We start from the raw sequence: 72,089 nt of genomic DNA on the forward strand, positions 1-72,089 counted from the left end.
GTGTGTCACATTTTTGACCTTCAAATCCAGGTGAACATACGCACGAGTATCCATTATTATGGCTCACACATTGTCCATGAATGCAAGGGTTGTTTAGACAATCTAAGTATTATTAAGAACTGGCAATACTACACTGTTTTCATTATCTTTCTTTAATATTTAAAATATTAGAACGTGAATAAGACAGAAATATTAAAATCATTTAGATACAAGACACAAAAATACAAAAAAATACCAAAAAACAAACATTTATTTTTAGGATATATTTGGATGTATACATACGTGTGTGGTGGTGGGGTATGCGTTTTTCAAAGGAAACCATAAACACTTCAGACAATGATCTATATTTTCCAGTAGGACCTCATCATTTGGAGTACAGTAAATTATTTTCATTTTTTTTTATTTCCTTTTAAGTATACTTAAACTACATATATGTGAACCGTCAGTTTTCATAGGATGGATTTGATTTAGCAAGTAGTTTTTCCATACAACTTCATATATACATGAATCTGACAAAGGATTCATTTAGATATCACTTATCCTATCGTACTTTTTTGTAATATGGTTATATCACATTGTTTTATGAAATAATTATGTGTTGACCCCAATAGAGTAGATCTGAACGACTGTGTGTGAGTGCGTGTATTGATTTTCTTTCTGACACATAATTAGAATCTTAACCACATATATTCATCCTTTGTTTGCTATATTAAACGTTAAAATGATTTCATTTTCGAATATAATAACAAAAGTGTGAGATGCATATATAATATTAAATCTTATACCTCTCCAGTAAAATATAGAAATACTCACGATCTATAACTGCAATATAAATGTAAATAATTTTCAGGTTCCAGAAAAAAAATCATATCTTGACAACTTGATTTTAACCTCGTATTTTTAACTCATTCAAGAATTGAAGGCTAGAAGTGTATTGATAAACTGTAGCAGATGAACTAGATGCCACAATTTTGTTCATTATTGTTACGGGATCATTTGAATCTTCAGTCGTTATCAATTTTATTTAGAGTCTTTCCAAGTTTCAGACAGGAGGTGATTCGTGCATGTGAAAAACACACAAAATTCACTTTTATTTCTAATTTAAATACAGTTTTATGTCACATAAGCAGTCTTATGATGTCAATATGTTGTTAAAACTTAAGATCAATCATTTTATAATGTGTACATTAATTGGTACTTTGAAAGCGTTATCATTCTTGATTTATTGCTTTACGTGGTGTTGAATGCATGGTTTTCTACAAAGTATAGACATGTATACGGAAATGACTATAAATGTATGAATTATGTGTATTGAATATCATTGGTTTAAAGGGTTTTTCTTCACAAAGAAGCTCATCTGTCATCGGCGGTGTTTAGATCGTAAATGGACTAGTACTAATTAAAGTATTGAAAAAAATAAAGATCGACATAAAATTTAATAATACCTCGATTACATATTGTGCCACCGTACCCTTTGTTGCATGTGCAGCTAAATCCGTTCAAAGTATTCTGACACGTTCCGAATACGCATGGATTTGATAAACAATCTACATATACAAAAAACAACCATAATCTTTATTTCTTTATCTAATTAACTGTTGAAGTACAACATGTTACATATACAGAAACTATTTTTTTGTGAAAATATTCGATGTTTACCGACGCATACACAATTCCAGGAAATATGATTTTCATAAATAAATTAAGATTTAATGCAATAAGCAAACCAACCTGATCATAAGTAACAAAATGAATTATAACAATTATATTATAAATTGAATACGACATTACTGAATAGAAGATAAATAGTATATAAGAAATGAATATATATATATATATATATAACATCTCAGAATGTGACGACTCTATTCTCTACTCTGCTCCATCGGATCAAATTGATACAGGGAAGATAACGTAAACTTAATTCCCAACGATGTTAGAACTGTCAACTTTGTGAAGCAGAACTCGAACTCGAGCTTTCGCTGGCCGTGTCATTCCTCCTCGTAGGATTAATCTAGGGCTGTAACTTAGTACATGATGTATGGTAGTACGGAACAGTTCATCTAGGTGATTATGTAGGATATAGTATCAAATTAATATATATTATATATATTTTATAAATTTACGTTATCTTTTTGTATCATTTTGATCCGATGGAGCAATGAGCGAAATGCAGTTGCCATACTGTGCAGTGTTCAGCAGAGCACGATGTCTGGATTTTAGCTAACCGTCAACATTCTGGGCGAACTAGGGTCATATCAGTTGTTTAAAATTGCTACATCAGAGTTCTGTACGTTAGAGACCGGATCGTGAATCAACAGAAACAACTCTGATACACAGAGTCAAACACTATAAACACCGCTCGTTCCAGAGATGAAGTTTTGACATTACACATGCTGGCTGCAATGAACCTCCGTCGGGAAGTTCTTCAGCACGACAACACTCCTTTGCACACAACTCTTGCAACTGCTAACACTATTATAAACCAGAACGTAATAGTGCTCCACCAAATGTGAACCCACTTGAACATTTGTGGGACGGTTTTAATCGACGTGTTCCCAGACGGCAACCAAAACCATCTGGGATAATAGTATTCGTCGTTTGATCCAGTCTAAGGCGAAATAGGTCAATTCTGTTTTTCAGGTGCACAATAGATATTGAGTTTTGATGTTAGAATTGCTTAATTTTAACCTTTTAATCAATTCTTATACATGAAGAACCAGTGAGCCAAATTTCAGTGCAATGTTGTGCTCATGATTATATTTTATGTGTTGCGTTTCTTATTGTGATGAATATATTGGAATCAAACTACAGCCCTAAAAGCAGGGATTTATATGTGCATATAACACGTAACATATTACAAATCAATAAACAATACTCAATCAACGAAATGTAAACTGGTTTTTACTTACGCTCGGTTACTGTAAAAATAAAAGACTCATAACATAAAAACTGAATGCTTTGCATCATTCAACAGTATTTTTATCTGTCGATTTTTCTCTATTTTATACAACATTTCTTTGTAATTGATATGAAAACTGTACCTGTTTTGAGTGAGAAGGTAAAAAGCCATTACGCATAGTATACACGTGGCCTCTTGATAGTATGGAAACAGGTAATTTCAACAGTAGATTTAATGCAATATTTTAAATTAAATGAATTAATTTTGAAAGGAATCCACTTACGAGAAAATTTATGCCGACAAAAACTAGAATGTTCCTTATGTAAAAACAAAAGATAAGTATTTCTAATTCAACGCTTAATATGTCTAACGCAAATGCAGATTGTAATATCCGCATATCAAATGCATGGTGTTTACCAGTTTCACAACGTGTTCCATTGTATCCTGTGTAACACTGACATGTAAACCCATATCGGTTGTCCAAACATTTTCCGTTACCATGACACGGATCAGGATAGCAATCTTTAAATTAAACAGACCATTATAAATCAGGGTAAGGTTTGATAAAAGAGATATATACACATTGTAACAAACCGAATAAAAATGCTTACACTTACCCTTACTTGAAAAGGGAAACAAGACGTCACACGGACAAAAAACACTAGTTATATGAACTACCATAAAAAAACGGGAGCTGCGGAAGAGTTACCATCCAAGTGATTATAATCATGAAATAATCTACCAACAATAATGAAACTCCCCGACATGTGTTTGTTTGAACAGAAATATATAGTCTTGTTTGTTTGTTTGTTTGTTTGTTTGTTTGTTTGTTTGTTTTCTTTTTCGCAAGCGATATGAATAATTAGGAAAACATTCAGTTCATTCTAAACACTTGCGGTAAAACAAAATAAAACAAAAAAAAAAACATTTAAAAAAAACAATATTAAAAAAAAATTATCAATTATTTATTGGTAACATATTTCTTTGGAATGACTGAATGATTTACTAAAACAATATAAGCTATCACTACAAAATACAAAATTTTAACTATACTTACTATAGGCTACTATCAAGAAAATAGAAAAAAGAGTATGATATTAAGGATAGCGGAAACTGTTGTAGTGATTTATTTAGTTAAAACTCTGGAAAGAGTGTCTTATATATGTAGATGCTCTAGAGCATGAATAGTTGAAAATCGTTCCGTCGGTAATGACCTATTTCGGAAATGACGTATACTGTTAGGAAGTAATTGTTTGAATTTTAAAAAAGACGCACAGCGCGTGTTTTAAATAGTTTGGAAGATTTGGTCGACAAATGTCGATTATAGCGGTGCATTATCAACAACATAAAATATTATTTGAGTATGAGTCGATCTCTTCCTAACATGCAACCATGAAGTTTAATTTGCTAGGAGCTGATCTTCAAAAGAAATGAAAAAGAATAGATTTGTTAGTGAAATGCAAGAAAAGGAGCCGTGTATAACCTAAATATAAGACATAAATACTCTCAGTGATCAGCAATATGTCTTCACCAAGTCTACACAAAATTAAGTTAGCAGTTAGCTATGAAAGGCCCAAACAACAAAGGTACGATAACAGAACGATCATATTTTTCATAACAAACTAAAAAGAAAAAATGACACTAAGACACATCAATGACTATCATCGCCTTACTGTGGACAGGTACTTGTCTGCAATGGGGGGTCATAATAAAAAAAAACAATTGTTAACTTGAAATTTAAAGAGAACTCGAAACATCGGTTTCTGATTATTTCAAAATGCATGCATTATTTTTAGTAACAAGAATGAAATTGTGTTTTTGTAATTATATAGCTACAAGAAATGTCCGAAAAAAATCCGTGTATCGTTTAAAATTTGATTTGATCCATATTTAAAGTAGTTCAATAGCAAATTTGTGTGTTTGCGTTGTATCCATACAAACGTATTTAAATGCTTACAATTATTGGTTATCATATATTTAAAGGTTATTGTTAAATATTATTGTTAGTGTATTAAGCCCCTTTCTCCCCTATACTCGAGAAATATTTTCATTTTATAGGAAGAAACTGAAAATCACTGTAACTGACCCATAATGCCAGTCACCCATCACCCTTTTCTGAAACCTAAATCAGCCAAAACAATTCCGCGGGTATAATGATATTGCTCAGAGCAATATCTGTCAATATGATTGCAAAATACAGTAATATCAGTACTTAAAATATGTTTATCAAATTCATTTCAAGGATCAAATTTATCACCTTACTTTGATCACACTTTGTTCCTTGGTAACCATTATTACATAAACAGGAATAACCATGTAATTCATTCAGACATCTTCCATGCACACATGGGTTAGCAGGATTGCAATCTTCAAAGGTACAAAAAATATATTCATTTTATTTTGGTTACATGCATACATAATTCTAGAATCTATGAGGCAAGAAGTGCTATAGAATTCATAGAAAATTTCAATATTGTTCAAACGTCATGTATTGTTTAAGCGTGGTAATTTTAACAATTTCTCATCACAATCGACCACATTTTGTTTCTTTGCTAGATAAGTGTAGGTTCTTAAGAAGTATAAATAGAATTACTTGCCATCATATATTTATTGTTTGTTTGTTTTTTTGTTGGGGTTTAATGTCCGAGCAGCAATATTTCAGCTATATTCAGACGATGAACATAAAATTGATAAATGAACATGAAATGATGATGAAATGAAAGAGGGATGGTACACAAGGACAATGGGGTCGACAAATTTTGATTGCCACTGGAAACAGGGAGAGCACCACAGTAGGATTCTTTAACGTGCGAGGAACGTGGCATCTTTCCCAACACGGGGCACCACTATGGTTTGCGGTCAGGTTTTCCGTATTATAGCCTGACAACCCTAGTATGTAACACGCCAGGGGTACCCCATTCCACCACCTGGGGCACACATCGCAGTTGCTCTGTGGGCAGAGCGCCCTAGCCCCGGCTATGGTTCTGAGCACTATTTAGTCGCCTTTTACGACAAGCTTAGCGCTGCTGCAGGCCTATTCTTTTAACACCCGGACCTGCGCGGGGCCATCATATATTTAGAGGTTATTGTTAAATATTTTAATTTGATGAGAATCCTGCCATTTGATTGGTTTGTTGACAAATATCAACATTGTTTCCATTGTATAAACTAAATTGCTATTTAGGCAACGCCCATCTTTTACGGAACTACTTTTTGTTTGTCAACATCCGAAACAACGTTTTTAGTCACATTGTAACGTTGAAACGTGTTCACGTTTTGACAGTAAATTATTAACAAACTTTATGTCCGCCGGGTTATGTCAAATTCCTGCTTTAATAACTGTGTCTTCAATTTTGGAAAATAACTGAACATTTTCCAGTGATGAAATGACAGCGTCTTGCCGCTGATTTTAAAATGGCGACCACTTTGTTTACTAGAATCACTACATGGCGGGAAAATTAAAGTTGCTGTTTACTCAGTGTTAATAAAAGTGATGGATATTTAATTTTTTTTATTTAAGTAATATCGTTAGTGTGTTAAGCCCTTTTCTCCCCTATACTCAAGAAATGTGTTTGATTTTATAGGAAGAAACTGAAAATCACAGTAACTGACCCATAATGCCATTCGGAATTATTTTTTATGCAATATTTTTTGGGGAAATTGGGTCCTGTTTTGTTTTGTTTTTTGTTTTTTTTTTTTTGTTCGGCGTTTTTGTGGGGGACCTATTCACAAAAATACTCTATAGCAGGCACAAAAATGATGTTTTTTTTTTTGCATTTTTGTTCTTACTAGATTTTTACTGAAACAAATAGGACACTTTAAGGATACAAAATTTTGTTCACGGCGCGCGTACATTATAATCAAAACATTATATGAATATATTAATTCGGTTCTTTAAAAAAAATTCCAATATAAAACTTACCTAGGATTTAGACAAATATATTGTGTATATACCATCTTATATATTGTATAGAAACTATTGTTACTAAATATTGTTAAAAGACCTTACACAATAGCATAGAAATTATAAACGTAAAAATCAAGCTTACACTTGTGTTAATCCAATTCCTCTCTTTCAAAATGTAATATGACGCAAAATATACTTACGATTAACGTCTACAAAAAAGTATCGTTGTCAGCATTTGTTTAAAAAAGAAACAGTAATTATACAGGAATAAATGCAACAAATGTTTTCATATGTCTCAAAACATTTGGAAGCATATGACTAGTATTTTTTTCTTTGCACATTTAAACTCACGAACTGCACATTTTGCTCAAATGCAAATGAAAGGAAATATAAGAAAATAGATATGGTGAGTATGTCAAACAGACAACCCCAACGGGATGAAATATGTCAACTCAAGGCCACCCATGGGTCTTCAAATGCCTTTAGTGATTTAAATCATCTGAGAAACATTTGTCTTCTTATTAACATTTTGATAAAAAAAATATCATAGATTTATTTCTTAATTGAAAATATGTTTTTTATATGTTTTCGCGGTGGTCCTAAACATGTGATAAAGATATGTTGCAATTTTTCCGTTGTACGTGTACATCATCTGTTCAGACGATAAACGATTTCAAATCATTTTTTAAGGTTAATCGGAAATTAAGGCTATTATTCGTGTAATGAATTACGGAAATTGCCTAAATATATTTATTTTAGATTAACTTGATTATGATAAAACGTCTAAAGCACTTGTTCCATAAAATGTTTAAGGTAAGACACATTTTTTTATTTATTATCAAGCATATAGTTTCATCTTAAGATATAACCAGTTAGTATTTTTATATGTATAGTACAGCCATTTGTATATTTAAAGCAGTCAATTTTGTTATTTAAGCGATCACTGTATGATATACTGCTGATGGAACAAAACATATACTTACATTTATCACATCTAATTCCACTGTATAGTCCTTCACATATACACACAAATTCAGTATTCGTGTTCAAACAACTTCCATGAACGCACGGATTTGGGTGACAATGGTCATACACACGTGAAATTCCTACAAGTTATAATGTTTTATAGTGTAAGCTTTGCTAAATGTTTTTTCAATGTAGCAGTGTTTTCATGAAGATTTGCCGGCAATTGTTTTTGTGTTAAACATCTAAACGTCTTGTTTATAATAGAAATGCCTGAATTATTTAAATCTGCAAGTTATATCAATTGATTTTTTATCGGTCTTTATTTGCGCAATCCCTCTGGTTTCAATATTAGTTTCTAACTTGATATGCTAACTTTCATAAAATATTTAACAAGTGCATATGACCAACTGTGCAACTCAATAAAGAGATAGGAAGATATTGACTTAAAGTAAAACTGTTAAACGTTGATCGATGACTAAACGTTTTTTTCTGGCACATACATTTACAATTACAATGTTGACATTTTGTATGTTCATGGCTAATTCACATCAACTAAAAAGAACAAAACGAAAAACACACACACACACACAAAACATAACCTAAAACAAAAGAAAAAGCATTTCGCCTGATCGTACAATACCACAAAAATGATCTTATTAAGATACTAACGCGTGTTCGTACTTAACCATTCAGTAAATTCATCAGCAAAACAAAAGCCAACCCTGAAACATCTCCTAATCTCCTAAAGCTTTTCCAATATAAATAATCACAAAAAGAACATGTCAACAAAAACAAATTGTCCATAACATAGTAAAATGTATACATATAAAGACAAAGAATGTTTTATGGCATTAGTTTGTTTATATGACGTCATAATTGCACCACAACGATACATCAGTTAACAAATATTGCTGGAATTTTTTTCAGTTTTTCGGACATATACACCCAAAAAATAACTTTATTTGTTTACCTAAGGCGAACCATATTATAATCAATATATACATTGAATATGACGATGTTCCATTAGTTTAGACACCATTTCCTTACACAAAATATGACCAAAAGGTGACCAAAAAGTATAAAATTGACATGATACGTGCATCTGTATTTTGGTCAACTTGAAGCAATTCTGTTTAGTCCTTAAAGCAAGAATTATCAAAACTCCTTAAGTTTTCCCATATGTAAAGGGCTCAAGTCGCGAAATTCACAATTAATTTTTCAACATTTCATGACTAAATTTAATAGAATTTTAGGCCAATAGAAGGCTATAATACTAATTAAGTACATACTAAAACAGCATTATTTACTAACACAGCATTTAATAGATTTATTGAAAAAACTTGCTATGATCAAAATTGAGTATATGATTAAGATTCCTATCGAAATGAAAATAGGGTGCTATAAATCTATTAAAAGGTTAATGGGAGAATTTTATTTGAATGGAAATTAAGGCCATTATAACATTCAAGGTTTCAGTACATAAACATTATAGGAGAAGACCATGTTATTGTGCAGGTCATAAATATCGAAACTTATCTGTTAAATATTCATGAAAATTAAATTGGAACAACATAATTTCCTTTTCGTAATTAATTAATCGAGATTTATAATTAGGAAATTTAAATTCCCGCGCCTATGGGCGCCACCATGATCGGTTGAACTGTGACGTCACGAAGTCGGTTTGTAAAGTGGAAGTAAATAGGTAATTGGTTACGATGTCCGAAGAAATCGTAAATTTGGGATTTTTCCCCTATAATATCAACCCAAAATTAATAGAAAAAGAAATTGAGGCACATCATGTCAGACATCATTGACGAACAACGGGATTTGTAGCCAGATGACTAGTATTTGTAAGAAAAATCTTAGGCTACTTCCGAAGAATGTTCGTGTTGCTGGTAAAAAAAAAACTTTTAGAACATTTCTCTTTTATCATTCGTGTAATCGTAAACTTGACAAGTCATCGTGTTATGGTGATTAGATAAACTTGATCGTAGAAATATTTACGGAATATTCTTTGTTTACATATTATTTGCAGTACTTGCATCAGTATCAAACCGACTTAGTGACGTCACGAGCCAATCGGAAACTATGGGTAAAAATCAATAAAATCTGACTATGATCTTCCTTCAGATAGGAGAGTTCTGCAAGATGGCTATCCACTTATATTTCAAGGATTCCGAACTTTGCATAGTCTTGAGCATTTTATAAAAGTGCATTTTGTATTTAAGGTTATTTATTTTTGTTTACGTGGGTATGATTTATCATAAGAGCCTAATTTAATGCAAAGGTGGTCTTTCCCTTTAAAATATACAAACTGGTTATAAGATGTTTAAATGAGACAAATTTGTATCTTGATAAAAATGAAAATTTAAATGTATTTTCAAATACATGAATTTATATTTGTTTGATCAAGACCATCTTCATTTTGGTCATACAATAGCCGTCATTGCTACGTATGATATAAAATCTTTGACAACAAACACATCAATGTAAAATATGTAACAAAAAAACTTACTTTTCTCACAATTTGTACCTTGGTAACCATGGTTGCATGTACATGAATATCCTTGCAATTCATTTTTACATGTTCCATACATACATGGGTTAGAAAAGCAATCTACAAAAATGGGTTAATCATTTGCCTGATTTGTTTTATGAAGTAATACAATAAAACTGGTACACGATAAACTCATGACTTTATATTATATTGCTGCAGTTCTAGAATTTATGAGGTGAGATATGATAGTATAAAATAAAACGATATAAATTTGATTTTGTAAATCTTAACAATCTTATCAATTGCATCATATCGAAGTTTAATCAATTAATCGGTTGAACCTGTTTGTTTACACACCAAATGTACGGACGTTGCCATCAGGGCATAAATTAAGGTAAGTTTTCCATAATTTTAATATATTTTGCTCTTGTTTTTGTTTCAAAATTAAGTTTGTGTATTACTTTGCCTTGAACATATAACATACATTAACAATACAAATACATGAGCTAAATGATTTCAATCACACAACAATGAAAGATCGTTGTCATATTTTATTTCTTGACAAGTGAACCGTAAAATTAATTTTGGTAATTGTGTTGAAAAAATTGGTACCTCAAGACTCGTGCATTTTATTATATTCTTCATCTCATGAACAAATTTAGTGTCTATATGATAAATCAGTAAACACATTTACAATATAATTGAATCATAGTGACACTAACTGCAAGCAAATTTGATTAATCCACTTAAAATTGCAAAAATAAGAATATACTTACGGTCAGTATCTACAAAATAGTTCAATTATCAGTATTTATCCGAAAGAAAAATTAAGGAGATATATAAAGTGAAACTATAGAAAAAATAACTACCAATCTGCGGATACCGTAAGTGTTTATGGGTATATTCGTTTTTACCAGTTTGTGTCACTGTTGTGTAGTTACAATTTTAGCCTACCCACTAAAAGGAATTATTTGCGAATATTTGTTTGACAGAAAACATAACTCGATCAAAAATGGTTTACCAGCTGTCACAGCATTTTTGTGCCAAAACAAAGTACATGTTCTATTTAATTTTCAAAATATTATTACGATATTTGAAGGTTTCCTAGTAGATTTGCAATCGGGATATATTGGCTACATACTGCAACTTATTATTGAGTCAAAATTCACAATTAAATAATAGGCTGAAATGGCTGGAAAAAAAACACTCTCAAAAAAAGGAGAATGTCAGATATCAAATACTTTTCCACAGTTGAAGGAGGTAGGCCTAAGGTAAGGGACACAACTCCTAAAAATCATAGGAACGTTTGCATTCAGCATTTTACATCAATATTATCTAAGCATCTAATTAACTTAGATTGATTTTATTCTGTTTCAAACAAAAGCTTGAGAGGCTTTGGTGAAATTGAATATGATAAAAAACATATCACTGATTTCAAGAGTTATATCCTTACCATAGGTCTACCTCCTTAAAAAAGAAAATTACAAGTTTTAGATCCATTTTGCAAGAAGGTCTCCATGACAGCATTGATGAAAAGCAAAACGTTTACTTCGAAGTAAGCACACATTTAACCTAAGTATTATACAATTTCATACAAATTTGACTAATTAACATTTTTTAGGGTCGAATTTGATATAAATTGAACTAAATTCTTATATCAATAAATGAATTTCAATGTAATAGTAACGACAATGATGCTTAGTAGTATACCTTACTAAGGAAACAGTAAATGTAATCAATTCTTGCACCATTTTGCAAGACGATTTAATTTTTGGTGTACTTATGTCGATTGAATTTCTTGAATATATCAAAACAATACTTACACTTATTGCATCTATGGCCACTGTAATGCCCTTTACATAAACACAGAAATCCCGTATTTGCGTTTCTACAACTTCCATGAACGCATGGGTTTGATTGACAATAATCATACATCGGTTGTGATATTTCTATAACAAAAAAAAACTTACATGTAAAGGGTTGCTTAAATATTTGTAACAAAACTCTATTATTATTAAAACATTACATTTGTTTAATATTATATATATATCTAATTATAGTTTGCTGTATCAAAACATGTACCTTATCTTGTATTATGGACAAGGGTATTTTTTCAAACCTTTAGGAAAATACACAATCCAAAACATCCTTTACTTTAAAGATGCAACCAAGTAACTTTTGAAACAAGTAGGAAACTATTATCATCCGTAAATGAACCCAAACTTTAAGCAACTAAACTGTTAATCCTCGATAAATCTAAATGAAAATTGTTTCCTAATGGGTAGCCATAGCGGGCCGATGAAGGTGCAGTTCCGGAATTGATCACATGCCACTTCGTCACTGTCCGGAAGCTTTCTGACAACCATTAAGAGTAATTTCCGGAAAATTGGAATTATTTACAAATATGTTCCTAGTGAATAGCCGCAGAAGGCCGATAAAAGTACTTTTGGTATTTATTCTTTATTGTTCGGAGCTTTATCACACCCTTTCCGGTCAATACCGGGAAAGTTTGTATTGCTTACAAATATTGACACGTTTGAGAAAGCTTTATATGTTTAAAAGATGTTGACCTTATTTTGGAGTATATGACAGAGTTCTACTTATTGTTTATCGCAGCATATGCTTTATCGGCCTTCGTTAATGTTATCATCCCTCTAGTTTGACTGCTTTCGGACTGGACTTAATAACATGACATCTGACTGATAAAGCATATGATCTGAAACATGGTATATAATAATCTACATATATCCTATAATATTAAGTATCATTTTACTAAAACACTGCACTGCTTATAAGGAACTTTAAAAAGATGTTGTGTTGAAATCGTTATGTCAGTCTTAACCATCTTTCACTTACGACAACAATCATTTGTACCGCAATGACCATTGGTGCTTAAAACCCAGATTATCCCTTCAGTCTAAAAAAAACAAATAATTCACAACGTTTATCACACAATCGAAGCAAAGAAAAAAACACGCAAGCAATTGATGTTTGTATGAAGGGGTGGTAATAATTTGCAATGATACTGTTCCAGCTCAGTTTTTAGACACAATACCAATCTGATGCGTGTGGATAAGTGTAAAAAGATTTTCTATATTCCCAGAAACTACAGGTACATGGCTTGTTACAGATACCTGTCTCTGAAAGTATTACGATGTTTCTGGATTTTTTACGCTTACATTTTGATACAAGTGGAGCTGTTTAAAAAGTACCTTCTCTCAAACATTATTCAATTCTGTAGAGTTAATGTGCGCTGTAAAACAACTCTGTTGTTACGTACCACTCCACATCAGAATCATGCTAAATGTGATTCATGGTTGGATAGCTTACATATTTTTTGTGATAATGTTTTTTAAAATATCATGGTAAACAGAAAGTAACATTTGGCTTTTCATATAACCTTTCTTCATAGGAGATACAAATATAGAATGTATAGTTGAATTCAAAATCAAGGAAGACAATCTGTAAATGCCACTTTAATAAAATAAAAATGTTTGATTTTCCATTTGGATAATCTCCTAAGAACAGTCAGATTGAAATGAACAATTACACATTTCATCATATAGACCTATAAACAACTTAATTACAAAAACAAAAATATGTAACCTTTTAAGGGGTATCACATTTCACAGAAGTTGCACGAATCCTACAAAGACTGCCACTTAAGTCTCAAAACCTAATTTTACTTCGATTATTGTTCTGTGTCATACATGTGTTTTCTCTCAATACAATAATTTCATTTTGATCATCTACATACCAGCACTATTTACCTGGTGAGAAACAAGAATGTAATGGCTCTGTCCCTCGTGGTAATGGTGTCCTGTGCTGGTACATTGTGTGGCGTGCAGGATATGGGAATGATGTTGGTGGTAGTTATAACTTGTATGCCTTCGTCTTCCCAAAATGAAAGTAATACTACTATGATTTCCACCCAACTGTCTTAAATGATGGTGGTAGTGTACTGGAAATTTACTTGATGTATACCAGTCATAGATAATTCCATGTTTCGGATAGAAATAACAATGTGTTGATGCAACACTTACATCCACCACAAACATCCATATTAGTATAGCTACATGGAATGAAATAGCACCCTGTAAATACAAAATAATTATGTTGTTTTATACTGCAGCTACTCATCTATAGAAATGCTTCTAAAATGACATAATATGCATAATATAATAAAGATAAAAATTGTATGAATGAACTATCATTTAGTGAAGACAAGTATTAAGACTCGAATGGCAACGGAAAGGAGCGCCATTTAACATAAAAGTATGACTTGTAAAGGGGTAAGGGTTAAGAGAATTAAGTATTACCGACGGAGGACCTCGGGATGATTGTGGTCTCTGTCAAAATGTTTCAATATATAAAGGAAAGGAGAGTGAGAAAAATCTAACAACTAAAGATCACATGTAATCTATCAAAACACAGCAGCTCTCAACATCAAATAGATGTTGCTTCATTTTATTTTCTTATAATATACAAACATAAAACAAATTTCACGGTTTTCGTTTTTGGAATGAGAAAAAAATAAATATCCATTGTCTAGCGATGAAAACATTTACATAGCTTTATTTGTTGGTAATGTAACCAACTCAATATTCGTTTAAAGTCATTCATCAATGAATTAAAAAAAACATTTCAATCAATCCGCTGTTCCTAAAAGTTTTAATTGCTTGCTTCATTTTTTTAATAATTCTAAGGAAATTCAAATAGGAGTCATGTTTGAAATTTACTTGAATTTCATAGGATTTTTTCAATTTTTATCATGGACTAACACATGCAATGTCCCAAATTATTTCTTATCTTTGAATACATCTTATCTATTTTAAGTGTCAATTTAGTCGTTGCAGAAATGGTTTGATATTCTTGTAATAGAGTTTTATTAAAAGGTGAAAGCAGGAGGGAGGAACAAAGTAATAAGCTTATGTTGGAAACACTTTGGTGTAACTAACATGTGCGTTTTTTAAATGTCTTCTTATGATTAGAAATACAAAGCCGTCAGTAAGGGGGCAAGGCTAAATAATTCAGGGCAAACGAATTGCTTCTAGGCAATCTGATTAAATAAAAATCTTAATATGGAATAAGTGGAAATACTGAAGGTATAACGAGCGGATACTCGTTGGGAATTAAATACGGACAAGCCGACATAAGAAGTAATTTACCACCAAAAAAAAACTTAAAAAAACACCAACACACCTTGCGCACGCGTACGCAAACAACATTAACAACCAGAGTGGAATGGGGTGCTAAGGAAGAAAGCCAATCTTCATTCAAATATAGCAATTAAAACTTATGCTACAATGATGGACAGACACATGGAAATTATAGCACCAGAAATGATTTTGATTAAGATGGTAAAGTATGTCAAGCAAAGACGTCAACGATTTAAGTTGTGCAATAAAACTTACCATGATTGTAAAGTCTAGATGTTTAGTATTCTGATAAGGCTGCACTTAATGACATGACCTAAAATGATTGAAGGTTACACACACACTACTATGAATGTGAAAGCAATCAAAGTTGACAATTTTATACAAGATTACTGTAAGCCTTAGAATGGAAATTGACACATATATTATTATAAAAAGGATATGAAAACATGCAATTTTACACGAAGCCAAATCTTGCCAACAGTGATTCCTCCACATACATGTTTGATGAACCAAAGTCTGTATCATAAGTGGCTATTTAATGTTTTGTTTTCTTTTTTATCTTTATATCAATTAATATTCAAATTCGTATCAAGATAAATATGTAATGGAAATACCAGATGAACTTTCACTGATCAGAGCCAAGAACTTAATTCCCATTATGTCTGGCATTTATATAATCACGTTGCCTTACTTAAGGGCGCTGGGATGAATATGGTTCTTACGAAAAAGTACTTACACTTAAGCGGTGTTGCCATAGATGTCAAGTTCGAGTTCCTCGGAGGCGGAGGGAACGCCCAAATATTTGCATCGCAAATTCGACAGTTCTAACATCGTTTGGAATTTTTCAGACTCTTCTATATATATATATATATATATATATATATATATATATATATATATATATATATATATATATATATATATATATATATATATATATATATATATATATATATAAATCAATTTAACCATTTCCATTCTCACTCTATGTAATGAGAAATTTATATCGTACAAGAAATGAAATTTTAGCTGTTCACCATGGACATGAAAAGATCAATTGTTTAAAATGATTAATAAAATTTAACCACTCATGACCACAAGTTTAGTACCTAGAGGTATACAAACTGCGATGAAATAATTCAACGACATAAGACATTATAAGTATAGGTATATATTACGCTTTTTTCTCTTTTTGAATATTTTTTATGCCAACCCTAAATAATTAGGCTAAAAATGTTGACCACAAGTCCCACCTACACTTTCAAATGGAATATAATTGTCAAATTTACATTTATCAAGCAGCTATTTAAATGTAAATTTGACAATTATTTTTCGATTAGCTTAATCAAACTACATTTCGAAATTTAATTTGACATTTTAAAACTGCTGTAGTTCAGTCTAACTAACGTTTCACTACTATTTATCAACTATAACAATGATGACATATACTCGCTTTAGTACCACGTTATGCTTATTCGTTGAAGTATTGCTTATCATTTTCTTTAAAGGTAAGAATAATTTGACATGTACATTGTCATAACAATAGTCCATCTATGCACAGCAGGTAAATTGTAACAATGTGTAATTAAATTACATGTAAAACCGGAAAATAAGGCAAAGAAAACGGCACAGAGAAAAAACTAATGCGCCTGCAATATATACTCTCAGAAGAAAAGAAAATGAAACGGAAAACAAAAAACGAAAGTTTTCACCCGTAACAATTCAAGAGAGTTTAATCCGGTAAGCGTCAAATGGATTGTCAACCCGATATAATGATGTGATTTCGTAGTTTCTTATGACTTTTTAGATACAGGTTCATCTTCTAATCCGGTGTTCGAAGGTTGTCGAAATTGTACAGACGGTTCATCGTGTGTGTATCGATGGTCTTTTTGTGATGGATGGAATGATTGTTTAAATGGTGAAGATGAGGATGAAAACCTTTGCAGAGGTAGGTAAAATGGCTACGTACAATTTAAAATAAAATCATTCTTTTTGTGCAACAGAAGGGCGTGTGTTTGGTTTAGCCTATTTCCATACCCATGTGGAATTATGAATTATACTACCACCGCACTCATCAACACCTATATTATTTTCAGTTACCCATTTTTCTTTCATTTATGAACTGATGGGTCGCCAAAATATGAATAAATATTATTCTAAATCACATCCCCTTAAAATCACACCCTGATGGGACCCAAGTGCATTAATTGTGAAATTCCTAAATTCTAAATTCTTTATTTGTGAGAGTACATATTGTGTATTAGTATCGTTTCTGTATACTACACCGATCTATTGCAAATACAATTGTGGACTGTTCATTCCTAAGAGGGGTTAATTTTGTCAACTAGCTATTAAAGAGGGGTCACTTGTTTATGTAGATCTTAAAAAGGGGGCGTTTTTTATTGATGATGTTGATCAAGGAACTCATCTGATTTTGCAAAATAAAAACCTAAACAAAAGAAAAGCATCAAATAAGACTACATTTAATTCAAGTATACAAAATCGTCGCCCGTTACATGCATTATACGTATGCATCCCAGCTTATTAATCGGCGGTTTGTATAAAAATAAGATTTCATGAAGTGCGCATTGTATTGGGAACAGTATGTGGTGTAAATATGAAATCATGCCAGAAACAGCAGATAAGACATATTATACGTTACACCGTGCATGTAGATCTTGAGCTTCTGGATCGTTGGCTGCAATTATACAAATGGCGGACCGAGATCCACCTGGAAAAGGAAAAAATCTTCAAGCATTTATTAGAGAGAGGCGAAATATTCATCACAAACACTAACCTCTAGATCCGCCTAGTGTATCATAAACTTTGGTCTTTATAAACAGTTGAAGAAAAAAACACAAATGCCTGTTTGTTTCATATACAATACAAGTTGGGATACCAGGCCTTATTTTAAAGATACCCGAATGACGTAGTATTTTATCATATGATTTGTACCAAATACGGAGGTTTTTAATATCTGATCAAGCATTTGTTGTTCATCAGTTTCAGGCATTTTGAGGTCACAACCTTTACCTTTCATTACATACCTAACCTTTATCGCACACCCTTTTTCGCGCCCTTAATTGGATTTCTCAAATGTTATTTTATTCAGCGTTTCTCGGGATTTATTCCCACAGTAGACTGTAATTATTATGTGGAAAAAAAAGATAAAAAGACAATTAAAGGCAGAAATACAACAGTTTTAATAAAGAAAAATCAAATGTACTTGAGCATCAAAACTAGACCAAAGGAATAGCTATCAAAATATCACTATTATGTTCCTGTTTAAATACAAGTTAAAGCGTATAATGCATAGCAAAATGACTCTCCGGCTGATATTGGTATCTCGTGATGATACTGCATAGGAATACAGATTTTGTCATGTATTATTTTCTATATATCTAGGATATGTTTGCCTTTTTTCTAGTGCGAATATGTTCTGCATGAATCTGCCTATTACAGCGTGAACACATTCTTGCTGGTTATGGAGTGAAAATACTCTCCACCAAACCCTTTTACACCAGTTTCAGCTTACGGTGAATTCAAATTTCTTTCAACTCAATAATTGCCTGGTATGCACATTTTCAAAACAAAATTTCTTATACCAAACATACCAATGCCTGTAGATATGTGCCGTTTTATCAAAACGGTTTTTATAATTCAAAAGATAGTGAGTTTACTAATAATAAATAGCGGGGCTAAAGCACATGATATTTCTCCCCCTTATTAGACATAATAAATTGAATAAAATTAGTAGGATCCTAAATATATGTAAGTTATAGTAATGATGAAAGATTGGGGCACATAAAAGTATTCAACAACAATTACTTTCTCCAAGTCAGCTGTGTAAAATGTTTTAACAGACAGACACATAGCCAAAACAAAACTACTTGAAGGTACTTACCTCTACTAAGTTACATTTATAAATATACTGTCTTTCGTCAACAAACCAATAACCAAGTTTTATTCTACACCAAAAATGACGCTCTTTTAATCATATTCCAAGCATTCAAATGTTACTCGGTTAACACACAGTATTAATAATATCACAATCGTAACATTAATGATAAAATTTCATGAAACTGATTTCAAATGCAAATTTTCTTGTGTCATTGAAATGAATTTGTGTTAATAAAGTGTTTTAGGGAATATTCTATAAAGCAACTTATACAGGATATGATGCATGTGTACGAAATCATTATTGACTTAATATGTGAATATACACTTAAAGTTGAATAAGAAAAGAGATTTATTATTTTGTGGAGATGAGATTGAAAAGCTGACTGGAGAACATCTAAACACACAATATTTTCAATGTAACATTTTGGAATGAATTTCAAAAACTAGTACTCGAATTAGCTAACACTACTCGGACGGTTACAAAGTTTTAAAGACAGTTGAACCTTATAATACATGGAATTACATTATATATATATAACATCTCAGAATGTGACGACTCTATTCGCTACACTGCTCCATCGGATCAAATTGATACAGGGAAGATAACGTTAACTTATAGAAGGGTCTGAAAAATTCCCAACGATGTTAGAACTGTCAAATTTGCGAAGCAAATTTTTTGGTCGTTCCCTCCGCCGAACTCGAACTCGTACTGCTGTGACATCTATGGCAACACCGCCTGCACTAAGTCCCGCGCCCTAGACCACTCGGCCAGCTATGCTATATATAAATATAGCTTTCGCTGGCAGGGTCTGAGACGTTGTATAATATTGATTTGTTGTGACATGCATCATTAATTTGATCCTCTATCCTACATAATAACACCTAGATGAACTGTCCCGTACTACCATACATCGTGTACTAAGTTACAGCCCTAGATTAATCCGACGAGGTGCTTCGCAAATTTGACACTTCTAACATCGTTGGGAATTTTTCAGACCCTCTTATATATATATATATATATATATATATATATATATATATATATATATATATATATATATATATATATATATATATATATATATATATATTATGAAGGGGCTCAAATTGAACGTCAATAAGAATAATGAATAGGTGAATCAAAGCAAAGTTTATAAGGTAAAAATGAAACTAAATATGAATAAAACGTAAAAGTAAATAGACAAATTTTAAAATAAAAATACAAAAAATATTTTTAGGTGGCTATCGTTCATTGGTCGTATAATTAATGACCTAGTGCGTTACCAAAGCCAACAAAATGTAAAACAACTCTGCTAAGAAGACCAATGCATGTCCTGACTGGCATCACCGTTATACATTTTTCAGTATTAATGATGGCATATTCTGCTAAAACATGTCAAATCTAAACATGCAAAATATATCATATGAAGCGAATAAATACAAATTAGCTGTTCATTTCTATATTTATGTTATTTTTTTTTTTATACAGTCAAAACTTAAATATTACTAAATGTAGAAAACAAAATATTTGTAATGACCGCAGTCTGCAAAACTAGCTGAAATTTCGTTAATTACACGTATTATAACGCTTTTTTGTAAGATATCATCATCTTAAAAAATCCGTCGTCACCGACATCATGAAGTCACTATACACTAAAACGCAGTTACCGTCATCTTTGGCTATCAATAGATCGTCGAATTAATCAAAGAAAGGGATTACGCTTCAGATTTCTTCCAATAATGAATATTCATGTGATTAATCCATTGAAGATGTAGAATAAAGAATATTAAAGAAATTGATCGTCTGTTTTTATACGCTATGTTGGGATGTCAGTAACTGCAGTCGACTTCATTTTTATTGTCCCTAAAAGTTACCTTCTATCCCCTTTTCCTCAAATGTACAGATTTACTTCCAAATATGATTCAGGAGGCCCCGTTTTTCGATTAAACCATGCCCAAATGCTTCCAATCAAAAGAGGCGATTCATTGTAGATTTTTAAATGTAGAAATGCTTGTGGAGAAATTTATGAAAAAGATGCTGAGTCGGGTTGCATACCGAATGAAAACTATATTCTGAACAGTTTCATAGTAAAATCAACACTGTTAAATGTATTTTTTAAGTTATCAACTTATACAAATGTATATTAACATAAAATCCGTTTTTTTTTTTTTTTTGGTAAATTTGCAATATCAATTTTCTTTTTGTTTAATTGGCTTTGTAACATGAATGTTGTTTGACCGAAATTGCATTATGTTCAGACTTTTTGTTTGGAACACGATTCCCCTCCATAGATTCTGGATATACTGTCTAATTCTAGTCAATAACATGTGTTGAAAAACAATTAAATGATATTTGGACTTGAGGTGAAAACATCATTTTTGTCTCCGTACTTTAAACGATCAATTAGAACATTTGTTCTGCTTTGTAAAGGGAAATTTCTGTAGCACCTTGGATACGAAAGATACTGTCTACTAAATGATTCCAAGTGAACTCAAGCAAATACATTTTATTATCAAATCAATTAATTTTTCAAAGCATCATTGTTTTTTTTATTCTTTGTATAAGTTTTGGTTGTTGCTTTGTTTTTAAAATAGTAGTCAATGCAGAAAAAATATGCTTTCTTAAGTTTGGCGGAATGCTATGTTGTGCTCTGATTATTTTCATTTATCTTTTTGTTCTAAAAATTGTAAGTTCCTTTCTGAAATAAGACGTCTTGTTTTCTTACGTATTGTAGTATTTGTTTTTATTTTAAGTTTTGCCATGTTCTCGTTGGGAACTGAAGTGTCTTGATGAAATACAATGCTTTCCTAAATATTCTCTTTGCGATAAATACACGCAATGTAATGATGGTTCTGACGACAGCATAGAGATGTGTAAAGGTGAGAGCTTCTATTAAGCAAAACGCTTTTACAGCTTTTCACAAAATATACAATAAATATAGTTAATATTTTTTGTCATTTATTTCATTCATATTTTGGATGGAAAAAATAGCTCAACGCTATCTTATTTTGTGCATAATCTACTCAGGAGTCCAGTTCATGTCAACGCAAATTAAACACTTTCCATCAAAAACACAAATAAAATAAAAGAAAACATGTACAAAATAAAAATAAAAAATGATATAAGGTGTAATTTATTTTCGTACTTATTGTGGTTATTTTAGTACTCATAATTTCCTTTTAAAACTTAGTTTTCAAATTAAGTAACAGTCTTTATGAAAATCAGAGAAGAGGTGATTCATCCACGTGAACAAACCCACCGAATTCAGTTATATTTCTTGTTCACAAACAGTTACTGATCACATTATAAGTCTTGATTTTTCATTTGGATGTTGCACTTTAGAGATAAAAAGTATACATATAATTGGGACTTTGCAAGTTATCGTTCTTGATTTGGTTTGATTTGGTTGATTTTAGTCGGCGATAAATGTTTGATTTTCTCAAAAGTGCGGGATCTGAATACAGAAATAGTAATTGTTATGTGAAAATATAGTACATGTTCTATACAATGAATTACCAATGTCTGAAGTTTATATGTACTGGTATTTAATGTGTTTAAGATTTACAATGTGAGGAAGATATGGTCAAATGTAATGATCAAGTGGGTTGTGTGTATCCTAGAGAAAAATGTGACGGTGCTGTGACATGTAAAGATGGCTCTGATGAAGATCCCGAATTTTGTAAAGGTAAGAGATGTTGATAATAATTACTACTAATATTTACACACATTTCTGAAATTAAATGCAATGAACTCCAAAACATGTCGCTTCATTGCACATTGACACCGCATGTATTTTAGCAACTGTTTGTTGTGTAGTGTAAAAAAGGACTTTTTGAGGGATGTTATTTCCTTTCAAATTACTCAGTCTAACATTTCGAATGGTTGTAAATTTTGTAATAATCGGTGTGTGTGTGTGTGTGTGTGTGTGTGTGTGTGTGTGTGTGTGTGTGTGTGTTTAATTGTTTGTTTTCTTTTTTCGCATTTATTCTGTCAAATATTACTTCCTATTTCAAATGCATGAAATGTACCGAAACCATGGCATTTGCAAATGTTTCTCAATTCATATAATGTTATACTCTGGACAGCTTAAATTTTAGTTTAATGTCTCGACACGAAAATAGCGGATATTCGGTTAATTTAGATTGCTTTATTCTATGCACCGACTTTGTCTAGAAAATGTTACAATTTTGTTGATGTGTGGTTTTAGATTACAAATGTAAAGATATCTACAGGAAATGTGATAACGGTGTAGAATGTGAGCTTCGGACTTATTTTTGCGATGGGTTTATTGACTGTATAGATGGTTCTGATGAAAATGAGAAAAACTGCAAAAGTAAGAATGTTGTATGCCTATATTCACTTTTGTTCTTGAGGAGTAGAATATTTATTCATTATAAACCTGCATCCTATTATTATGTTATAAGTATCATTCTGTGTAAGCTATGGGTGGCACATATTTTTTTCTCAATTTGGTCAAATACATTCAACAAATATAAAGAAAGCAATTGCAAAAAATCATCCTGACGTAGATGTATACTGACTGTTTATATAAGGACACAGTGCAATTCAACTAAGATTAACCTACAAATATGTACCAACGCTTTGATGCTTGTTTCTAGACTTCATCAGGTATTAACAAAATTTGGATAATGCCATAAAATCTATACGGGTTTTTTTTTCTTGTTGGTTAAGAAGTACTTTAAGATGACTTGCCTTTCAATTATTCATATATATGTATTTAGATCTTAATGTATGTATATGTGATTCTTATGTTTCTGTTACAAGGTTACCCCTTGAAACCCGTGCACATCGAAATTCGCATTATTTAATTCGCATGTATTTAACACCAATGGACAATGATATAAAATTTAGATTCTACTTATTTTTTGTAAATGCTGTATCAAACAAATTACGTTTTACTAGATTACTCCTGTCCTGAAGGTCAAACAAAATGCAAAGATGGATTGCAATGTGTGAACAAGGATAACATATGCAACATTGGGCCGTACTCTTTTGACTGTAGGGATAAGAGTGATGAAGATCCAGAATTTTGTAAAGGTAATGATACAGGAACTGCTTTATTATTATTATTATTATTATTATTATTATTATTATTATTATTGTTGTTGTTGTTATTATTATTATTATTATTATTGTTGTTGTTGTTGTTGTTGTTGTTTTTTTTTTTTTTTATTTCATTTTTTTTTTTTCGCGTCATTATTTATTTTAGTAATATGAAACTAGTATGATTTATCTAAGTATACAAAACAATAAATAAACCCACTATTTATTTCTCAACTCAGTTTAGTTCACACCACATACACACACTATTATTCCATTTCGTCGCTTCCGCCCAACCAAAAATATATTTTTCGGGGATGTAATTGGCTTGTACATTTATGTGTTTTACCAAGAAACAGTTTGATCTGACAGAAAATTGAAAACTTTCTTCCTGAACTTGTTTCTCTATCCAAAAGTTGTAACATATTATATTGGGTAATATTTATTGAAGAATCAAATGTTTCATTTGTGATGTTTCATTATATAAGGGGTTACCATGGGCCGTTTTTTTAAGATGCACAAGCCTATAATTACATTTGATACATTTTTTATCTCAAGGAACACATGGAAAATACACAATGATCAGTAAAATCTTATAATCAATAAAACATCTTAAATGTAAAATTGGCCTATACAAAGAGCTCCAGAAATGTGTTTCGTCACTCATGAAACTTCTTTTGTAAAGCGGGTTATCCAATGAAATTACGTATTTTGATGATATGAAGAGTAAATGTAATCATTGTTATATTCTTTAATTATAACTAGTAGTTACCGTTTCATTAGAGCGCTGGTTATTTCATAGTTAAAAAAATATTAGCCTACTCTATACTTTTTTACGTTTTCTTCTAGCAATTATGGACGGTTTTTAATTAAATATTTCTACCAACTCCTGTCCTATGAATTTACAAGTAAAAAGGTTTGGAAGTCATTTTGATTCGATTATACAGTTATGTTTTAAACATGTGATCTTAAATATGGTAATTCCATATCCGGAAAGGCAGAAAAACAAGTCCCAGCATTGATGAAATAGTGCTCCGATATTTTTTTTTATAATAACATTTTAGGCTATACCTGTCCCGATGGTAGTGTGAAATGTCGGAATGGCTTGCAATGTGTAGCTAAATACAAGTTATGTAATGGTGAGGATGATTGTGTTGATCAGAGTGACGAAGACACTGATTTCTGTAAAGGTTAGTTTTTCCTGTATAACAGCGGTAGACTTTATAGAAAAGAAAGCGTAAAATTGTATAAAGTTATTCAAATTACAACTGCATATAAAAGAGCTAATCATTTATCCTTAACTTTCCTTTTTTATATATTATTTTTATGGAGGTATAATTATATATCGTATATCGTCGGCCTAATTCACGCTTTCTCTGTATTTTTCTCCTACAGAAAGCCTAAAATACCTTGCAGTGAAAAAAAATCCAAAAACTGCTTATTTTAGGGTATATTAGACCAAAATAACACACGTCTGAATTTGTTATCATTTTGAAGGTATTTAAAAGGGCTCTTCGATTAAAGCCTGTCGTAGAAGATTTTCGTGTTGCGATTTTCATAATTCGAAGGCAATTGTCAAAGGCTCAAAAGGATAACATGATTTGTGCATAATTGTCGTTTTTGCAATCGCTTCCCTAAATTTGAACATAGTTTTGCTTGGGCATTTCTGCGAAGTGTAAGATGGTCACACATTATATATTGTCTTTTTTACTCTTAATGTATGCCTCCACCGTACAGATCAACGAAATTTTATTAATAATTACTAGATTTTGCATTAGAAATACAGTCAATGGTTTGTTAAGATATTATTTGGAAAGTTTAAATGAAATCTTACAAAAACAAGGACAAATGTGATAAAAAAAATCTTATCATGATATTACATGTTTTGTCTAAAACAGAGGTTTGCTTATGCCTCTCAGTTTTGGCATAATTTACAAAAGAGACGGATAAGAATTTATTACTTATTATCTTCATATACAGATATATTAAATCTTACAGTTCCATATTTTTTGTCGATAGTGGATGTATGACCTTGCATTCACCATGTTAGATGTAGTAGCTATTTAATTGCTTTACTACTATCAAAAAAATCCTTACTCCTGGTAGATTTTATAGTATGAATGCCAGCTATACAGTCAGCTGGTCAGTAAATATAGAATTAAGATATAGAGGGTAGAGTAGTTTTCGTACGCACATAGTTTCAATTAAGTAAAAATAAGATGTGTATTCACTTCATCTAATTTTATCTAAAAACTACATATTAAAAAAGTCAATCAATATGTTTTCCTGTACTGTTCAAAACAAATGTGTATCCATTATGGACTTGTTTTCCAATTGCATCTGTAATAGTTCAGATCTAAAGCTAAAGCTCAGCTTATGATTAAAGTAATTCTTTAGTTACCATCAAAGTCTTTTCTTGTGGATTAAAATGCTAACACACCTACCTATGTCAAGTAAGAGAAACGACTGCTGTGAACTGCCGTCACCCAATTCTGCCTATACTCTATTCTTGGCTTTGTGGTAAAACCTATCTTTATCTACAAGATGGAACGAATAATCAAGGGAACCAAGGTTATAGCGGTAATCAAAAGAATGTTATCAAGCAACAAAGACCATATATAGAAAACAGACATACACAACAAAAAACATGAATTAACTAAAATCATACATACAAAGCAACAAAAGCAAAGGAGCAACTCGGACTCCATTAAAACCTGGGAGCATGGACCAGGTGCACCGGTAGGGTAAGCGTCCTCTGCTTTAATTCATCAATACATAAGTTTTATGGTCGTCATCCTGATCTCGTGGATCTTTACGGTGTATCAATCTGCACCATGAAAACTGATTTGTTCAACAATTGTCCTGTCCTCTTTCGTACACCAAGACTTGACTTTATATGCAATTCTGTGTGTGATTCTAGGAAAGTAGAGGACGCGTACCAAATCGATTGCTATCGAGTGTAATATGTTTACCATTATAAAAATTAGTATCAATTGACAGCGACAGAATTGTTACTTTGGTTTCAGAAGTTTTAAGATTATTAGTCTTTGACACATACTTATTGTTGAGATATTTAAGCGTGTTCATTCAAACTTTCCACACAATCGTTTGATAAATATAATTATTTACATTGAAAATGAAAAAAATAAAAAAGTTAAAACCAATGTTGATAGCTGTTAATACGTTTTTTTTTAAATTTCTGAATGTCTTTGGTTTACAAGGAGAAGGCATGTTTTAACAATAAAAAAATAATATTCGGCTATTTAACACACTTCGCAGAAAGGCCTTTATAATGCTACATTCGAAGTTCGAACGGATTCAAAGATAAAAATGCACAAATCTTTAAAAATATAGAAAATCATAATTTATTAAACAACCACGCACAGTACCATAATAAATTTCTGAAAACATTTAAAATATTTATATATTTGTTCTATGTTAATGTTATATAAGCCATTCCATGTGATGAAGGATATCAAAGATGTGTAGACGGTGGAGGTTGTTATTTTGAAGCTGACAGATGTAATGGTCATGCTCAGTGTTCTGATCGTTCAGATCAAAGTGCAGATATGTGTCAAGGTTCATGTATAAATACTTTAATTTATTTACTTATTTAGGGTGACTTTTAATTATGCAGACATTAATGCTAGCAAACATTTTCTTGGTTGTCTAGTGGGTCAACATGTTGTCAACAAATCAATTCTAAATTTAGCTACAATAGCTGACAGGGCCTGGTGATCTTTGCAGTTACCAGGAGACCGTCATTATCTGTTAAGAATATTTTTCTTTCAAGCACATATGGTTGATAACATAATTCTTATGTCCAGTTTTATAAAAGATTTAACCAAGTCATGGTGTGGTAATACACTATTAGAGAGCTCCACTAAAATGACAACTGTTACAGATTGCATGTTTTCTTAAGTCACTAAGACTGTAATTATAGCAGGAATAATACTTCCACTAGGTTTTGATGTTTTCTACATCATTGAAAATACATGTTACATAAGATAAATGTAATGGCTTTACAAACTGGGACTTTAATTCGTTTTTAGGCTGGAAATCAAGTAGTATCATATGTGCATACATTTATGTATTTTTCGTTCTGTTACGACGGTATATGATTCACTGAGATAATAAGAAAAATATGGGAACATATTGAAAATGCCTTGTCGTTGCATCTATACACATAATCACAGTAAAGGGGTGATATCTACATCTTATTTAATGCACATCTGATTGAAACATTTCGTTTTTGTCAACCGCAGAAATTTGAGAGAAATAAAATCGATCTGAAATGTAGACTAAAATTTTAACACCTTTGAAACATACAACATTCACACAATAGAACATTAATTCCTATTCACATTTTCTTCTATGGAGTTTTACAATGTATATGCTTAGATGAGAAATTTAGATAGAGTAGAGTAACAATGAAAAAAATTAAGGAAAATCTGCAAGTCTCTGACGTGAAATTGTAAAATCCAGGATTTATGCTCGCGATCAGCCTATCATAGACACAATATTTGAAGACAATGAGTGTGAATAAGGATAGTACAAGAGTTGTAGAAACACCGGGAAAACAGCATATTCAGTTTAAGGTCCAGTCGCAAAATGGCATTGCTGCCTTCTGGTGTTTTTTTTTTTTTTCTGCAAAAACAGTCTATATTTTTTTTTCAAAATGCTCCTACACGCGGTGTTTAAACTATTTGTTTTAATCTACGTATATAATTATATTTAGATATAATAATCATAATTTATTGTGGAAATATCAAAACCTTTAGCATGCTAAAATGAAGATTATTTTGATTTCCTAACTTGGAAACTTCGCTTTCGTCCAGAACAGGCAAGGAAACCATTTATAAACAATATCCTATATCACACCTCTAGATCTTTATCGCATACCCTATATCACACCTCTAGACCTATATAGCATATCCTATACCACACCCCTAGACATATATTGAATACTTATAACGCATCCCTTCACAGATCATATTTGAAATACGGTTAAAATGTATGATATAATGAACATGAGATGTTAAAATCAACCCTCGATCTATATCCCTCACGGGCCGGTGGCACTTGGGGTGACATTAGAGTCATCGGTTAATACAGCATGTTATACATATGTTGACATGTAACATTCAGTACATTGTGTATCTTCGGACGAAAAAGGTCATAACAAACTTATAAAATGGGCGCCTAATTAATATCCAAAACATTTATGCAATAATGAGTGATGTATTCACATATCTTGACATAAACAAGCAGATGGTATATATTACTGATAACTCATCAGTATTATAAATTATTACCGCCATTTTGAATTTGATATATTCACTTCATTATCCTGCTGAATTATTTATGCATATGTACCTAACATGTATATAATTAACCAAACAAATAAACAAACTAAGAAGAATAAGGAAAGAAAACTTGATTTTGATTTGGCATATCATTCAAATATAACCACAAGCTCTAAGGAGCTTCAGACCAAATATAAAAACATACATTATGTAACAATATAAACTAGAATGAAAGGATGTGCACATAGAAAACAAAAAAAGGAATCCAACATAACTATGATATGCAAACCAATAATTTATTACATCTGGCAACCCTATTGTAATGCCTAAAACAAAAAAGCAGAATATAATTTCAACTGCACATTTGTATATCTAAAGTGTGCTTTCAGAATTATGTTATTTCCGGAACTTTGATCACAAGTACTAAAAGCTGCAGAAACACAAAAAGATCTTCCATTTTATATAAAAAGGATATTTGAGACGGATTAATGCAAATAAACCTGCATGTTCTTAATAAAACACGAAAACAACTGTTCTACAAATCATCTTATTGAGTTGGTTAATAAAATTATCAATAAATATGTAATTTGATATTGGCCCTGTTATAGGTTTTGGTCAATCATATTGGCCTCGACAGTCGTATTGGCCATCATGCCTCGGGACCAATACGACCCACTCGACCAATATGACAGACATCAAACCTATAACAGGGCCAATGTGAAATTATATATTTATTAACATATAATAATAACCGAAGTGTGGTTTCGTTGGTTTTTTTTTAACATTTGCATTAGATTGTCGTGTGAAACACAAATAAAACGTGTAGTTAATTTGAGCTTTCGAAACAAAATTGATAAAAACGACAAAACAAATTAATAATTACAACAAAACAAAAAGAAATGAATAATTACAACAAAACAAACAGCAAAATGGAAATTCAATCTACTGTTCATTGCATGTACACCTTAGACGAGTACTACGTCCACTGAACTAGGGCGGACACAATTGAATCAACAGATATTTTCCTACACCGTATGAAATCAATACAAGATATACTGCATCTCTAAACTGAAACCTATCTTTTCCGTGATTCAAATATTGAAGAAAAAAGCAAAATCACCGATAAAAAAGGACGGACGTTATATTGCCTGGAAAGGTAAACCTGTATGTCCAAATATTGTGTTTATAACCCTGTACGACTGTATATTTTGTACATGTATGTAGACTAACAAATAACAAAGTGCAGACAAAAATATAAATCATTCCTCTCTTCCTTCGTTCTCTGTCGTATAAGGTTCTATTAGCGCGAGTTAAGTCGAGTTATGGCAATTTAGTGGAAAAAAGCTGTTCAAAGAAAATGAACATGTATGGTAAAGTATAACATTTTTGAAGTTTTTTCCTTTATAGTATGCCCCGCATCAGACAGAAAAATGTTTAATTTGCTTTGTTGGGCTATTTTTCGCTTAATTTTGGTACGTTTTTATACTTATTCCATTGGATTTAAGATGACCCTTACACCAGAAGGGCACCAATTAACCGTTCTAAAATTAAACTAATAATTGAAACAATAACTTTCAATTGGGGTATGAGATACAGTGGCAAATTCAATTATGTTCGTCAAGTGAACAAAGTGACATCAAATACCCTTATGCAAACGAAGTGATTCTGGTGAAAAAAACCAAGGTTCAGATAAGCCACTTGCAAATAAATCGATTACAGGATGATTAAAACAAAACAACAACGAAAGAGGCGAAAATAACTTTTTTTCAGATTTGCATATTGCATATCTATATTTTATTTTAAATGAATGTTGGGTTTATATTTATTGTGGTTAAATATATTCCAAGTCCGTGGTGTAGCAATGATAAAATGAAGTCTCCGTCAATTATCTCTGAAACCAGTTTAGAAAAACAACGATATATTCCGTATTTTAATTGCACCCTTCATTACAACGAAATATATATCATGCGATTTCAACCATAATATATATCGTACCATTGCAGTTTTGAAGTCAAACAATAGTTGCAACATTTACGTGTATCACTAGTCATTTTCGTTTTTAGGACATAACATTTAGTGACGTGAATTTCGAGAGGAACTTTTCCATTTGAGGCCTATATAATGAAATGCTTTTCGGTTGCAGTTCATTGCTAAAATGCTCATTCAGGAATAGAATAAACGATCAAAAAAATTAACAATTAGTCTTATTGTTGAAGTAAAGAAATGCGTAAACAAAAGCTAAAAGTATTTATCGCTTGAAGAAAGAATAGATTGGTTATTATATAATTAAATGATATGAACAATACTACATTTCGACATACTTCCTGTCAATACAGTGATGTTTTTGTCTGAGAAAACTAAGTATACTTATTAGTTGATTTTAAATTTGAACTAGCTTGCAAAAAAGCGAGTAGTCTTTCGAGGTTGGTACAGCTTGTTGAAGTTTGTCCTATTTGCTAAGGTGTTGATATTCTGAATTGATCTCAAAAGTTCAAGATAAAAACTTCCAATGTTTTGCAGTATGATGCAATGGGGCAATGGGGGAATTTAGTACTTGGCAATAGGGATGGAGCAATTGGAAATTGGGCAATGGGGGATTGGGCAAGTTAGAAGTTTATCCCATACCGGTATTGTAAATCCGCAATTGACCAATTTTTATTGTTTGTTTTATTGTTGTAATATCTAACCACTGTCCTATGTTAGGGGGGGTACGGAGCGCTTACAAACATGTTTAACTCATCACCACATATTCGGGCTGCCCCAAGCTAGGAACCTGTAGTCAAGTGACCTGTAATTGTTAATTACTTGGCATTTGATAGATGACTATCTCATTGGCAATCATTTCACATCTCCAATTGTATATGTAAACAATAAAAATGTTATTTTGTTTCCTTCAGAGTTCGTCTGCCAAGAAGGATATATAAAATGCGCTGATGGTTTACAGTGTATTTCGGCAGATATGATGTGTGATGGATATGCACAATGCAACGATGAATCAGATGAAGATGAACAGAAATGTTTAAGTATGTTTCTTGGAACTGCAGAATGCTGATACCACAAAAAAACTTTTTTCTCATAAATAACAACTTTTTGTATAACATGGACAAAAGCATGGATGAGTCTGAAAATTCCCAACGAGGTTAGAACTGTCAAATTTGCTACACAAAGTTTTGGTCGTTTCCTCGGAGAGACTCGAACTTGTACCGCTGTTAAACATATGGCAACACCGCCTGCAAAAAGTGCAGCATCCCATATCCTATACCCTATATCACTCGTCTACGAGGCCCGTGGACGGAAGGAGTCTACATTCTGAGACGTATGAATAATATTGATTTCGTTAATATAATTCTCCATCCTACATAACAACAGATGAGCTGTCCCGTAATACCATACATCGTGTTCTATGTTACAACCTTAGATTTAGACGAGGAGAAATGACCCGGCCAGCGAAAGCTATATTTTTATATAGTCTAGCTGGCCAAGGGGTGTAAGGCGCTGGACTTTCTCAAGGCGGTGTTGCCATAGATGTCTTAGCGGTAAGAGTTCGAGACCCGCAGAGGGATTTGCAAATTTGACAGTTGTAACACTGTTGGGAATTTTTCAGCCCCTCCTACGCTTATATTATCTTCCCTGTATCAATTTGATCTGATAGTGTTTGATTTATGTGCGAACGATATGATTAAGAAATAATTAAAATGTTTGAAGTATTAATGTTCTTATATATAATATCAGTGCGGAGCTTTTGTATGACATATGGTCACAGTCATTTCATAGAACGAAACCATTACTTTGTAATAGGTTGCCAATGCAATAACGAAAAAACGTTTATGCTTTTTCTGACCATCTAAATTATACAAAACACCAAAAAAACATATAATGGTCCATGTTATTTCCTTACCAAGATTTATGAAACTCGTGTACCAACGAGAACTATTAATGAATATTCTTTTCTTCAGGTTTTGAGTGCGGGAAAGGAAGAAAAAAATGCTCCGATGGAAAGCAATGTATTGATTTGTATCAGCTTTGTGATGGTCACGATGGATGTAAGGATAAATCTGACGAAGATGAGACAATGTGTAGAGGTAGAACGCTATTATAATGTACACTTCCAATTTATACATAACGCCAAAATTTACAAATGAAAACTTAAAATCAGAACACAAGATGCAACATGAAATTCCACAAAAGAAACAGAGAGCGACATCATGACTGTTATCCATTAACAATCGATCAATTCATCATATATTCGTATTTCTATTAATATTATTATTGCTATCTGCGCATACAAATAAGTGTAAATGTATTGTCGAATCGTTTACAATCGTTTTTGTCATGAATTACGTATCATAGAAATAAAAACGAACATATTCAATTCAAAATAATTTGCTTTCATTTGCTTTCTACTACGTCGGCTTACGTTATGTCAAAATGTATTATTTTTTCTGTTAGATATGATATGCCCTGATAATCAAATGAAATGCAGAAATGGACTTAAATGTGTAGACAAGTCAGAAATGTGCAACGGATACCTTGTTTGTAATGACGGATCAGACGAAGACCCAGATGTCTGCAAGGGTAGGTGTTACTCTCGTAACGTTGTAAGGAAGTAAAGTAGTGAATTGATTAGTATATAATAGTGGATACTCAGAGATATTCTCTTATCTAAGTAGTAACTATAATTATACCAAATAATCTTGCAAATCAATATAGATTTACACGTTTTGTTATGAAACACCAGTCCATATGAAATTAAGGCACTACCAATGGTAAAGGTCGTTTGTAGTGTAGAAAAAACCCACAACAAACAATGGTTATTTGGTCTGCACATGCTATATTTTAACGTAACAATAGTCCTTCCTGTATTCACATCTGTATTTTTGGGCAATCCATACGCCTCAAACTAAAATCAACCAAATTAAACAAAATCAAGAACGATATCTCTTCCAAGTGACGATTTCATACACAATCTGTATTAATTTTATCTCAAAAGCGCAACAACCAAATAAAAAACTATGACTGTTTATGTAGTGTGTAACTATTTCTGAAAAAGTAATAAAAGAAAACTCAATGGGTATTTCATATGTATGAATCATCTCCTGTCTGATTTTCATAAGGACTACTACTTAAGTTACTTCATCTGCTGGCGATCAAATCCTACTACTTTGTAACGTTTTTTTTTTCTTATCAACGTTAACATAAACCGAAACATTCAAAAACGCAAAAAGTGTGATACTAAAGACTCTTACTTTTCAAACTTTTTAAAGTTCGTATATCTTAAAGTAAAAAAGCGGAGATTTGGATGTAGTAGGTTTGGAAACTAACTTGTATTTGTATCCAAACCCACTACATCTATCATATAACACCATCATGTTTGTTATCTATGATCGATTAAAGTACAGGTTATATATAGAATGAACCAATTAAGTCGATATTTTTTGCTGTGTATTAAAAATATTGGATATGTCCAGAAGGATTCGTTTAATTTCAAGAAGTTATAGATATACAGCAAAATTTCTTATACCAAACGGATGAGTCTGAATAAATACACAAATACCTATTATATGATATTGTGAAATACGATTGGCTGTACACATGTTTCAGGGGGTTGCATCTCATGAGTAAGGTAGCATTAAAATAAAATGTAGAGGAAGACCTAAATTAACATTATTTGTTTATAGAAGTACTCAAACACAAATATTGAAATAAGAAGCCAAATCTATCACTTAGAGGTTCTACCAATACAAAGAACAAAACCTAAAGGATCTTAGTATTTTGCAATATTTTAATTGTGCCCATTCGTTAGGCGTGACCAATTTGTTATGTATAGATACCAGCAAAATATTATTAATTAACGTGTGGCATATAACAAGCTTCTTACCACAAGACAGTTTCTAATTCATTCAATACGATCTCGAAAACGCTGATTTGTTGGACTAAGTATATGATACTGAAAACTTAAAATAAGCCCATTATGGGTATGAACTAGAGTATAATTTATAAATGGGCTACTGGGGCCGAGAACGGATTTCTAAACGTAACTGTATCATTATATAGATACCAGTGATTTACCGAAATGTTCCCTGTGTAAAAATTTTCGATCATTCACACTGTAAAATGAATCTCCGCTTGAATCGCCCGTTACGAAATGTTGTAATGGTAATGGCAAAATACAACTTAATGCAATTCGTTTTATTTTTCTATTTGGTCACAAAAACTAGTGACAGTCTGTTTCAACCATGTAATTACTGGGGACTTGAATTTTGATTAAACAAGCAAATATTCAGATTTTGTAATGAGAACTTGTGGGATATAAAACGGATTTTCAACTCCTTTGTTTATTTTGTTTCTTTTCACAATATTTGGAATTGCAAGTACAGTACTTGTCTGGGCAAGCTTGCAATCAATTCTATGGAGGATGGGGAATGGTGTGGTTGAGAATGGGGATGGTTAGTTTGAATGGGGATGATGCGGAAATAAATTTTGAAAGTATTTATTCATAAACATATCAAATTAAATTGAAAAAAAAACATTTTTTAATGTTGAAGTTCTTCAAAATAATGAAGTAAACATTTGATAAAAACAGTTTCAATGTGGATTCTATGGGGGTGGATGGGTAACGAGGAATTATCTATGGTGAATGGGGAATGGTGCTAATGGATAGTTCATACCACTTAAGAGCTTCAGGTAGAGGTTTAATCATGGAATAACCTCAGTATGTTAAACCAACAAATTTGATCCGCTTATTAATTGGTTTAATTCATGGAATAGTGTACATATCCAATCATTTCATCAATTTAAAAGAAAGCCCTCAAAGACAAAATTTAGCATAATGTAACATGCTGTTTTGGCTCATTAAGATTATTTCTGTACAAACTTAAAAACCATATTTTCAAAGTAAGTGTAAAAAAAATCATAGGTTATTTTTAAATTCTGCTTGTGAATTTGCTCTTCTTAGCACGTGAATGTTCTGAACAGCGACAAAAGTGTAGAGACGGTATACAATGTGTTTATAAAGAGAATATGTGTAATGGAATTGCGAACTGCAATGACAATTCTGACGAAGATCCAGTACTTTGTAGAAGTAAGAGCTAAGTGAATGAGTCAATGGTTGGTTTTATAAAAATGTAGTGCCAGTAAGACATCGTTATTGGAAAAGTAGTAAACGGTTATGCGGTCATTATATCAATTTCCAAAGTAAATTATAAATAACCTATTGAAAAGGGTTTTTGTATCCTGAGTTAAGCACGTCGCTTCAAAAGTGCTATCGTCCGAAATATCAGCGCTTTACAGGTACAGCCGTCATTTGGAAAGATGATGTTTTTTTTTTTACTTTTTCAACATCACATTTCTCTATTGGTCTTGCAGAAAACGTGAAATACTTACATTCTTGAAGTACCTGATTTCATTCCGGCTTTCAATAATTTTCGTGCTGCTCGTGTCGTGTTGTTAAGTACCAGTCCATATGAAATTAAGGCACTACCAATGGTAGAGGTCGTTTGTAGTGTAGAAAAAACCCACAACAAACAATGGTTATTTGGTCTGCACATGCTATATTTTAACGTAACAATAGTCCTTCCTGTATTCACATCTGTATTTTTGGGCAAACCATACGCCTCAAACTAAAATCAACCAAATTAAACAAAATCAAGAACGATATCTCTTCCAAGTGACGATTTCATACACAATCTGTATTAATTTTATCTCAAAAGCGCAACAACCAAATAAAAAACTATGACTGTTTATGTAGTGTGTAACTATTTCTGAAAAAGTAATAAAAGAAAACTCAATGGGTATTTCATATGTATGGATCATCTCCTGTCTGATTTTCATAAGGAGTACTACTTAAGTTACTTCATCTGCTGGCGATCAAATCCTACTATTTTGTAACGTTTTTTTTTCTTATCCACGTTAACATAAACCGAAACATTCAAAAACGCAAAAAGTTTACGAATATGTTTATTTTCATACCGTAAAGATATATCCAAAGAATACAATTTCGGTTTGAACATGTGCATTCGTGTGTCACTTATCAACATTGACTGTAGTAAAAAACTTTTTCTAGGCATATTAATTGATATAAGATCATATTTTGAAGATATGACTTGTCCAGTTGGTCATACGAAATGCAAAGACGGTCTGCAATGCGTCGATCAAATGAGTATGTGTTCTACCAGAAACGGACACCTTTGTCACGACGGAAGTGACCAGGACGTTGAGTTTTGTGAGGGTAAGTTATTATTGGTTGTTCTTATAATTTGTTTGTTTATTGATGTAACTAATAAATTTGTTTTCACAGCAATATTGATACGGAGCAGACGCACACACACAACAAAATACTCTCCTTTTTAGTTTCGGTGGAAATACATTGTAATGAGGCTTTACCTATTTTGTCATATATCATAATTATATGATACAAATAAAAAACAGATTTTTCTAACCAGTCTTTTTTCAACCATCTGCAATTTAATGCCTAAGAATATATAATGGTTAATTTAACCTTTTCACTGATGTTCTTTACCTAGATTTTATTACATTCATAATTAATTATATGATGCCAAGAAAAAAACGACACACAAAGCTTTTTTACCGATTATTATATTATTTAACAACCTGAAACTGATTGGCTTTTAAAAAAAAATATTAGTTCACCTTTTCACAGGTGTTCAAAAATTAGCTGACCTTTGGATAAATTTTAAAAATGCTATCAAATGATGAAAGTTGCAGCATAAAAATAACATAGCTTTCTTTTTGAGGACATATGTAGATGATTTTAACTTTCTAAACAATCTGTATAGTAACTTATATTCATATTCAATGTTTGATCAATAATATATACGACTAATACTAGGTTTCATTTTAACATATGCAATGCATTCAATCTGAAAAGACTATTTCTTTTCTCTTATCTTTGTTTAACAGCAGATCTTCTTCTAGACCTTTAAACATTTCTCATGACATTCTTTGTCATTTATCAATTTCTAATAGTATTGCATGAATGTGTATCTCAATAACTCCATGAATACTTGTATTATTTCAAGTTATAGTTCCAAGCACCACGTGACACCATGTTGTGTAGACATTACGTCAACGTTTAAAAAAAACCCTTTATTGTTTGTTATTGTTGCATATTTATGCCAAAAACAAAAAAAACAAAGGCAGGAATCCGTAAATGATTTATTTCATTCACAGAAACTTACATTACATATAGATTTTAAGAAAGTAGCTTAGATTTCTTGCAGACTATGAATGTCCTACGTATCATGTGAAATGCCGAAACGGTAAACTATGTACCGCAGTGATGACTCTCTGTGATGGTTTAGAGGACTGTAATGATGGTTCTGACGAGGATCCCAATTTCTGCAGAGGTATTTGCTTTTCAAAAACACAAAAACATACATATTATCATTATACTATAAGAATAAATTACTCTTTTAAAGGCATCAAACACCCAACCCTAACAAACAAAGCAAACAGACAAACAGTAAAAACAAATCCTTGGAAAAACAAACAAATCCCCGCCACACAACAACAACGAAACCAACATTATTGAGATGCGTGATAATTTTCATATAAACAATATCGATATGATCAAATAATTACATTTACTGTGCACATCTTTAAGTATTTTATCTCACTGGATAATGAGTTTTACAAATGATGTTTTGTGAGTAAATAAAACAAGACTTCTCTCTTTTATAGGCCACGCCCATAGTTAAATGAACTTTTTTATTGTCACTGTGTCTGTTTTGTGACAAAATGTTAACTAAAACAATGAATCGTTAATTTTGTCTGCGTATAAAATCGTTGATAGGTCGCACATATTAAACATAACTTTAAATTCATAATAAACTTTAGTAATTTGTCTTCCAAATATCATTGCAACCGTGATAAAACGGACATATACTCAAGACCAACGTCAGATTATATGTGACAGTTTTTTCCCGATGCCTATGTTGTTCTATGTTCCAATGGTTGCTCATTTATATTTATGATTTGGTATTTTTTTGTATTTTAATTTCGTTTCTTTGTACCTGGTAATTTGGCTATTTTATGTTTTTGTTGTGTGTGTCAATTTTCTCAGTCGTATCTTTATCCTTGGAATGTATTCTTTTGATTTTCGATCCAATCTTTGTTCCATTAATTACCCTTCCTCCATTTAACTCGAGACGGGAACCAAGATTATAGCGGAAATGAAAAGAATGCAATCCAGGGACAAAGACACTGCATGAAAAACAAACATACACAACAACGAACAGAAAATAACCAAAATAATACAAAGTAATAAAAGAAAATGAGCAACTCGGACTCCACTAAAAAACGGGAGCTGACCACCTGCACCGGTAGTGTAAGCTTCTTCTAGAAACCTCTATTAACGGGATTTGGTCTGCTCAGCTAGTACCAGAAAACGATGCAAAAGATATCGCATTTGAATTGTGGCCTCAATCAAATATTTTGTATAATTTTCTTCACTAGACTGATGTAATACTTGACCATCTACTATTATAATGATGATAATATGGACACACAATTTCCTTTCATAATTTACAAACTGCTACTCCTGCTTTCTCCAACACGATACAATTTGTTTACACGAAGATTAAAGAACAAGCTAAATGTGTCTGATGACTATTACCATATAAAGAGAACAATATATCAAGAACATCCTTTCATTTCATTGTACACATTATATGGACCGAGCATCAGCATTGTCATATATATTTATATAGCCTAGCTGGCCGAGTGGTCTAGGGAGCTGGACTTTGTGGAGCAGTGTAGCGAATAGACTCGTCACATTCTGAGACGTTTATATATATATACTGCTCCATCAGGATCAAATTGATACAGGGAAGATAAGGTAAACTTATAGAAGGGTCTGAAAATGTTAGAACTGTCAAATTTGCCATGCTAATTTTTGGTCGTTCCCTCCGCGGGACTCGAACTCGTACCGCTGTGGCATCTATGGCAAAACCGCCTACACAAAGGTCAGCGCCCTAGACAACTCGGCCAGCTAGGCTATATAAAATGAATAACTAACAAATATTCTGAAGGACGTGAGACGACATGGAAGTAGACGACTGCACAAGTGCAGAGGTGTCTTTTAATACGTCGATGGATACGATTTTATATTACTTATTTATCAATAATTTGCAAATTATTGGCTGTGTTGAAATGTATTAAGCTTTCCCTGAAGAAAGCCACACACATTCTCCTCAGCGAATGAGTTATCACCCATAATAACATTGCGATGCACCATAAACAGAGATTTAGATTTAACGGCCGTCAATATATGTTATTTTAGGGCACAACTGAGCACCGATCATCATAGGCATAGCCCTAAATCACATTATTCATATTTTTAAGAATATTCAAGCGTAAAATTGTTTATTTATGATTTGATTTATATAGCGTTTCGTCAATAAAAGGAAAAATAATAAAAAGAATAAAAGTAAGATCAAAGTAAATCAAAATTTACATTTTAAGTCAGTTTAAATGAAATATATGTCTCTTACATACATTGACAATTCAGGAATAAGTAATTTTGTCTGAAGAGTTATAAGATTTTTGTGAATGTTGCAGGTTTCGGTAGTTGTGGACTTGGCTATCAGAAGTGTGACGACGGACTACAATGTGTATTTGCGTCATATTTTTGTAATTCTCACAAAGATTGCTTAGACGGATCAGATGAAAAGGAAGAGTTATGTTCAAAAAGTAACTCATAAATTTTACCGAAATGAAAGGGATCAACATGGTTCTTATTTGTTTCGGCAAAACTTAATTTTATCGAACATATAAAAGTGATACTGTATACGGTAACAAAACACTAGTGATCTAGAAAATACATAAACAAGATAAATTACTATTCTGTTGTGGTTAAAAAATAAATGAGTACTATAAACACAAAGAATATCATTACTTGAAAAGATCATAATGTATTTCTGGAGGTAAATACACAGAAACAAAAGAGCCAGTAAAACAAGTATTTTTAACTTTTAAAATTAGAAATGAAGTGACAAAGCGAAGAACATGAAACAACATGGAATTTTGAACCTTCTTTTGAATATGGCATGAAATGTCACGATTTATGTAATGTCAAAATTAATTATGATTCGTTGATAAGAAAATAAATTTTATAAATAATTTCTCCGCTCTTTTACATTAAGACAGGGTTTGTCCTAAAGGTATGACAATGTGTAAGGAGAGTGCGCAGTGCATTTACAGAATACAGCAATGTACTGGATATCAAGATTGTTCGGATGGATCAGATGAAGACCCAGAATTGTGCACAAAAAGTAAGCTTTTTTTTAAATTCTCCGGGTACAACAATGTGCAGTATGTGTAAAGGACTGTCTTTCTTGTAGTCAATCATTTTTTCATTATAAAATTCCAAATCATCTTCAAAATTTACAGGAGAAAATGTTTCAAGATGCTGACTTTTTTTTTTATCGACGACATATCTGTCCAGTGCTTTGGGCGCGTTTTTCAACAAACCGTCGGCAATGATCCGAAAGAAAGAACTTCGTTTACTTACATCCTTAAGTCTCAGTTGTCGCTATATAGATGCCGTATTATCGTTAAATAATCCTAGTTTCGGGATTTCACACATCGCATTTACCTCAAAGAACTTGAGATAAAGTAAACTACAGACAATGTGAAGTCAGCCTCATATATTGACCTACACTTAGAGATCGATGGTAAAGGAAAACTATTCACTACAAAAGTTTTATGCTTGTCATCATGAACTCGTGGATCGTTATGGTGTATCTACACCATAAAACTGATTTGTTCATCGTGTCATAGTTTTCCTTTCCTCTTTTGTCTACCTCGAACTTGACTTTTTATGAGCAACTGTTTCAAGCGGCTGATTCTAGAAAAGCAGAGGACACTTTCCCTACCGCTACATCTGGTTCATTTTCCCAGTTTTTAGTGGAGTCCGAATTGCTCATTTATTTTTGTTACTTTGTATGCATTATTTTACATGTGGTTACTTAATGTTCTTTGTTGTGTATGTTTGTTTTCTATTGGTGGTCTTTGTCCCTGGTTTACATTCTTTTATTTCCGCTAGAGCATTGGTTCCCTTAATTACTCTTTCATTTGTGGCAACATCCCTTCAGTACCTGTGTATGGAGTTGTCATAACTACGCAGACTTTTTATATCGCGCTAAGCTTCTTTAAATTAGGCATCTGGAACAGAGTTATTTTGTTACAAGATTGAAGTCATCCCTACAAAAGTTTTATGCTCGTCAACATGAACTCGTGGATAGTTATGGTGTATCCATCAGCACCATGAAAACTAATTTGTTCAACGTGCCTTAGTTTCGTTTCCTCTTTTGTCTTCTTTTGCTTTTTTTTATTATTCTTTTTTTCTTGTATTTAAGTCTTTAATTACTTTGTGTTCATTATTTTCTTTGTCTGTATTCCATGTCTGGTCTTTGTCACTGGATTACATTATTTTGATTTCCGCTAGAACCTTTGGTTTCCTTCATTACTAGTTTGTTCTTTGTCAATAAAATTATGTATTTAAGTAGCATTCCGAATAAAAATCATGCAACATTATTATCAATTTCACACTTAATACTTCTTGTGAAACCGACGCCTTTGGATTAAACAAAACATGTTTTATACATGTATATTTATTAGTATTTATCATTAGATAGAACATGTCCGTTGGGAATGTCAAGATGTGGTGACAGTTCACAGTGTAATTATGATATATGGTTTTGCAATGATCGAACTGAGTGTCAAAACAACGCAGACGAGCAACCTAGTATGTGCACCAATGGTAAGTTTTGATAAGCATTATACAGCTAACACATAATGTAATTGATTTTATATGGTACATTGTACAGGTAATTATCGAGTAATATCACATATTCCTTAGTCAGTTTAGGATTAAAATTTATTCTTTATTTCATTTAAACATGGACACATCAAAAAGACTTTTTTTTCACAAAAAATCCTATCTACAGTAACGCATCATTTGTCAGTTAAGTGTATTTTTTTTAAATTGGAAAAATCAGCAACATACGTGTCAAAAAACTACCGGTGACAAGAAAATTTCACTCAAGGATACTTTCTATATTCGCAAAGACCATAATTAGATCTCTGAATTACTGGTTTTGCTTAGGAGTTTTTTCAGTATAATTGAAAATAGAGTTTTTGACAGAGTTATACTCTCTGAAACAATTAATTTGCTACAAGATTGAAGTCATCACTACAGAAGTTTGATGGTCGTCATCATGAACTCGTGGATCGTTATGGTGTATCCATCAGCACCATGATAACTGATGTATTCAACGGGTCATAGTTTTCCTTTCCCCGTTTGTCTACCCCGGACTTGATTTTTTATGAGCAACTCGGCGGGTGTTTCTAGAAAAGCAGAGGACGCTTACCCTACCGGTGCACCTGGTCCATGCTCCCAGTTTTTATTGGAGTCCGAGTTGCTCATTTACTTTTGTTACTTTGTATGTATGATTTTAGTTTCTTTATGTTCTTTGTTGTGAATGTCTGTTTTCCATGTCTGGTCTTTGTCCCTGGATTACATTCTTTTGATCACCGCTATGCTATAACCTTGGTTCCCTTGATTACTCTTTCTTAGTTCCTTTCAATGGAATTGTACTCTCTGAAATGTTCATTTTCAGTGCATTTCAATGAAATAATAACTGTATTTACCAACATGATATGGAAAATCTTCCAATTTCTTTGATTCTGATTGTGCAAATAGTCAAATTATACTTTCAAAAATGTGGGTTTCATCATATCATTCTTCACCCTCTGCTTGATTCTTACAGAGATTTGCACTTAATTAATTAAAATAGTTTTAAACTACCTGGAAGAATAATTGTATTTTTATTACTAGCACTTGCTTCTTATATTTTTCAGGAATAACAGGCTCATTAGAAGATCCAGAGTTTTTGTGAAGAATCTTAATTGTGTACACAAACTTACTTAAAATGTACAAACACATAAAATAATAAAGCAATACCAAATATATTGCTTTATTTGAGCAAAATCTAATGATAAGAAAGAGTCTCAATTCGAATTTAAATTTACAGATTTAATTTTTTTCACCAAAAAAAAAACAAACAAAAACAAACAAAATACAGAATAAACGCAAAATAAAACCGAGGTAAAAGCGCTTTTAACATTATTTTCATAGCAAATTACAATTATGGTATGTTACAAAGATTCACTCTTCATGTTAAAATCGTATTATTGTTTGTCATTGTTTGATAAATACTTTAAAGGAAATTTTAATCCCGTGATAAATCTTCCGTTAATTTTTACCGGTAAGTGACTATTTTTGAGCAACTCTGTGGGTGTTTAAGAAACTATCGGTGTATCTTGTCCATACTCACAGTTTTAGTCATGTCCAGGTCGGTCATTTACTGTTGTTTCTTTGTACGTGTTATCTTGGTTATTTAATTATCTTTGGTGTGCATGTCTATCATCCCTCTTTAGTGTTTGTCACTGGAATACATTAGTTTGAAAAGTTCTCTTGATTATTTTTTATTTAGAAAATTTTCATTTTGTTAAGACATTTATTATCCTAATAATGGCTATATTTTGCTTATAAAGAAATATATGTGTGTGTGTGTGTGTGTGTGTGTGTGTGTGTGTGTGTGTGTGTGTGTGTGCGGGAGAGACACAGAACTTCCGAACATTTTCTTTTTTATTCAATCAAAATATCTATGGAAAAAAAACGATATAAATTAAGGTAATTAATCACGAAGACTATAATGAGGATAAAAGACCCGACACCATTACTAAAACGCAGCAATACAAAACATACATACCAGTCAATTGAACTTAGCATTTTCTACATTTATGTTGTCTTCAACGAATACGATAACATGTAAACTGCACAAACATTACAATTTGTACAATAATAAGTATTATTTGACAGATAAAAAGGTCAAACAGCTTATCCATACGTGGTAAAATTCATTAACATGTTTTTGTAGAACCATTTTTGTTTTCTTTGTGTTGATTTATTTTTGATTGTTTTTCCTAATGTTTTGTGTTTTTTTTCTTTTTTGTTTTGTTTTGTTTTATTTTGTTTCTGTTTGTTTGTTTGTATGTTTGTTTGTTTTTTGGTTAGGTATAAGGGTTATTTATGTGACATTTATGGAAAATATCCCAATTTAGGAACAAATAGAATAATAACCTAAAACTTTAAAGCGAAATACAATACATGTCATAGATGAATTGACTGATACATATAGGGATATACATACCTAGGACAGGCTGCGTGTTAGTATTATCTTACTGTACATTAGGGACCTCTGATATTGTATCAGACCACCTACCCAACTTTTCATCTATAAACCACAGTTTGAAGTGCAAATTAGAAACACAATCATGTAATATCCTAATACTGTAATCCTGAGGCCAAACACTATCAGGCATACAATTCGATAATCATTATAACTGGAGCATATCTGTACCTATATGTACACAAACTATTGAGAGCAATGCAAGTTTTAAGTATTTATTCAAATATTTCATTTTAATGTAACACAAAATAATATTAAAGAAAAAAGTTTGGTAGTAAGTACACGGACCTATGAATTTTATAATTGAATGATGCTGTTAATCAAAGCACTAAAACTTTTTGTTACATTAAGGGAGCAGTCTTTTTGTTCAAGCTGAAAATGGTATCTTCAATAAGATGAATTCTATAGACCAATGGAGTACACCATTTATTTGCTTGTCAAACATATTTTCCAAAGTCCACCAAAACAGATTTCAAGAAATATTTGTATACAGTTGTTGAATATGAGTAACAACAAAATTATCGAACTCTAATCTGATCCATAATCATGTTAAGTCCAAAATAAAACGGACAATATAGATATAACATAATAACCGGAGTAGCTGGTACAGCAATGGTCTTGCCTTGGTACAGGCATTTCAAACGAAATGATGGGTTAAATATAGGTTTTACAGCGCGTCAAACCTCCCTTCATCCATTGCGGCTTAAATATACCGGTGGTCATTAAATAGCATTTGCATGCTATAGTGTCATAATCGGTAAATCAGTGTGCATATCAGTACAAAGAATAAAAAGCAATCATTACTTATTCTTTAATAAGAAACAGAATATTTTTCAACAAAGGACTGATATCAGAATTGGAATTTGGTAAGGGACCTTTGAGACGCATTTCCTCATAAAACTGATTCAAGAGTCTTCTCACGCAGACATTTATGGCAATCAGCAATTCAGAGTAGTAAGTCTTTGCTATAGTGTGGCGAATGAATATAAATATCATATACAGGAGATGAAGGTACATTTTGTATATTGCTGCACAAAGATGAAAAAGTTATAATTTTAAACTAAAGCCGTCTCTTTTACCAAAAATCTTAGTTATGAGATTATGCACCTAGTCCATGCTCCCATTTTTTAGTGTAGTCCGAGTAGCTCATTTGCTTTGGTTACTTTGTATGTATAATTTAAGTTACTCTATGTTCTTTGTTGTGTATGTCTGGTTTTTTTTCCATGTCTGGTCTTTGTCCTTGGATTACATCCTTTTGATTACCGCTATAACCTTGGTTCCCTTGATTATTCTTGTACAAACATTTAATAAGGAAGGAACAGAATACCTTGCATCCATTAATGATATAAGTGGTTAATAAAAAGACATTTTATTAGAATACACTACGTGTATACATTTATGTAAGGTATATAGCCATTGTACTTAAGGAGGTAGACCTAGGGTAAGGGACACAACTCATTTGGAACGTTTGTATTCAGCATTTCACATCAATCTTATGGTACCAGTATCGTATTGCATATCCCTGAGCGGGTGTACGTCAAAACATGGATGCCATAAAAATATAGTGCATTTTCTTTTTGCCTCTCTACAAACTAATGTTTTGTCAAAAGACATGAACAATGACTTAAAAAATAGAGCAAACATCACACTGTAAGATGAAGAACTTTTTTAAAAGAAAATCTAACATAATATCATAAAAATGTTCCACTGAAAAGGTTGGTTTGGTGAGTGCAAAACGAAAGTGAAAGTAGGGAAAATGGCTATTTATAGTTCAAGACTACTTTTCTGTCCAATCTTCGTGGACTCACCCTATTTTCTTTGCGGGAAATTATTTTTTCACATGTCCTTAGAAATGCTACATAAGTGAAAGTTTTATTGAATCAATTTACATATTTTTTAAAAAATCCTAAAAATATGCACTTCACTATAGAAGTCTATGGGAAAATTAATACGATACTGAGACCTTATGTAAGCATCTAATTCACTTTATTCTGTTTCAAACGAAAGCTTGAGAGGCTTTAGTGAAATTGAATATAATACAAACATATCACTGATGTCATGAGTTATGTCCTTTACCCCAGATCTACCGCCTTAATATCAAAACAAGTGTGATGATAAGTCATTTTATAACGGATAAATAAAATAAAAAGAGAATACCTGAGGCTTTTCGATGATGTCTCGACAATAAGGTTTGATACTTGTTTCAGATGACTACAAATCAAATTTTATGTATGTATAATATGTTGTAAACGTATTAATTTTCGCCTACTTTCACGGTGGACAAAAACAGCGAAAAATAATACCGCAAAATATTTTTTTACAATATATAACGGACTCCGAATGATCCTATAACTTGTCTAAACCAGACACTTAAGTCCTGTTATATCCATTCAAATGTATTCTATACCTTGGTAAACCAAACACCTGTCTAAACACAACCAATTTCAACTTCCAAAACGAGATTTGATTTCGATAGGTTTCACTTCACATTGTACGATAAGTTTTCTTGTACAACATTATTTTTTTTGTTGGGGTTTAACGTCCGAGCAGCAATATTTCAGCTATATTCAGACAATGAACATGAAATGGATGATAAAATGAACATGAAATAAAAAAAGGGATGGGTCACAAGGATAATAGGGTCGACAAATTTTGATTGCCACTGGAAAAAGGGGGGATGGGTAAGGTCGGGCAATTTAGCCTCCTGTGGCGGAGCGCAAAGGTTCCTACTCCTATCGAATACCACAGCAGGGTTCTTTAACGTGCGAGGAACGTGGCATCTTTCCCAACACGGTGCACCACTATGGTTTGCGGTCAGGTTTTCCGTATTATAGCCTGACAACCCCAGCATGCAACACGCCAGGGGTACCCCATTCCACCACCTGGGGCACACATCCCAGTTGCTCTGTGGGCAGAGCGCCTAGCCCCCAGCTAGGTTTCTGAGCACTATTTAGTCGCCTTATACAACAAGCTTAGCGCTGCTGCAGGCCTATTCTTTTAACACCCGGGCCTGCACGGGGCTGTACAACATTATAATTAAAGCCTTAAACAAAGTATGAAACTGCATTTCAAAATTTTGCCTGAAAATTTGAAATTTAATAAAACGTATATTTTTATAAGTTTGTTACATGAACTACAATGCCATGTACAATAAACAATTTGTACATGTACGTTCAAATGTTGAATAGGAACAACTTACGAACAAGGATTGTTCCGCTTTTCTCATGCATGTGTTGGTAAAAACTACAGGTATTAAGTTATAATTTCATGCATAAATATCATTGTAGTCAGTATAAGAATAAAGGCGTCGTTCCCAATCGATAAGTTCATAGCCGAGTTGGTCAAGGTCTTGTGAGGAGCATCGGCCAAATAACCCGCTTCGTCAATGGCTGCTTTCCAAATGAACATATTTTCTCCAGAATTATCACTAAAGTTCATTGCACCAGAAAAAAATAAATTGATATTATTTACTGTAAACCAGAGATCTCCCTTTTCGTCGATTGCGAAAGTGTCAACCCAGTTCATTTCCGGTTCGGTGCTGGTAAACAATTCCGTATCATTTTGGACTGTTATTAGGTTCGATAGACTCCGTCGATACACTGATCCAGAGTTCAGAGAGCTCATATAAAGGGCATTCTGGCTGAAAATCATTCCATCAGATCTGGACATCTTAACTCCTGAAATGGTACATGTATTTCAGTTGTAAATTGAACAATTAGGGTTGGTTAAGTGTAAAATATTACACTTTAAGCAATACTGACTACCCAATAAAAAACAAGCAAAGAAGAGCGGAACATTTCGCCCATATCTGATGGTTGTACGGTGAAATCTGTCTAAAGCTAACACCGAATAATCTGAAAACGTCTCTGAACCAGATACTTTTTTTTTCATTAACATGTACCAATTTCCCCATAAATTAATTCTTAAAAGTCAGTCCATGTAAAAGTCGGGCAGTAGGTGAAACATGGTATAAAAAAATCATTTAAATAGTGTATTTTGACTATTTGCCCCATCAGAATCAAGAAAAACAGAAAAAAATTCCACATCATGCCTGGCCATTGAGTTATAATTTCATTGAAATGCACTGAAAATGAAAATTTCAAGGGCCGATAACTCTGTTAAAAAACCTCATTTTTCTTACATTCTATTAAAAGATTTCTGAGCAAAGCCAGTAATGCAGAGATCAGATAATGGTCTTTTCAAACAGAGAAAATATCTGTTGATATTACATTCAGATGAGTGGAGTTTTGACGTGCATGTTTCTGATTTTTTTCCATTTTGCCTGATTCTTACCAACAGTTACACTTCATAAGTATTTTAAACCTGGGTTAACTGAACACCAGTCCAATCTAAACAGAACCAATTTTAAAGATCGTAGTGTGGTTGGGTTAAGACAGGTTTCACAGTAAACATGTATACATGTACATGTATCTCATGCGCGTTAAAACAGTTCACTGTGGGACAAAGTACGGTAGTTTTCTCCCGAAACTTCAACTACCAGGTTGGTATATCCTCTACATCTATCATAAAATGCATATATTGCAAGTGTCGTAGTCTCTATAAGCATGTAATGAAAGCAAATTCTATCGCCATAAACTCCGTAGCAATCGCCAAAACTAAGAAATATTTTAACCAGCGGAATTATTTATTATCTGCATCATCGTGTAGATGTTTTCATTACATTTTAAATTTTACCTGCTTCAATCACATTTTTAGAAAACGTTTCTTCGCGGTTCCTCAGGACAAAGGTAGGGATTGCATATAGCTCTTTGCCAGTAATAGTAGAAAAGAACACACGAGAAAAATCAGGCGACATTGCAATACCATCAATCGGCACGTTTGTACTAAACAGTTTTCCTCCTTGGCGAATTTGGTAAGGCTTCTTAGATTCCATTGTTTTATGCTGAAAGTAATACGATTCGTCTCTTTCAAAATCGTAGACTACAATTTTTGGAACCGGTCCGGCATCAGATATATACGCAAACGCTGCTTTCCCATTTCTATAATCGATGACAATGTCATTCAAAAAGTTAGTGTCCTTCGAAACAATGTTATCGGGAAAATTATGCCTTCTAACTACCTCTTCTTTCTTTATGTTATAAATCAATAATTTTGCAGGGCACAGAGATCGCCTACCGGAAGTATCTGCAGTGTTTATACTTCCAGTGTCAATAATCCACATATATCCAGTATTGATGTCGATTTCCATACTTTGAATATACTGGAATACTGAACATTTCCCGACCGTTTGCCAACTCCAGCTGGGATAAGGTCTCAAAATATCATTACCAGCTGTAGAACGCACAACTTCATTTAATGTGGCGGGAACGCCAAGGCGCCATCTTGGAACAGTTACAAAAACACGATTATTGTATACTTTGATACCCGTCATCAAGTTGTTTTCCGGAATGAATGTTTTGTTGTTTAAAGCGTTGTTTTTATGGTCCTCCGACTGCCATTCAAAATCCAAATTAACCCATTTATATACAATTTCAGCTTTATCAGAATAGCACAAAATTCCACCTTTTATCATGACATACGCCAGAAAAATGATGAATTTGTTCATATACATAAACATTTTCATTTTATCTTTCATTTATTTCATCAAACTTGATCTCTATAAGTGTCGTTGGCCGAGGTAGAAGATCTTGACGACCAAATCATTCATAGGTGAGGGTTACAAATATTAGAACAAGGTTTTAGTGACATTCTTAAACCAGAAACAAGATGCATAAAATGTTCATTGATGGTGTTGCTATGTCTGTTGCCAGTTATAATCCTGATAGGTTTGACACATGTGGTTAATGTTTAATGGTTGGACTTTTACAGATTTCGGTGACTCAGTCAAGAAGCGGATATCCAGTAATTAAGTTATTTTAATACATATGCCTCGGTGTAAATTTGTTCACCAGAATGCAAAGCTTGAGTTCGTTCAAGCGTAGCTAGTAAAGCATATTCTGACTTGGCTTTCAATCTTTTCCCAGATCATCGAAGTAACAAATGTAACGACTTCATTCGGTATTCGTACATCTATTCTAAAAAATGTCTTCATTCTGTTATGATCGTGGATTTTTTTTTACTTTGGTTGTCGGGGCCTCTCTGAGTTTACTAAGTTATCCTTAGATAATGCTCTTTTTAATTACTGTTCGAATCCTGTTTGGAATCCCGTGATTTCGCTTTATAACGTAGGAAATCTAGAATAGAAATGAATATACATCAAAATAATAAAGAAAAACGTCATCCCAGGATTAAACCACGAGAAGTTGAAATGTTGCTATAAAAATATTTTGTGTGGGCGAACGGGCAGACATCAGCTGTTAAAATAAATGCAAATATACACTAATCTCATTTAAATTCTGCCTCAGGTTACGCTATACATTTTTTAAATAATAAACGTTTATATTGTAGTTACCCGTAAGGTAAAAGGTCAAAGGTATGAACTCCGGATAAAGTGATATCAAAACTTCGCTTATTCTTCGGGCATGTACATGTAGAAGAGGCGTATACAGAGATTTGAAATGGGACTTACCCCGCCCTAACTACGTGGATTCGTCACTACGATGCAATGTAAATGGAGGCAGAAACAGCGAACGGTGTACATGTACAATACATGTCTATTTTTATATCACATAAATGAAGCTAAATGATAATGAGCAATAATTCTGAATTCAACACGAAAAATAACGAATGAAATTTAATTGATTTATCACAAATTTTCCCCTCAAAATTGTCTTGCCACGCTTAATTCAATTAGAGTGCCACGTGTCAGGAACCTGCAATATCGTACCAACAGAAACAATGAATGTCCAAATGTACATGGAAACTATGCATTGTCATGAACTGGGGCAATGTTTATAAATGAAAAATGGCAGTTGGAAAGTTGTGAGATGTTTAATATCATTTAAAGAAAAACAAATATTGTATACGATCAACCTTTGACCCTGCAGTAATCCCAATTAGATATTACCAAGCCTGGGTTTTCATGACATCAAGCTCAGTATTGCTCAACAAATTAGTAAATAAAACGAAAATTAAAGCATATTTATTTTTATAGTATGTTAACGAAACTATTCAGTCATTTCAGGGTTTCCATTGAAATTTTAAGAGTAATCAGGGGAACCAACATTCTAACGGAAATCAAAAGAATGTAATTCAGGGACAAAGACCAGATATGGAATACAGACACACATAACAAAGAACATAAAATAACCAAAATAATACATAAAATGATCAACTCGGACTAAATTAAAAATTGGGAGCATGGACCAGGTGCACCGGTAGGGTAAGCGTCCTCTGCTATTCTAGGAACAGCCACCGAGTTGCTCATAAAAAGTAAAGTCTAAGGTAAACCGTACCGATCCGCGAGTTCACCACGATGACCGTAAATTTCTGTAGTGCTGATTGTAACCCTATTCCAGAAGCCTAACAGTAAGAAGTCTAAGACTACCACATTACAAAAAATCGGCGTATTAAGGCCGGCTCTGGCATAACGTATGAGTTGTGATATGAAAACTCCATACGTAGGTGCTAAAGGGGTGTTGCACAGGTGAAAGGAAAGTTGACAATACAGAATGAAAAGTCATCGCGTTTGTCGAATAGTTTGGTCAATAGTTTTCCTTCACCATCGATCTCTAAGTGTAGGTGAAGATATGAAGCTGATGTCACATAAGTAATTATAGTTCATATCTTTTGACAAAACATTAGTCTGTAAAAAGACAAAACGAAAACGCACTATTTTTATACCCTTCACAGGCGCGTAGCTGAGGCCAAATTGAAGTGTAGGCGAAATTACGGCGGAGCCCTGGTAGGAGGTCCCCCCCCCGAAGCTCCGCGGAGATAGCGTTTTAGAGCATCATTTATGCCTCTCCTGGATGTATTTTATTTCAAAAAAAAATTGGCAAAATTAAGTGCAGGCAAAAGCTTTTTTGCCTAACGGCAGCTACACGCCTGCTTCATGTTTTGAGGAACACCCGCACAGGTACATGCAATGCACGTATGGTACCAACAATACTGAAATTACGAGTGCAAGAAGTCGCTTACAATATTATTGACTTAAAAAGGACGAATCGTGATCTATAAGAATCGAAATAAAGTACTTCCATTTTATAACTGTTTTACCACGGGCTACTCGCTACTTGTCAGGGTAAAACATTTCAAAATATTAGCCAGCAGGTGGTAAACCATTTAGTGGATTGAAATTTCATTTTTCTTTCCTTGTTTTATGAATAAGCATGACAAACGAAGAGTCAAGGCGAGTCGTACTATTCTTGTAAGTTTTAAGTTGGGTGAGAACCCATGGTAGCGGGAGCTGGGTCATACAGGAGAAATCGCCCGGGACTAAAGTCAAGCCTAACATACGATAGCAGTGTTGCTGTCACAGTTCATCATGAAAGCAACTTTTATACCTTTGTGTTATACCGGCTGTGACGCAGACTAGAATCGATCCTGGACAGTGAACATGTACACGGCCATCATATATTTCAAAAAAATTCTTAGGTTGATATTTGAATTAAGTTTTAATAAAATAAATTTAAAACATATTTAAATGATCCAAAAATTATAAAAATTTGAAAAAATAAAGAAAAAACTATCCCTGTTCCTCACATCATTACGCACCTATACATGTACAATGTACATGTACATGAACATGTAGGTCAGAATAGCATATATACCAAAAATTTTATCTACAAAAAAAGTCACAAATGGCTTTTGAATACATGCATATATTGAAAGTGACGGCTTTCAAAGTGTAACATCATGTGTACATGTATTTCCTATTTGTGTATTAAGGCAAAGCAATTCAAACGTCAGTTGATCTTTTCATTTTCTTTCATGATCCCTTATTAATACAACAAAGACATGATCATCTATAAACAATGAAACAACGTGTCTGTGTATATAGCCGTAAGGTGTTGTGAGCACTTCTCACTCCCTATACATGTACCCCTATAACTATTTTAACTGAATGCTTATCCATTTGGTCAAATCTCTATCAGTTACCCGAAACGTTGATATCTTCATTAGCATCGCTTCATTATTGTTTTAATTCAAAAGTTGCAGACGGAAGTGAATTAAATGACTGCACGTGCAATACTTAGAGATTCCATATGCACCGTGCACAACTTGTACATGTCAAATAAAATCAAACTTGACCGATCAAAACTTTCTTTCATGTAATGCCAATATGGTTAGAACTACACGTACATGTATATCTGTTCAACTGTTCAACATCTTGGCCACTATTGAACCCGTACCTAACGAAGGATATAAACCAGAGAATCGCCGATGTGCTACCGAATAGATTAGATTAATGAATCGTACACAACGGCGAATGAGAACCGAAAACACGCGACTCGCGCATTTTCTTGCATTCACTTTCTGCTAGATTACCTTTCATACATGTATATGCACGGAAAGGAAATGTCAGATAATAGCGTTTTGATATAAGAATTCTTTTCGTTTCATAAAAATAAATATCCATAGTGTTTACATAAAAACGAGAAAGTAGAAAGACATTGTTTTTTTTTTTTCAAAACCTACGTGCGACTTCGTTATTTGCTCAAAATTCATTCTACCGTGAAGTCAAATTTACTGATCATAGTCATAGAAACTGTGTATTCAATTAGTAATGCCCCCGCTTTTTTTCTATTCTTCGTCGAAGTAAATTGGCCAATGACATATAATTTTATTTAAAAGTGAGTGTCTTTCTATCATAGTCGCTCTGTGACTATATATATATAGTTTATATCTGGATGCTTCAATATAGTACAACCAAGCCGATTGGCTAACATTTATTATGTTAGTTCAATCCGTCCTTTAAAAGGAAAGTTTGGTTCTAATATGTGTTGTTATTTGTTTGGATCTGAATTTCAAAAAAGAAATGCCACATGTTTTCCTTATTATCTGTCTTAAATTCATTTAGTGGATTGAAATTTAATTTTTCTTTCCTTGTCGTATGAATAAGCATGACAGACGATGAGTCAAGGCGACCAGAAAAGTCAACTAAAGCTGTTGGTCCTGACAATATAAGTCCAAGAATTCTACAAGAATCATCTTCTGTTTTGAAATACCCCCTTAGCAAATTATTTAACATGTCTTTACGTTTACGTAGATTCCCTTCAAGTTGGAAACTGGCAAATGTATTCAAATCGGGTTCTCAAAATGAAATTAACAATTACCGACCCATATCTTTGATAAGTGTCGTTGGGAAAGTCATGGAAAGATGTGTCTTCAAACATCTATATAGCTATCTTCGGTCAAATGAAATAATAACTTGTAACCAGTTTGGATTTACACCAGGAGATTCAGCCGTCAACCAATTGATAAGTATAACTAATGACTTTGGAAGAGCACTTGATCAAGGAAAGGAAGTAAGAGTTATCTTCTGTGATGTCAGTAAGGCATTTGATGAGGTTTGGCTTCGAGGACTGATTTGTAAAATAAAGACTATTGGAATTTGCAATGATTTGTTAGAATGGTTTACTAACTATTTACAGGAGAGGTACTAATTCAGTTCAAGCAATAAGGAATCTTTTCGTGCATTTAACGAAGGAATATACACAGTCCAACACAACCTGATATTGTTTTTCTGATAAATTTTCTGCAAGACCAACAAGTAGATGTAGGTCTATATTGCAAAATTCAAGAACCCACTGTAGGTCGCTCATTAGTTTGTTTCTTGCATTGATATAAAGAGGGCATACAAAAAAGGAATGGTGGACAGTCTCGTACGTATGAATACAATGACACGATGGACTTTGTATAATATTGACTCTATACAAATCAAAGTTTAAAAAGTATGAAGAATTACGAAGTTGAGTGATCAGTATATTTAAATTTCTTGGGCCGTAGCAAAAGTGTTTGGGAACAGTTAATTCATCACTGGTGTTCAGTAAACACGATTTGAATTGTTTGGGTGCCTGAATCTTCCTTAATGTTCTATCTACTTTGTTCTATTCAACTATTGTTGATGGAAAAAAGGATTCACGAGTCACCGACAGCCTACAAAAGGGAACAATAATATTTTCACCATTCCGAAGCGGGTATACTGTAGTAGATTGAATCTTCGGTGGCATTAGATCTTGTAAATAATCCGGAGCCATTTTATTATATATTTTATGAAATGAATTTAATTTTTTACGTTTTCTTCGATCTTCTAGTTTTTCCCCATCCAATTTCTCGATATATTTGCTCCGATTTGGTGAATATCGGTAAGCCAGTAATTATTCTAGCAGCTTCGAGTTATAAAGCTTCCAGCTTTTGAGTGTTTACTATCCAACAATTATCCCACACTTCTGAGGCATATTCAAATAAAGGTCGGATATACACTGTGAATAGTTTTTCTAAGTGATTCCGAGAAAGTTTGAATTTTAATTTTCGAAGAATACTAAGATGCTTTCTAATCGAGGTAGCTAGATTTTCTATGTGTTCGTTCCATTTTGCGTCGTCACTAAAAGTAATTCCCAAATGTTTATGAGTTTTGTTAAGCGGAATGCCTTTTCCGTTCAGACTGAAATTTATAGTTGGAAGATCGATATTTGAAAACATCATAATTTCTGTTTTATTTGGGTTAAAGTCCATTAACCACGTTTTTGATCATTTGTCCAACGATAAAAGATCGCGATCAATTACATTCTTTATTTCTGTTATGTTGTTGCTTGAGTAGCCGAAGGATGTATCATCAGCAAAAATCCTACAAAGGGAAAATAGATTATCAGCTATGTCATTTATATAAATTATGAATAAAAGGGGTCTAATACTGAGCCTTGCGGCACTCCGGCCGACGTATTGCAAAGATCTGACGAAGAAGTCTTTATGATTACCTGTTGTTTCCTATCTCTAAGATAGCTATGAAACCAATCCAAAAGTTTACCTTGTATGCCATATGATTTCATTTTACGCAATAACCCCCGATGCCATACTTTATCAAAGGCCTTTGAGAAATCGCAAAATACAAAACATTTCTTTCTTTTCCAGTGAATTGAGTATATTGTTATACATTTCAATTAACAGGGGGTACTAGATTAATATCAATTAACAATTTATATATATAAACTGGATGGCAGAAATTATGTGTTCGGCGAGAAAATCACAAATAAACACTGATGTACAAGATTTTGAACAATATGACACCGACTTATCTTTAAACTCTGATTCCTAACAGAGTAAACCAAATCCATAACTACCCAACTCGTAATTCTGACCTAATCCAATCAGTTTATTTGTAGAACATACCAATATTCTAATTATTTTCTACCTAGCACTATTCGATTATGGAACACATTACCAAATGATATTAAGACATCGCCATCAGTAAAAATTTTCAAAACGCATCTCGAAAATGAAGTAGTCAAAAAACCAATGTATTACTATTGCGGATCACGCAAAGGTCAAATCCTACATGCCAGACTTCATCTTCAGTGTAGCGAGCTAAATAAAGATCTATTCGACAACAACATGATTCCATCCCCATTATACCAATGCGGCGAAATAGAATCAGCGAACCACTTCTTACTCTTTTGTCCATTATATCAATCGCTTAGAAGACAACATATCTCAGCTCTTCAACTTCCTGATCAACTTCAAATATTCTCCTATTTGGATCAGATGAGATGTCTGATGAGTATAACGTTGAAATGTTTACCAAGATTCAAAACTTTTTGATACAGAGCAGCCGATTCAAACTGACAACCTAAATTACACAATTACTTCTTTTGAATTATTTTATTAATTCCTTATGACCTGAATTAATTCATACAGCATTAAATATCAACCTCTTCGCTTTGCACCAAACTCAACAAATTCACGTTTTAAGCACTAGAACACTTTTTCCTCGAGCTATGTTATACAGTGTATGATATAATTATTATTCATGATTTCAGGAGACGGATTGATATTAGACTTTAAGTCTTGTTTCTAAATCCTGTGATTAATTTGCTATTGTTCGTTTCATTCCATTGTTTTGGTTTGATGTTGAAATATGCAAATTGCTTAATAAATATGTTTAAACTAAACTTAGGCCAGTCGTACTATTCTTCTAAGTTTCAAGTTCTTGGGCAAGAACCCATGGTAGCGGGTGCTGGATCATACAGGAGAAATCGCCCGGGACTAAAGTCAAGCCTAACATACGATACCAGAGTGTTGCTGTCCCAGTTCATGAAAGCAACTTTTATACCTTTGAAAGTCACCATCCCGGCCCGGCTGTGACGCAGACTAGAATCGATCCAGGACAGTGAACATGTACATGTGCCTCAGATGTCAGTCTCCACATACTTAAACGGCCCGGCCATCAAGATATTTCAAAAAGATTCTTAGGTTGATATTTGAATTAAATTTTAATAAAACAAATTGAAATAAAAATTTAAATGATAAAAAAAAAAAAATTAAGAATAAAAAAAACTGTCCTTGCCCCTCGTATAATTAAGCACCTATACATGTACAATGTACATGTACATGAACATGTAGGTCAGAATAGCATATTTACCAAAATCTTTATCAACGAAAAAGTCACTAAGGGCTTTTGAATACATGCATATATTGAAAGTGACGGCTTTCAAAATATAACATCCTGTGCTACATGTATTTCCTGCGTGTGTATTGAGGCAAAGCAATTCAAACACCAGTTGATTTTTTCAGTTCCTTTCATGATCCCTTATTAATACAACAATGGCATAAGCATCTATGAACAATGAAACAACGTGTTTGTTTATATAGCCGCAAGCACTCCTCGATCGTCTCACTGTAAGTCGTTCGAAAACTGGTTGGATGACAGTATTTTTTTAGCCCAAGTAGTTTTATTCCGTTTGCGCAGGTGGATTTTCAAAATTCTGTTCAAATGTGCATTTTTTTAAATGCCCTTAAACATTTGTTATGTTCTCCTTGTACTGCCTGACAAAGCATTTTAAAAGTAAGAGTTATCTTTCTTTGTGTATACCCTGTTCATTATCACAGTTCTATATTAGTCGAGATTCACATCTTTGTAGAAATGAATTGGGGAGAGGGGTAAAACTTCACAAATAACTATAGTTCAGAGTTGTATTTAATACTTAATTTTGAGAACGTTGTAACCCTTTCTTTAAATTTCTGCGATATTATTATTTTTATTCATAAGTATTTTAAAAGTAGTGTTGATCGTCTGAATATAGCTGAAATATTGCTGCTCGGACGTTAAACCCCAACAAACAAACAAACAAATAAAAGTAGTGTTGTATTCATATGAAAAGAGGAAACAGTTGTTAATTCCCCTCGGGACCCCCTGTTTGTTGTATTGGGTTTTATGTTTTGTCAACTCAACTAAAAATTCTATATTCCGGAAAAAGAAATTATTTCATTAGGCTTTTCTCAAATCTTGCATGATTCTCTACTACATTGGTATATTCTGTAACTACAATGGTAAATTATGTACAGGGATTCTATGCAACTATAGATTGCACGAATGTTTGCAAGAAATCAACAAAAATTGTTTAACAAAAAGGGGTCTAAGTCCCTGATCCAACCTTGGATGGATTTTCAACTGAACAGTACTCTTGTGAGAGCTTATTGGATTCTTAAGGTGTATAGTTTACATCCAGGAAAACAGAGCTTAAAAGGTATTGGATGAATATAATTATATCGAATCAGAAAATGGATATTATGTTTATAGCGAAGATAAGGCTTTCAACTTACACAAGTAAGTAAGTGTTCACTCTGATGCATGTGTACGATGTAAAATATAGCTGTAACAACCACTGCTTGTTCTCCTATTTGTTTTTATTATACACCTCAAGGCGGAAGTTATATAGAGATCATGTCGCCCGTCTGTTCGTCCGTCTTCAGTTTTAATCTGCAAGTCCTCTGAAACCGCGGAACAGTAAAACCTAAGATTCACGAGAGTGCGGATTTATAGAGGCAGATCCGACGCACGCCGCCATCCTGCTAAAATTACAAATTCAGACATGTTTGGACATGTATAAAACAGTTTTGTTTGTATTTATTGTATTGTAGATTTTGTACACGTTTTGTATTTTCTTTAACCCGTCAGTGTTTTGATGTGCAATAATACTCTTCATAAATTGTTTCTGTGGAGGGACCCGGGGCTTTAGATTGGTTTCATTTTCTACTTTGATTTATGAGGAAATTATTACTGTTTTGTAAAACACTAGATATATGAAGATGAGGTTACATTGTTAATCCATTATGTTGCAGGTCCCCAATTATTCATATTTGATTCTCAGACTTATTCTTTTATTCTTATTCAGTACAGAAATTTAGCATCTTAATTTTTAAAGAACAAGCAACATTACTTGACTTTTGAATAGCAAGAAGGTTTGTTTTGCAAAAATATATAAAATTATCACAGTGCGACAGGAACTATTACATCTTAGATCTGTTCGAGCCCCTCTTCATGTATCATATATGACTCATAACCTATATGTAATTAACCTCTCAGAAAACTCACCACTAACTAATGTGAAAGAACACAACAATTAGTAGATTTTTTATCAACAGGAAACATGCAATCAAAGATGTATAACCCATCATTCATATATATATTTTTTTAATTTAAAGAAAGGGACTTGTGACAAGTCTATTTATGTCTTTAAAACTTATAATTAAGTTCTGTGTTGTATACTAAAAAAATCACCTAAGAATCACGAGAGTGTGAATTTATAGGGATAGATCCGGCGTACGCCGCCATCTTGCTAAAATTAGGAATTTTTTTTGCACTAAATCTTTATTTTTTTACAAATCCTGCCATAATGTCTTACATTGTTTCGCATGGCTCTCAATTGTGCCCAAATCTGGTCCTGATTCCGCCCTTGTCAACAATTATCACTTTGAAATATTTTTCATGAATACTCATGTACGTTCGTTGTACATGTACATGGAAATGCATTTACTAATGTTTTCGCGCCAAAATCATACTGACCACAGCATCGGCTAATTGGGAAGTTCACCTGGCGTGTCATATTAATTCTAAGCAACCATTACTGTGAAATATGATCAAGTTTTGATTAGCACGTGTTTTGATATTCAATTAGTAGATAAGCTGTGTTTATGTTATCTCGAGTTATCTCCAAATTACATTGATTTCACTTATTAGCAGACGATCGATCAACGAGGCATATATCAAACAATTTACCCGCCGTTGTCCGCTCCATTGATAACTGGATGACATGTATCCAAGGGAAACCATGTCTGTTTCCCGCCAATGTTTCCAATGCTTTAACACAGTAGTTAATCATTTTCTTTTGTGTGTTTCTTTGTTTGTTTTCTTTTTTTTTTGAAAAAGAAAAACCTGAATAAATTAAATATATATAAGAAACGTTCCATACAGTGGCGGATCGAAAGCCCCCTTAAAGGAAAATTCCGTGAATTTCGTGCAACATTTGGGCAATAGTGAGCAAAATATTGATTAATAACCTGGAACCACCACCCTGTCCACTTTTCTGGATCTGCTCCTGTCGTAAATCACATTGACAGAGTATAATTTTTAATTTTTATCAATTAAGATCGAAGATCAGAATTGATGGCGTCTTCAACCTATGCCAACATTTTAAAATATCATATTCAAGGAATCCCAACAAACAAAATACAATAGGTGTTTATTTAACAATTAAGCCATAATTTATGCTTAATTACAGGTAATTTGCAGGTAATAAAAAATAGACAAAAATCATTTTATTACAAGGATGAATTTTAATTAAAATATAAAAAAGTTTGTTAAATCAGAGACTTTAAAAATTAATATATGACTAAAGTTTGATAAGTTAATGAAGAAATGAAATAAAATCTTATCAAATGTAAATTATATTAAATAAAGAAATATAAATCTAGAAATTAAGGGTAATCATAATGTTCCTTTAATGATAGTTGATGTTTAGGCTTTTTTTTTTGTTTGTTTTTTTATATATTTTATGGTGGCCCATCCATGCTTGGGATGACGTTTTTAGCTATTTTAGCTTTTAATTTAATTGTATATTAATTTTAATATGCAGTTATTAAATGGGTTGGCCTCGTGCAATAGAACACTTGATCATTCTCAGTACCAAAGGACAAATGTTCTGGTCTATTGCATCCAACCCATTTAATAACTATTTTATTACCTAATGTGTCTATGAGATATAATAAAGAATGGAAATGGGGAATATGTCAAAGAGACAACCATTCGACCAGGAATAGGAAATTGACCGCTCCATGTTTACGAATTGGCAGACGAGAGTCACATCTACGTTTTTACACACGAGTTTTTTGTATGTAAATTCCAATTCAATGAAGCGCTTAAAAAAAGTTCAACCAATCGAAAGGCTTAGATAAAGGTCATTACAATACTCCTCAAGGAGACTATTGCACCGTGCAATAGTACATCGACAGTGCAATAGATCGCCCTGTCCTGAATAAATTTTGAAAATAGAGAAAAATATGTGTATATTTAATAAACAAGATTAAACCTTAAAATTAGGTAATAATACTAATTATTTCATGACATGAATCTTACTAATGGTGAACATACCAAGCCATCTGAATGTGTTAGCAAGACACTTTGAATGATGTTCGCTTTGTTTGATAATTAAAGTTTGCCAAGCCTATCTCGAAATGTCAGAATGATGGTGAGTATATCAAGCCTGAGTAGGTATAAAGAGACATGTTCTTCCAATTTCACTCATAGTTCACTAGTAACAATTATGGCGAAAGCTCAGTTAGATATTCGCTTGTAACAAACAAACTAGGTAACCAGAATTTAGTCCACAATAGTTACAAGTTCCGAGTAAAGACACGACGGGGCAACAGATGTTATTGGATATGTACTACGCCCAACTGAACTGCAGTCTTGCAGAGGCAACTTCTACAATGAAAGATCAAAACTCATACCAGCTCTACCACCAACTCGGGCAGACATCGTACTAGAAGGCAAATGGACACTAACCACTGCAATCGACAGATTTCTAATGGTAGATGATGGTGCAGATGATCGTATTCTAGTATTTACCACTCAGCAGAACCTGACACACTTGGTCTCAGCCGACGTCATATATGAAGATGGTACTTTTTATACATCTCCAGACATATTTACTCAACTTTTGCACATTCCACGCATACGTTGACGAAGCCATCTACCCGCTTGTATACGCATTACTGCCTGGTAAAAGTGAAGCTGTATATGTTTTATTACACTTCTCAAAGACGCCTGCCAACAACATCAGTTATTACTTCAACCAACAACCATCTTCCTTGACTTTGAGACTGCTGTGCGTAATGCTGCTTTCCGAGTATTTCCAGGTATTACAGGCAAAGGCTGATTTTTCCATTATACTCAGTGCATTTGGAGGAAAGCGCATGATACCGGACTTCAGACCCACTACAAGAACAACGATGACATCAACAAACTGGTACGACGAGCAGCAATGCTTCCACTGGTACCCATGCAACATGTGAAAGATATTTGGTTCAACGCGTTAGAAGACATCGATAATGTCAACATCAACATCAACACACTTCCTTTTACCGACTACTGGAATCATTTCGCAACCGAAGGGCCCAGAACAACAAATCATCTAGAGGGCTGGCATCACAAGCTGAAGAACCATGTTAGACATCCGCACCCAAATGTATACGACCTGATTACTCTACTCAAACAACAACAAGCAGCAACAGAAATACGACTCATACAGTATGCAGCAGGTGGTAAGCGTGTACCCACAAAACCCAAGTACACTGAAATAGACAACCAACTCAGCAACTTGAAAGAAAGACTCCAGAATGGTGAACTCACTACTACTGATTACGCCAATGCCGCCTCACATTTGTTACACTTACAGTGATCTATGGACATTATTTTTTAATGTTGAAATTGTATTGATTCAGTGCTTGTATTTGTTCATGTTTACTTCCATTATTATATGTTGATGAACTTATGATGAATTGTCGGTTTGTTGAATATTTATTATGATGAAAAAATAATAAAATTTATGTTGAATATTATTGTTTTTTTTTTAATCCAAAATATATGGAGTCTTAAAATGGATATGCAACAAACTTTCAACACAATCATTACAAACTATTGTACATGTACAAATAAAATTGGTACCAAAATAAAATGGAAGTAAATGTTCAAAATTTACAGGTAATAAAAAATAGACAAAAATCATTTTATTACAAGGATGAATTTTAATTAAAATATAAAAAAGTTTGTTAAATCAGAGACTTTAAAAATTAATATATGACTAAAGTTTGATAAGTTAATGAAGAAATGAAATAAAATCTTATCAAATGTAAATTATATTAAATAAAGAAATATAAATCTAGAAATTAAGGGTAATCATAATGTTCCTTTAATGATAGTTGATGTTTAGGCTTTTTTTTTGTTTGTTTTTTTATATATTTTATGGTGGCCCATCCATGCTTGGGATGACGTTTTTAGCTATTTTAGCTTTTAATTTAATTGTATATTAATTTTAATATGCAGTTATTAAATGGGTTGGCCTCGTGCAATAGAACACTTGATCATTCTCAGTACCAAAGGACAAATGTTCTGGTCTATTGCATCCAACCCATTTAATAACTATTTTATTACCTAATGTGTCTATGAGATATAATAAAGAATGGAAATGGAGAATATGTCAAAGAGACAACCATTCGACCAGGAATAGGAAATTGACCGCTCCATGTTTACGAATTGGCAGACGAGAGTCACATCTACGTTTTTACACACGAGTTTTTTGTATGTAAATTCCAATTCAATGAAGCGCTTAAAAAAAGTTCAACCAATCGAAAGGCTTAGATAAAGGTCATTACAATACTCCTCAAGGAGACTATTGCACCGTGCAATAGTACATCGACAGTGCAATAGATCGCCCTGTCCTGAATAAATTTTGAAAATAGAGAAAAATATGTGTATATTTAATAAACAAGATTAAACCTTAAAATTAGGTAATAATACTAATTATTTCATGACATGAATCTTACTAATGGTGAACATACCAAGCCATCTGAATGTGTTAGCAAGACACTTTGAATGATGTTCGCTTTGTTTGATAATTAAAGTTTGCCAAGCCTATCTCGAAATGTCAGAATGATGGTGAGTATATCAAGCCTGAGTAGGTATAAAGAGACATGTTCTTCCAATTTCACTCATAGTTCACTAGTAACAATTATGGCGAAAGCTCAGTTAGATATTCGCTTGTAACAAACAAACTAGGTAACCAGAATTTAGTCCACAATAGTTACAAGTTCCGAGTAAAGACACGACGGGGCAACAGATGTTATTGGATATGTACTACGCCCAACTGAACTGCAGTCTTGCAGAGGCAACTTCTACAATGAAAGATCAAAACTCATACCAGCTCTACCACCAACTCGGGCAGACATCGTACTAGAAGGCAAATGGACACTAACCACTGCAATCGACAGATTTCTAATGGTAGATGATGGTGCAGATGATCGTATTCTAGTATTTACCACTCAGCAGAACCTGACACACTTGGTCTCAGCCGACGTCATATATGAAGATGGTACTTTTTATACATCTCCAGACATATTTACTCAACTTTTGCACATTCCACGCATACGTTGACGAAGCCATCTACCCGCTTGTATACGCATTACTGCCTGGTAAAAGTGAAGCTGTATATGTTTTATTACACTTCTCAAAGACGCCTGCCAACAACATCAGTTATTACTTCAACCAACAACCATCTTCCTTGACTTTGAGACTGCTGTGCGTAATGCTGCTTTCCGAGTATTTCCAGGTATTACAGGCAAAGGCTGATTTTTCCATTATACTCAGTGCATTTGGAGGAAAGCGCATGATACCGGACTTCAGACCCACTACAAGAACAACGATGACATCAACAAACTGGTACGACGAGCAGCAATGCTTCCACTGGTACCCATGCAACATGTGAAAGATATTTGGTTCAACGCGTTAGAAGACATCGATAATGTCAACATCAACATCAACACACTTCCTTTTACCGACTACTGGAATCATTTCGCAACCGAAGGGCCCAGAACAACAAATCATCTAGAGGGCTGGCATCACAAGCTGAAGAACCATGTTAGACATCCGCACCCAAATGTATACGACCTGATTACTCTACTCAAACAACAACAAGCAGCAACAGAAATACGACTCATACAGTATGCAGCAGGTGGTAAGCGTGTACCCACAAAACCCAAGTACACTGAAATAGACAACCAACTCAGCAACTTGAAAGAAAGACTCCAGAATGGTGAACTCACTACTACTGATTACGCCAATGCCGCCTCACATTTGTTACACTTACAGTGATCTATGGACATTATTTTTTAATGTTGAAATTGTATTGATTCAGTGCTTGTATTTGTTCATGTTTACTTCCATTATTATATGTTGATGAACTTATGATGAATTGTCGGTTTGTTGAATATTTATTATGATGAAAAAATAATAAAATTTATGTTGAATATTATTGTTTTTTTTAATCCAAAATATATGGAGTCTTAAAATGGATATGCAACAAACTTTCAACACAATCATTACAAACTATTGTACATGTACAAATAAAATTGGTACCAAAATAAAATGGAAGTAAATGTTCAAAATTTACCCAAATAAAATAAAAGTTAATCAACAACAACAAAAATCACCAAAATCATACAAAAAAAAACAGCCTATAAAATAATTACAAGCTGAAATAAATTTGATACATAATTATAATTTGACGGGTAAACCAATTACAAATAATTTGTCACATTGTTTATACAAGACAACTGTGTTTACACAATAATCAACCTACGCCAACATACTTTTTTACCTATAATTTTTTCAAAATGTTGGCATAGGTTGAATGAACCGAATTGATATAGCAGTCGCCAGAGTCTTTACATCTGTAAAGCCCGTTAGCATCTGCAATTATCTTGCACTACCGCAGGAAAATAGTCCCATCGGCTTAACTCATTAAGGTTCAAATGCAGATAGTTAGGTCCACTTTATAGATATTTCTAATTTCTGACTGTTACTGCGAACTAAATATGCTGATTAATTTGGTTGAATTGACAAAAAAGTAGTTGACGTCTAACCTCTTATCAGTACCTGTTTATTTCTATGCGTTTACCCGAATAAACCAATCGTTCACTGTCGATATATTCAAATTGCCTATAAATGCTTTATTCTTAGTTAAAGGCGCCAAGGTGTTAAATATATAAATCACTGTAGACGTAATAAAGCTTTCGATGTTTAACTAGAAATGAAAACCCTGCGAGATTATAAATAGTCATCGTTCATAGAAAGGAAATATAAAGAGGTATACTGAGTACCAATTGGAAGAACTGTTTTCAGATATTTCATGCAGGCTCTCGCGGATCCATACACTAAGTATTTACAAAAATGTGGCAGTGGTTCCGATCAAGAAACTTGTATAAAGAAAGAGCTTCCAGGCAGGGAATACACGTCCTGTTCCAGGCTATTATGTGCCGCTCATTTTTGATAATATTTTAACAAAAGGGTCGTATAAGCCTCGAAACTATCCTGATGTATTACCCATTGTATCGTGTAAATCGTGAACATTTATTAACTGGGAAAGGCCAACTAGTAGTTAGAGGTGTAATAATGTTTCGGGAACCATTCGCCTGCACATATAAGAAAGTAGTTCGAAATGACATGAAGTAGTCCTAAGATTGTATCTCATTTTTCTCATAGTTAAAGTAGTTCGAAATGACATGAAGTAGTCCTAAGATTGTATCTCATTTTTCTCATAGTTAAGTAGAGATATAAAACTTAGTTTCATCTGAAAGCTGAGTGAATCAGCAGTAGTCTTAAAACTACAGTTTCTTTTCTTTTCTGTGGGTAAAATAATTCTGGACAAAATCTCTATGCCCATGATATGACTAAATTTCAAAACGAAAATAGTGATTTCTGCATCTGGCTACATTTTTACGGTTCTTTCTTAGAAGCCACATAACTTAAAGGTATGTTGACATTTTTATGAGAGTTAAGATAAAGGATGCCCATGATAATGAAACCTCTCAAGCACCATCTGTACTCATGTAAAATTTGCTATGAGCCTTCTAAATAGCTGAATTTAACATAGAAAGGAATGGAGGCATGAAATGGTAGTATTACGCCTTGTAGTTCAATTACAATTTGCAATATGTCAAAGAGTTTGTGTTCATTTATCAAGGTGTATCATGTAAACCGACATCAAACCTGCATATAACGCGAACTGGTGCACTGCAACGATGCATCGTGAATTTTGGTGTGTACGGTTTTTTTTTTAAGCCTTCGTAATCAGAATGATTAATTTAGAAATAAATCCAATAATTCAATATGATATTAACCATTTACAACAATAAGCTTGTGTTAAGATACGTTTGAATTCGTTCCCTGAACTCTCCTTTTATACCCTTTTTTTTTTAATTTGATGATTATCTGAGGCGTAAAAATTCAAACGATGGATATAAATTGATGCAGTACATGAGTACTTTGATTTAAATTAAACAATTTGCTTTCTAATCTGATTATTCAAAAGGTTCGCAAAGAGTCAAGGTATTTACATGTAAATTCAAAAACTACATTTATGCAATGGCAAGTCAATTTCGTAGAAAATTTGGATAAACGATCAAATAATTGCCTGATACCCCTCTTAAAAATTTCGGGATCCGCCTTTGTTATGTTATGTGTTTGTTGCATATGTATACCGTCACGTCGTGTTGTTCTCACACTTTTTTATCAAATGAAATCAAACGTGCTTTATCTTCCCCGCTGCACCTAATCATAGACTTGTTTTTTTTTTATTTTAACAACGGAAGTGAGGAAAAGGATATAAATAAAACAGATAATAAACAACTTCAAAAAAAACTATGTGAGTCATATATCTGTACTTTTGGAGAAGGCAATTGTATCTTTGTTGACAGTCACATGAGCCAGCTAAACTAAATGAAACATGATTCGAAGGGTGTAAATAGAATGCAGTTCATGGACAACGGTCAGAAAAAGAAATTGACACACACAACAAAAGAACATGAAATAAACAAAATGACACGCACATACTAGAAACACGAGTAAATAAGCAGTCCGGTATCCACTAAATAGATATTGTAGCATGACTCAGGTGCACCAGAATAGTAAGCGTCGTCTGTTTTTTTAGAAACACCAACTTGATTTTAACATTTTAACATCTCCACATCGATAAATTCAGGAAAAACAGTGTTTAATCCTATATTGATACAACTAAATTATATTCAGATGAAATCAGACCATTCCCTCACAAAACAAATAAAAGTCCGAAGGTATTTACCGGCTATTGATAACTACATTCTTTACAATTATAGTTTTGAATATGCAATGCCGAAAAATAAATGGAATAAAGCAGATTATACCGCTTTGAGCCTCTAAATGGCTCTATCCTTTGTCGAAGCGATGGTAGCCATGTTTTTTGCAATTTGTACATGGAATTTAGACTGTTGCAAAAACAGTCATCGCTGTGGTCGTAAAGCTGAGCAACCAATCATAATGCACGAAAAAGGCTATGCTAAAAAGATTGGAATTATTTATAAGTAAATATATTGTTTTCTATCATGAGAAAAGAGCAAAATCTATAATTGTTCTATTGCCTAAAACTCTGACTTGTTCTTATTGAATTTTTAATACCACTGGTCGTCAATAATTCAGCAATCACATCGGTAAATCAAAGACCACTCATCAATAGTTATGCAACCAGTGTTCGATTGGTATTCGATCACTGATCGATATAAGTCGAAAAAAGTAGTCATCAAAATCATCGATCAAACTCTTCAATGAGTTTAATCAATAATTGTTTAATAAGAGAAAGTAATCAATCGATGCATATTTAAAATGAACTAAATTGTTGATCGACGATCAATTTGATCGGGATGTCGAGATGTTTACCATTCATCCGCATAAATGTGAAAACATTTTGAAATATTTACCATTGTGCTAGGTCACACTCGATCACTTCTTAACTTATCAAGAGAAGAAAACAACACACAAAACAACTTGAAAGATATCACATACATTTTTTTTAAATACAATCTGCTCTCATTTAACGATGAACCCATTTATCTTTATTTTCGTATCAAGTGGGAACATTTCAATATTTAATTCTTTTTCAAGTATATATAGGGTTCGTGCCTGGCGCCCGGTGCGATAACTTACCACCAACCGACAGACTGTAAAGGGTGGGACTATACAACAGCCTGGAACAATGACGCGGTATGCCATAGAGAAGGACACGGAGAAACCGCGAATGCGAGATTGTATGGCTGGGAAAATCTGAAATATAACTACTATGTAATAGCAGATTTATCTGATACATGTATAAGGAAATATCTCGTTGAAATTACTTAAAAAAATAATGCGCATACAACAGATTTTTTTATGTCGTGTTATCAGGTACGAGGATAACAAACATGCATGTGTGTATACAATTTTCCACTAATCTAATTAAAATTAGACCTATTAATTGTTCCATTCAGCCACTGAAGTAACCGAATAAAGCATTAGATGGTCTTATTCCAATTAGATTGGATCATGTACATGTACCAACCTGTTGATTAGTTCGTAGTACTCTTTTTATATACATATACAGCCCATAATTGTATTTAACGTCCGATTAACACCTTATACATGTACAAATGTACCTTAAGCCCATTCTCAATACAATCTCTGTATTCCAGTTTTCATAATAATAGTACATTATTTTAGATAATTTAATACCATTGAATCGATTACCTTATCCCAACATACAATTTCTCATTTCCAAATCCCACCACCTCTCAACCCAAATACATTTTGTAACATAGAATGGGAAGTTTATCCCAATTTAGTACTGCATGTTATAAAAGAGCATCTCCCAAGTATTTCAGATATAGTAGCATAAACCCAATTGTTGATGAGGGAAGGCGGTGGTGAGTATTATTCCTATCAGCTAGGGAGGTCAATAGTTCGGAAAGTTCAATGCGTGTATGCCATATATGTACGTTTGAAATCAAATAAATACAAAAAGTACCATTCTTACCAACCTTATATTCCACTCCAACTGTTAGTATACATTTTATAGCACACCTTGAAGAAACGTGCAAGTGATATAAAGCCGTGAATTATGATTAGCAGATGACCTAAACATATCATTAGTAATCT

General features: G+C 32.9%; 3 protein-coding genes and 1 long non-coding RNA gene across 4 annotated transcripts; 1 reads left to right on the top strand and 3 right to left on the bottom strand.

Annotated features, from left to right (window-relative positions):
* Positions 1-2,115: 2,115 nt before the first annotated feature.
* Positions 2,116-5,269, bottom strand: LOC148601850 (uncharacterized). The gene is made up of 3 exons (XR_015917123.1): positions 5,165-5,269; positions 3,320-3,424; positions 2,116-2,921 (listed from the first exon to the last, which is right to left on the bottom strand). It is a non-coding gene; the product is annotated as an uncharacterized LOC148601850 (long non-coding RNA).
* Positions 5,270-10,989: 5,720 nt separating this feature from the next.
* Positions 10,990-15,821, bottom strand: LOC148601851 (uncharacterized). Its single transcript, XM_088554437.1, has 5 exons — positions 15,687-15,821; positions 14,043-14,366; positions 13,129-13,189; positions 12,096-12,221; positions 10,990-11,057 (listed from the first exon to the last, which is right to left on the bottom strand). Exons 1-5 carry the CDS (start codon positions 15,687-15,689, stop codon positions 10,990-10,992), a joined length of 582 nt encoding a protein of 193 aa, XP_088410563.1. The 5' UTR covers positions 15,690-15,821.
* Positions 15,822-16,866: 1,045 nt separating this feature from the next.
* LOC148601852 (uncharacterized) lies at positions 16,867-44,680 on the top strand. The gene is made up of 18 exons (XM_088554438.1): positions 16,867-16,939; positions 17,239-17,379; positions 22,086-22,211; positions 22,892-23,017; positions 23,540-23,665; positions 24,256-24,390; positions 25,458-25,583; positions 27,847-27,972; positions 32,597-32,722; positions 33,656-33,781; positions 34,149-34,274; positions 36,655-36,780; positions 37,795-37,926; positions 38,939-39,064; positions 41,277-41,408; positions 41,861-41,989; positions 43,351-43,479; positions 44,580-44,680. The coding sequence occupies exons 1-18, from the start codon at positions 16,867-16,869 to the stop codon at positions 44,615-44,617; spliced, it is 2,169 nt and encodes a 722-aa protein (XP_088410564.1). The 3' UTR covers positions 44,618-44,680.
* Positions 44,681-49,068: 4,388 nt separating this feature from the next.
* LOC148601853 (protein yellow-like) lies at positions 49,069-51,528 on the bottom strand. The gene is made up of 2 exons (XM_088554439.1): positions 50,669-51,528; positions 49,069-49,650 (listed from the first exon to the last, which is right to left on the bottom strand). The coding sequence occupies exons 1-2, from the start codon at positions 51,504-51,506 to the stop codon at positions 49,226-49,228; spliced, it is 1,263 nt and encodes a 420-aa protein (XP_088410565.1). The 5' UTR covers positions 51,507-51,528; the 3' UTR covers positions 49,069-49,225.
* Between the last annotated feature and the right edge of the window lie 20,561 nt (positions 51,529-72,089).

Source organism: Perna viridis, chromosome 12, assembly GCF_037379345.1.
Source record: "Perna viridis isolate PV_CMFRI_1.1 ecotype Kerala chromosome 12, ASM3737934v1, whole genome shotgun sequence".
In the NCBI taxonomy this organism is placed as follows: domain Eukaryota; kingdom Metazoa; phylum Mollusca; class Bivalvia; order Mytilida; family Mytilidae; genus Perna; species Perna viridis.

What these genes read in the sequence shown, in the direction of transcription:
- LOC148601853 (XM_088554439.1), bottom strand. Translation starts at nt 51,506, where the DNA reads ATGATAAAAGGTGGAATTTTGTGCTATTCTGATAAAGCTGAAATTGTA. An exon ending in TAAAAATGTGATTGAAGCAG is followed by an intron (nt 49,651 to 50,668) that starts GTAAAATTTAAA and finishes GTACCATTTCAG; the next exon opens with GAGTTAAGATGTCCAGATCT.
- LOC148601852 (XM_088554438.1), top strand. Translation starts at nt 16,867, where the DNA reads ATGATGACATATACTCGCTTTAGTACCACGTTATGCTTATTCGTTGAA. An exon ending in AGATGAACAGAAATGTTTAA is followed by an intron (nt 32,723 to 33,655) that starts GTATGTTTCTTG and finishes TCTTTTCTTCAG; the next exon opens with GTTTTGAGTGCGGGAAAGGA. An exon ending in GGACGTTGAGTTTTGTGAGG is followed by an intron (nt 37,927 to 38,938) that starts GTAAGTTATTAT and finishes GATTTCTTGCAG; the next exon opens with ACTATGAATGTCCTACGTAT.
- LOC148601851 (XM_088554437.1), bottom strand. An exon ending in ACATTCTTGTTTCTCACCAG is followed by an intron (nt 13,190 to 14,042) that starts GTAAATAGTGCT and finishes TGTTTTTTTTAG; the next exon opens with ACTGAAGGGATAATCTGGGT. An exon ending in TGGCCATAGATGCAATAAGT is followed by an intron (nt 11,058 to 12,095) that starts GTAAGTATTGTT and finishes ACTATTTTGTAG; the next exon opens with ATACTGACCGTAAGTATATT.